The following is a 72089-nucleotide window of genomic DNA, read 5'->3' as shown; positions in this document are numbered from 1 at the left end:
GCCGGTTCATAAGACCACCCGACAGAGCTCAATTCTAACAACACTGTCAGTTTGTGTTTCAACCGGTAGTGTTGTAGTAAGAATCACTGCCGGTTTGTGACAAGAACCGGCAGTGATGGCTAAGCCAACGCTGCCGGTTTGTGGCTCGAGCAGGCAGTGTCATCACTGTCGGTTTTGTTGCTAACCGACAGTGATGTTTATGACAACACTGCCGGTTTTCTGATAACCGGTAGTGATGTCACGTTCGCAATTTATTGTTTTATAATTGATTTTAATTTATATTTTTTCGTGGAATCGGATTTCGCTTTATATACGCTACATAGACGACAGGTACATCAATATTAAACATTACAAATGTTACGATTACAATTCAAATGTTCTTATCCACATCTCGATCTCTCAAAATAAAAAAGAAATGTTCTTGGACTTCACACATGCTTCTCGGACTTCTTGCAATAATTTGGCGAGCCGCTCTGGGCCATACTGGTCCTTTTACTTCACGGATTGTGCAATGAAAAATACTCTATTTTTTTTCTAATACCTCGGCTAAGATGAATTTTGCCAGCTCCGATTGTAGTGCGATGATCTCCATGTCTAACAGCCTTTCGTGGTTATATTTCTTGTGCTATCGTTCAAAAAAGATGATATCCAAAGAGGAACAGTAAATTATTTTGTTGAATTATTAACAGACATAAATGAAATATGAATTATACACACCAACTTATCGGTTTCTTCCGATTTCCCGCCGATGTAGCGAAGCATTGCCCACATTATATAAAACCCGCATTCATTGTTTCCTGCCGACTGTGATAGGTACTTCCCCTCCATTTCGACAACCTTAAATGGGATCGGCTTTCCACCGATATGTCTTCTTCGAACACTAAGCAACATTAAAAGGAGAAACATTAGAAAGCGGTATGTGTGATTAGAAAATAATATGTTATTAGGATCGCTTAATAATTCAGCACTGCCACCAGTGCATTCAGATGATGAAATGGTTTTTTCTTCGAGTCCCATACCTCGATCAGATTTTTGGCAAGATTAACACAAATGAAGAAGAAATGGTTGCTGCAATCACAGAATCCTATTATCGAATAATCTTAACAAAAAATGAAGAATAAAATTAAAAGCCGAGAACACATACTCGTACTTATAGGCTAAAAGTATGTGGGCTTTGTTCTTCATCGTGAATTTGTCGAAAACAGCAATCAATCTCTGTTTCAGGTCTTCCACATCACATCCATAGAGGTCTAGACATGTCCTCTCATTGACTCGCAAGGGGTCCAAGAAGCCTATATAATCCCATTTGCTTTTTAGAATACAAAATTTTGTTATACACCTACATAAAAATCATGGAAAGTGCTTAAAAGTTAATAATTTGTGTCTCAAGAGAGTAGTTAATTGTAATATCGTGCGTGTAGGGTACTTACATAGTCCATAGCGTCAATATTTGCACATCGAGAGAGCGTTTCTGGTATAGCTGGAACAAGCACTCCCACTCGACATCAAACTTCTCTTCTTTAGGATAATGGAAAACATGTGGCGAACGGATAATAACCTCAAAACCAAAGTCGTCCGTCTCTGTTGTTTGAGCCATGTAATATTCATGTAACTGGTACATATATGTTGTCAGATTTTTATACTCATGATCGGGAACCAAAAGATTACCCCTTTCATACTTCATTGCCGGTGTTGTCGTCCCTTGTACATCATAATAGATGGTCGCGGCCTCTTCCATGGTTAATCCTAGGTTGTCTTCAACGTACTTCTGTATGTTCCTTAAATCTTTATTGTATATTTCTTCGTCTCTTGTTGTAGCGTATTTATTCTGTGTTTGCCTTTTGAATTCGGACTTCAACAAAAATGATGGCAGTGAGGCACAAAGATTGAAGAAACTAACACAATCTTGCTTTGAGATGTGTGCTGTAAATTTTTCTTTCATCAAGGTGGTAACGCTGCCACTGAACGACCTTTTTCTTTTTTGTTCGTCCACTTTGGGAGCATTAGCGACCGAATCCAATGACCTTTTATGCGACTGCGAGGATGTCCTTGATCTTGTTTTGGGCTGAGGTGGAGGAGGAGGAGGATGATGATGAGAATTCTGTTTTCCCAACGCTGATGAAGATGGAGGAGGAGGAGGAGTCTCTTTTCTCAGGGCTGATGAAGATGGAGTCGGACAAGGAGGAATAGAAGGAGACCTCTATCTTCTTGGGGTAATAGCTCTAGATGAGGAGGGGAGTGATCTCTGTTGGGAGATGGTGAGTGATCATCACGGGTGGGCAAAGACTCGTAGTCAACCTTATCATCAGAGGACAATTGATGGTCAAGCTTAATGAAGCGCTTGCGCCAGGCCACTTGAGAGCCCTTGTTTTGACCAAGTTTTGGCCTGTCTTCCGCTACGGGGTACTCAATGGGTATCTTGTTAAACTTCTTATCAAATATTCTATCAATGGTGACGCGAACGTACCCCTATGGAATTGGGTAGCCATTAATTGTCCCATCTCCCACAGGCCTGGCCTGGCCTAGCATCACCTTGTCCTTTGTCCATTTCTGACGGATGTACAACTTAACATTGATGGGTTCAGTGATGCCGTCCACCGGATGAGGCACATTCGCCTCTTCTTCGTCGAGCGGGGTCGATCCGCAGCTGCTACGACCCCTAAACTGTGGGCTAAAGGCAGTAGGAGTAGGGTTTTGTGGTACTCCTGACCCCTTGGACAACAAAATTTGCTCGACTCGTGCTTCAATAGTAGCCTCAATCCATGCTTCCATTATGTCTTCCATCTCTTTTAGTCGTCTCAAATACTCTGCCTCCTGTTCCGCTCTACCCCTCGAGCGGCTTCGATAAGTGTTAGATTCTTGGGGATTGCTAGTTTCTAAGGAACAACACCGGTTCCTCTAGTGCGACTAGGGTGCTCCTTGGTTCCGAGTGCTTGAGTGAGCACGTCTTTCTCCCTATTAGAAGTGCGAGTCCATTGCCTCACCTCCTTAGTTATCTAGAAGATCCTCTGGATGAGTTCGCTCATGGGTTCATTTGTGGAGCTAAAGCTCCCGTCTTCGGCGTGCTGTACATTCCTCCCCATATAGTATAATACTGTTCTGGGCTCCCAATCGTCTGTTTCAACCTGAACGCCTTCCTCAGCAAGGCGATCTATCTTTTGAAGTTCTGCTTCAAATTCTAGCATCTTTTTGGCGTAGCCATGAGAGCCGAGATGAGGATTCATCGCTTTCTGCGAGTTCTCCATATTCTTCCTTCTCAGTGCTAAGTACTCCTCGGATAACCTATATTCCTTGAAATCCTACCAGAAGTCCTTCTGCTTGCTAAACTGTCCACCATCGAAATCTAGCTCTTTATTTTGGACGACAAAATTCTTGTACAATGATCCCTTGAAATTCTTGAAGCATGTCCCCATGATTTCTTTTGCTTTTTTCTTAACTAACTCCCTATCATACTCAGTTGGGAAAGTGAAATACTCTAGGATCTTGACATCCCATATGTAATCCTTCTCACTTTCGGGAACCCTCCATGGGTCATCATCTTTCCCAATCCACTTCTTGTACCTAATCGGGATGGAGTCCCTAACAAGTAACCCGAGGATAGTCTTGTATTTGGTCAAAGCTATAGGCGGTGAGAGTGGATCCCGGAATTCATCGAACTCAGTAATGTGCTAGTGTGCATTCCTACCAATAGGAATCTTTGACACGCCTCGCTTGGATCTGGCCTTCCTGCTACCCGAACCCTCTGGCTTCTCGGCCGGCGGAGGCTCCTGCTAGAGACACTAAGTAAGCCATGACCCTCTCAATTGATTAGCGTGTGTGGCTACATAGTCACATGATACCAAAGTTACTTAGCCATCTTAGTCATTTTGACCCAGATCGAGTAGGCCGGACAGGGTCCATGGCTGCTCGTTCTCACCGACCTGATTGACACCATCACCGTTTGTTGGATCATGCGGCTCTCCCATCCTAGCGATATTAGCCGCCTCTTGTTGCCGATCTGTTCTTCGACGACGGGGTAACATGCGATGATGAGTCATGGCTGTGACACGATCGTGGTTAGTTTTGGCCATGGACAACTACTAATAGCATATGTTCATATATATATATATAATATGTTTAATGCAAAGTCTAACAATAAGTCCACATACAACAAAGTCCACCTACTGTTATATGAAACTAAGCCTACATCAACTTCCAAATAAGAAAAGCGATGGCCATAGCCATAAATAAAAGCATGACATCTTTCCAACACCAAGGAGCATTTCTCCTAATCTTCACATCTCCGGTGGGTGGCTTCTCTTCGATCTCCAGTGCCAGCGGATGGCCATGGTTTGTATTCATTGGACCATAGTAGGCCAGTTGCCCATGGTTTGCAAGGTAGGCCAGATGACTATAGTAGGCCCTCAAAGCTTCAGCTTCTGTGTTGTATTTTTTGTGCAAATTACCAGAGTAGCGATTGACTTGAGCATAGCAATCTTCCCAGGTTTGATAAATCCCAGGCATGTGACCAACATGCACTACATACCATGCCATGGTTGCCTATACATTTAAATAAATTAGGTTTTCATTCAAACATGATGTATTCTTATAAAATTTAATATATTCACGAATAACACACAACCATTGCATAGATAGGAGTGTTTGGAAAATAGCTATTCACGTGCCTTAGTAATAGTTGTTAGATGTAGGAAAGATATAAAGAATATTTTTATTCGTTAAAAACCAAATGATGATTTAGAGAGCCAGTTTAAGACTTTTGGATATACTCCTAGAGATGTCTCAGAGTCTTCAGTCTCACTATAAATCCCCCAACCATCGGCGCGAGGTTCTTTCACAAGTATCAGTGCAGGTAAGCATCTTTCCAAATTAGTGATACTTTGATCTAAAACTTACATGGTTGGTAGGGGCAAATATGCATCTCATACTATCCCAGGAAAGTGACATGCAAAAACTCATAATAAGATAGGATTGTTGGAAAATATTCCCAGTTTAATGCACAAGGCTACATAACTATGTATTACTTGTAATCTTGCATAAGTTAATAATTATGCATCTTTATGCTGATAGCATGGAGAATTCCATGACAAGTTTGGACATATATTAGTTCTATAGGTCTAAAGTATATATACTCCATCCTCACATCCAAAAACATTGAGTATCCGCCTGATGGGAGCGCAATTGCAATTGCAAGCTACGAGGTGAGGCCAACCATTGGTTTCACATATGTATCCGGCCAAGCTCCAATGATGCACAAGATAGTTTCACAGAGAAAACATAAGTTTGTTTCACAGAAAAAATGTAAGTTCTCCGAAAACAAACTGCCATTAACGTTCAGAGAGCAATTTCTATCAAGTATTACGAGTCCCTGCTTTGTTTATCCTAGTAACCAAAAATAAAATTACACTTTTGTTCTTATCAGTATATTGATGAATAGAGCTGAGCAACGTGCTACTAAGTAACAATGTACTACTTACTAGCAATGCATCCAGAAACACAAAGAAACAGACAGCACACACTGTGTGGCAAACCTAGGTTCTACCATTCACAGCTACATGATCAAACTGTATGACAGCACACACTGCATGATCAAATTGATTCAAGTAAGCAGCTATGAGACATTTCATCTGACACGTAGCGGGCAGTGAGCCACGCACTCACCGTGGGGGTGGGAAAGCAGCTGTTCGCGCACTCCTGAAGGCCTCGGCGGTGGGACGGACGACGCTGTGCTCTGGCTTGGCACGGATGGCGCGGTGCTCCGGCTTGGGGTGGTGGACGGCGTGGGGCGGTGCTCCGGCGTGGGGTGGTGCTCCAGCATGGGGCAGTGGACAGCATGGGGCGATGCTTCGGCGTAGGGTGGTGCTCGAACGGCATGGGGGGAGGGGTTGGCACGGTGTTGAAATGAATTGGGATAATTTCAACTCGCGCCACTTTTATAGCAGTAGCTCATCACTGCCAGTTCTGCTTGTAAACAGATAGTGATGGGGCACATCACTACCAGGTCACTCCCTAAACCAGCAGTGATGTGCTGTAGTAGTTAGGTGTTAAGTAGAATAAGTTTTTGTTTTCTTTCGAACTCCTACTGGCACAACAGTTAAGACCCCTCAACTTAGCCCCTGAGACCCGTGTTCGAGTCCCAGGCGGCCCAAATTTTTTTGTTCTATTTTATAAATTATTAATTTATTTTGGGAAATAGCTCATCACTGCCGGTTTTGCTTGTAAACCGATAGTGATGGGGTACATCACTGTCGGGTTATTCCCCAAACCGCCAGTGATGTTGTGTAGCTGTTAGGTGTTAACTTAGGTGTTAAGTAGGATAAGTTTTTGTTTTCTTTCGAACTCCTCCTACTGGCGCAACGGTTAAGACCCCTCAACTTAGCCCCTGAGACACATGTTCGAGTCCTAGGTGGCCCAAATTTGTTTGTTTTATTTTATAATTTTTTAAGTGGCCTAAAGGTCAAAAGGAAAAAGTAAATAACCCATGGCACATATCCTATACTAGCACAGCGGTTAAGTCTCTGAACTCTACAGCTCGAGACCCGCGCTTGAACCCAAGGGCTGGCATATATTTTTTTAATTTTTTATATATCACTACCGGTTTTCAAAATAAACCGACAATGATAACCAGTACTGTCGGTTTATTCTCATTAATGCCAATTTTTTGAAACCGACAGTGATGTTTATATATATTAAAAAATTCTTTTATATACTAAATAAATAGAAGCATATGTATTCTTATGTTGAAATGACTTGAAATTTTTTTGGCAAGCTTATACACTCAAATTAAGACCCCACACAGGATCTTAAGTTTTTCTGATTAGATTTTTTTATTTATTATATTTTTCTATGTGCTGAATGAGACAAAAGAGGGTGAATTTCATCTTGGACCCAATAGATTTTTTCATCCACCTCCACAAAATTCTTATCCCTAGGGCACATTACAGACTGTGTAAAAGTTTGGCACCATTCCAGATCTTTTCATGGGTAGACTCAGTTCAACATATAATTAATCGGTGTCGTCGCGAGGAAATTTAATTAAACCTCAGAAAGTAGCAAACCATCTCCAAAAAATCCTAAACTTGGTGTTTCCTTCACACGTGGCACGTGCAAGCCTAAGAAAAAGTTTGAGACAAATACGACACCGGAATGCCTATGAACCAATGAAACCTTGATAACCTATGTATAGAGTCATGGTTTGATGAAAGGGTACGTGTACATCTGTGAAGCATGTATACTCCGCCTATGTCGAAATGGCTTGAATTTTTTTTGACAAGCATGTACACCCAAATTAAGACTCAACATAGGATCTGAGGTTTTTCTGATCTTTTTTTATTTATTATATTTCTCTCTGTGCCGAATGAGACAAACGAGGGTGAATTTCATCTTGGACCCAACATATTTTTTCATCCACCTCCACAAAATTCTTATCCCTAGGGCACATTAGAGCCTGTATAAAAGCTTGGCACCATTCTAGATTTTTTCGTGGGTAGACTTAGTTCAACATATAATAAAATGGTGTCGTCGCGTGAAAATTCAATTAAATCTCATAAAGTAGCAAACCATCTCCGGAAAATCCCAAACTTGGTGTTTCCTTCACACATGGCACGTGCAAGCCTGAGAATAATTTTGAGACCAATACGACACCGGAATGTATATTTCTAGTTGCCCAATAAATATTACACGAACTACATGCATGACAATAATTAAACACACAAAGCCATACATATTAAAATTAGAATCCAATTAAACTATGACCTTGAAAACCTAGCTAAATAAACATTAATTACTATCGGAATCACTGTCGGGATCTATCAGGCCACGCACACTAACATGCCTCTGTAGCCATATATGGTAATTGATGTCACGGATTATGTATCCGCTTGTATCGATGAAGTCCAATGCCCCTATGAGTGCACTCTCTCGTGCCTCACAATACCGAAAGAATGGTCGGCCATAGATGTAACCTACTGAATGACCACTGCCCCTATTAGTAATCCATATGCAGTACTAGCGTCCTTCTATAGTGAGCTGGCCGAGGTTTCCATTGTAGAAGTCTCAATCGTACCCGAGTTGCTCCGTAGCTTGATCTAGAACGGCCCACAAGCCACATGCAGCATAGGTAAGGTCCTAGAGCGCAATCTGCCTGTGGAGAAAAAGAAAAAAATTAGAGAATGTTATTACAATAATAAACAATAAATAACCACGACTCAGGTATAAGTGACCATTTTACCACATCTGCATGGTTGTAGCTCGCAAACCATTCGCTTGCTTATGGGATGAGGATATCACTAGCATTCAAAGCAAGTGCCTTGAAGTGCGAGAAATCAGGCACATCATAGCAAATACGTCGAAGTGCCTCTAAACAGATGCGCACGGCACTTAATTGGGCGCTTATCACGTCCGGGCTCTATATTCTTATCCCGTGGATATGGTTCCGATGATTTGAACCCTTCATAGGGATGGAAAAACTGAGTTCACATGTCCATAGCCAACCACTTGCATTAGATGCCATGTTCTCGACGATGTCCGAGATAAAGAACCAATTAAGTGCTGTTCGCAGCCAATCTATTGGGGATATAGTTTGCGACATATATGCATGCAACAATGATATTAAACTAATTACACTTATTTGTTAGCATAAAAAAACAAAAGATGTTGGAAAATATTTCATATAATAGCTGGAATAGGGAACAGTGGAATGGCCACATTAGGAGCGAATGGCTCATCGCCAGGGTGAAAACCTGGTTCTTGTGGTGGGGGAGGTCCATTGTTCATACCACCTGATCGATAAAATGCAAAAAAAAATATGAACATAAAATATATGCACAAAAAATTCTTCCAAGTAAAATGTGGCAACATAATTAAATATAGATCGAATGCAAGGAATAAGAATATATATAAATGTAGAAAGCAAAGAAACATGAATATAAATATACATCAAATGAATATAGATAGAATATTGGAGAAGACAACATATCAATACCATTGAAAAATACAGGAGCCATGACCAAATCACGTAGAGAGAGAGTGGATGTCTTGAGAAGTGAGAGTGAAACGTGAGAAATAAGACTGAGAGAGTTCATGGGTGGGTGGGATAGATGTATGTGACCGGTAGTTTGTTTTATATAGGGGCATGGACATCACTGCCAGTTTTTAAATAGAACCGACAGTGAAAGTTACTATCACTGCCGCTTTCTAAATAGAACCGACAGGGAAGGTGCATATATGTAAAGGATATATTTATTTAGATACTACAGTGCGAAAGTTTTAACAACAATGATATATTTATTTAGATAGTAATGAAATACATAAAAAATTACAAAAAAATAGAAATAAGTTACATATATGATAACAAAGACCTTACACTAAAATTCTATATATGATAACAAAGACCTATTTGCATACTGGTCAATGTTACCATCAATGTCTATCAACACATTATAATTTAACCACCTCAGTAGCATTCTTCTAGCACCAACTAGGGTCAAACAACAACACCGAGGTGGTCTACAAGCTATACCGGTTGGAGATGATAAGGTGGCATCGATGAATCCATGCCTCTGCTGTACATGGCCTTTTTCTCGGTATAGTCCAGAGCACATCAGATTCAGCTCGGCACCGCACCGATAAACCAATGCTGCTCCAAGACAGGAAATTGCTGAGAGCACATCAGGTCTCTCTAGACATATAGTCAAGAGCGCACCATGGCGGATGGCTCTATGAACCTCGTGGCATCTCTAATCTTTGGCGTTGCTCTATCTTCACTAGCCTTCTTCTAGTACCTCATGTGTGCACCATTTTGGTGGATTACGATGCATAACAATATATGTGGTTTGTTGTGAGAGGAAAACATTGTATCATGGCTGATAAGGCCTGGCTAAAACCAACATGCATGGAGAGGCTAGCTCTTGGCCGAGGGCCATTTTATAGGGGCAGCAGTCATGGTACATTTTTATTTCTGAACTAAAGTTTCGGGATAGGTAGGAGCAGTGTTCCAACTATTGTGGTCATGGGAGCACTGTTGGCATGTGAGGAGCATCTACATATCACTGTTGGTTTTAGTTTAAAAACTTATAGTGAATTGGGCCTTCTGTGTCAGTTTGAGCAACTGATTGTGATAGAAGTTATCACTACCGGTTTTAAAACTAAAACCGATAGTGAAGGGCCCTGCCGCCATCTTTTAGTAAAAAAATATAAAAAAAACAATGTCGGTTTGGAGCCTGCCATCATAGCCTTTTTGTAAAAAATATAAAAAAGTTTGGCCCGCCTGAGATTCGAGCACGGGTCGCGGGGTCAAGAGTGCGCGGCCTTAACCGCTGAGTTAGGATAGGGAGTTCAGTTAGAATGGTTTTATTTTTTTCTTTTATCCCATCATAATGCACTACTAAATAATAAATGCAAAATCAAAAAAGTTTGGCCCGCCTGGACTTTGAGTTCATTGAAGAAAAAATAAGCGCACGCTTTTCTTCCTTCTTCAAGGTCCATGACGCAACCAGAAGTTCAAACTGGCCATTCTCTAGCTCCACGGGATGCAGCTCCTTCCTGATTCCCATGTGTTGCATATCCAGGTGTGTGGCTAGTGAATCCTTCGATGTCCCCCCGGTGTCCATCAAGGTGTTAAGAGTGTTAGCGCACACGTTTTTAGTGATGTGCATGGGATTAAGACAGTGGTGTACACTTAGAAATGGCCAGTAAGGTAGTTTTTTTTTTCTTCCAAACGCTCCCATCAGGCGCTGCTATTGCATTATCCCCCTTCCCAAGGACAACCTCTAGTTTGTTGAGTTCTCAAAGTATCATAGGCCCGTCTCGATATTTTGGAGCTATGCGTTTCTCAATAGTACCGTTGAAATCTTTTCTATTCCTGCGGTAAGGGCAATCCTTAGGTAGGAACCTACGGTGTCCCATATAAACTATTTTTGAGTTATTTGGCAGATTTACCGCATCGGTGTCATCCAAGCACTAGACACATCCAATATAGCCTTTTGTCTTCTCTCCGGACAACGAACCTCGACTTGGTAGGTCGGTGATTGTAGTGATAGGTACTCCCTTGATCGTGACATGTTCCTTTTTGTACTCGTCCCAAACATCCGGCACACCCTTTTCAAACATCTCCACTAGTTCATTGATCACTGGTTCCAGAAACACATCGATGTCAATCCTAGGTTGTCTTAGCCCTTGGATTAGTAGTGGCATCTGGATGTACAACTGCTTCATATAGACCTAAGGTGGAAGGTTGTATATACAGAGCATCACTGGCCAGGTGCTATGATTGCTTCTAACCTGGTCGAAAGGATTCATCCCATCTGTGCTCAAAGCAAACCAAAGGTGCCTTATTTCTCCACCGATGTCCTTATAGAACATAGTATTGACAGTCCTCTAGTCATGCCCATCGGTGGGGTGCCTCATTATTGTATCTTTCTTACGCTCTTCGCCATGCCAGCGCAACAGCTTGGCTGACTTTGCACATGCAAACAGCCTATGCACCTAGGGAGCTATAGGGAAATACCAAATGACCTTTATGCGACCTCCTCTGGTCTTGGGACCCTCATCTGGCGGTCCTTTCTTGTACCATGGAGTTTCACATTTGGGGCACTTGTCGAAGTCTTTGTATTTTTCTCCACGGTATAATATGCAATCATTGGAACACACATGGATTTTTTCAACCTCGAGGCTGATGGGGCAGGTCATTTGCTTGGCCAAGTATGTCTTTTCTGGCAACTCATTTTTTCTGGGAGCATTTTCCTTATTATACCTAACAACCGATCGAAGCCTTTATCGCTCAATCTGTTTGTTGATCTAAACTCTAACAGCATGATGTCGGCTTCTAGTTTGCTCATTGGACAATTCCTATGCAATGGTGTTTTGCCATCTTGTCTTATTTTCTCTAACTTTCTCAGCTGTCTTTCACTAAGACATCCGGTCTCTATATTACATAGCAGCTGAGAAATGCCACCGTTGTCCTCAGTGTCATCAGCTAGCGTGTTCCTAAACACATTATTAACTGTGGCCATAGGTTCCATGTTGACACCGGGTTCCTCGTCAACATTGTGAATGGCTACGTCAGGCATGTCCACATCATCATCGTTTTCCTATAGAACATTCACACCAACCTCGCCATGCATAGTCCTAATCATATAGTTCAGCATGAACCTCCTGGTAATCAAGTGCGATCGTATAGACTCAATTTGACGAAAGTTCCTATGATTCTTGCAATCTTTGCATGGGCAGAAGACAGGGTTCGTATTACCAACATGGGCTTTGGCATCGGTGATAAACTGGCTGACGCCATGCATGTACCGCTTGTCCGTTCAGGACAGATGCATTCACTCTCGATCCATCTCTGCACAAAAAATACTGAGACAGTAATTGCAAAGAATTAATAAGAAATCGAGCTTCATGAACAACAATTGTATCTATTTTTGAAAAACATTATTGTACACTAATTATTGGAAAATTGAAATTGGTAGCCCTGGCCCTATAAATTGAAAATCGTAGTAAAAAACAATTATTGCACAATATTGAAGAACAACTATTCTACTCTACTTCTAAGAACTAATTATAGCATCACATACTAACAATGATGATCTTGACCACCATGGAATAATTAGCTAGGAATTTAAATGTGTTCATAGACACCAACCTTTTGGATGATGGATTCACTACAATTTGAGCCTTGCACAAATGTCCAATTGGAAAAGTGCTCTCTAGAATGGAGAAAGAACTAGAATGAGAATCAAGCAATATAGCCATCAAAACGAAGCTAATTAAGCAACAAAATCAAAGGAGTGGATGTTTGTTACTAACCTCAAAGCAAAAAGATCTAGCCATTCTTCAAAATCCAAGCACTAGCTTCATGGTGAAGAGCAGCCGCAACAATGGAGGGAAGGGTCCAAACACGCGCCTCTATTCTCAGGATGGAAGAGAGGAGGAAGGAGAGGACGGCTGCAGCCTTTTTGTGTTGTAGGCTTATCACCGTCGGTTCTTGGCTAGAACCGATAGTGATAGAGCCCAATCACTGTCGGCTCTTGGTTTAAACCAGCAGTGATTAGTGACCACCAAAACATTGCCTGTTCAAGCCACAAACCGGTACTGATGTGGTCCTTCACTGTCGGTTTTAGCCTAGCCCCAATCATTTTTTTCATTTTCAAGCTCATAACCGGCAGTGAAGGTACATCACTGCCGGTTCTCACAAATCCGGCAGTGATGAAGCCGGCAGTGATGTGCAAATCTGGCATAGTGAGTACTACATATAGTTATAATCCAACTTGGGTGCACTTGTATATGAGTTAGTTGTACATACATACTGGACTCCAGTCCAGTCAAAAAGGGCACACACATGCATGCTGCATGGTGGCACTAGCTACATTGTCCTAAAATAGTTGTTATTACATGCTAGCGATTGTACACTACCCTAGATCTGGACATCACTGTTAGTTCAAAAACCCACTTCGCTGCCGGATTTTGAACCGACAGGGGCATACCGGCAGTGATGGGGGGTTGACATCACTGCCGGTCCTTAAAAACTGACACTGATCTATAGGAAACAATGTCGGTTCCTGGCTCCACCGGGCAATGTCCAGTTGAACAACACTGTCGGTTTGTAGTGCCAACCGATAGTGACGGTTGCTTCAAGCGTGTCGGTTCTTGGCTCAAGCCAGCAGTGTTGAGCAAGCCTACACTATCGGTTCATGGATCAAACCAGCAGTATTGTAGTAAATATCAGTGTCGGTTCATGGATCAAACCGGAAGTGTTCTTGTAACTATCAGTGTTGGTTCATGGTTCAAGCCGGCAGTGTTGAGCAAGCCAACACTGTCGGTTTCCTTCTAACCGGCAGTGATGGTTACGACAACACTATCGGTTTGTTGCTAACCGGCGGTGATGGCCCGTTCGTATTTTATTGTTTTATAATTTATTTTAATTTATATTTTTTATAGAATTGGGTTTTGCTTTATATACGCTACGTAGACGACAGGTCCATCAATATTAAACATTACAAATGTTACGATTACAATTCAAATGTTCTTATCCACATCTCGATCCCTCAAAATAAAAAAGAAATATTCTTGGACTTCACACATGCTTCTCAGATTTCCTACAATAATCTGACGAGCCGCTCTAGGCCATACTGGTCCTTGTACTTCATGGATTGTGCAATGGAAATACTCCATCTTTTTCCAATACCTCGGCTAAGATGAATTTTGCCAGCTCTGATTGTAGTGCGACGATCTCCATGTCTAGCAGCCTTTCGTGCTTAAATTTCTTGCGCTGTCGTTCAAAAAAGATGATATCCAAAGAGGAACAGTAAATCATTTTGTTGAATTATTAACAGACATAAATGAAATAGAGATTATACACACCAACTTATCGGCTTCTTCCGATTTCCCACCGATGTAGCGAAGCATTGCCCACATTACATAAAACCCGCATTTATTGTTTCCCGCCGGCTATGGTAGGTACTTCCCCTCCATTTTAAAAACCTTGAATGGGACCAGCGTCCCACCAATATGTCTTCTTCGGATACTGAGCAACATTAAAAGGAGAAACATTAGAAAGCGGTATGTGTGATTCGAAAATAATAGTTATTAGGATCGCTTACTAATTCAGCACTGCCACCAGTGCATCCAGATGATGAAATGGTTTTTTCTTCGAGTCTCACACCTCGAGCAGATTTTTGGCAAGATTAACACAAATGAAGACAAAATGGTTGCTGCAATCAAAGAATCCTAATTATCGAATAATCTTAACAAAAAAAAGCATAAAATTAAAAGCCGAGAACATATACTCGCAGTTGTAGGCTAGAAGTATGTGGGTTTTCTTCTTTATCATGAATTCGTCAAAAACAGCAATCAATCTGTGTTTCAGGTCTTCCACGTCACATCCATAGAGGCCTAGATATGTCCTCTCATTGACTCGCATGGGGTCCAAGAAGCCTATGTAATCCCATTTGCTTTTTAGAATGCAAAATTTTGCTATACACCTACATAAAATCATGGGAAGTGCTCAAAAGTTAACAATTTGTGTCTCGAGAGAGTAGTTAATTGTAATATCATGCGTGTAGGGTACTTACATAGTCCACAACGTCAACATTTGAACATCGAGAGAGCGTTTCTGGTATAGCTAGAACAAGCACTCCCACTCGACATCGAACTTCTCTTCTTCAGGATATTGGAAAATATGTGGCGAACGGATAATAACCTCAAAACCAAAGTCGTCCGTCTCTGTTGCTTGAGCCATGTAATATTCATGTAACTAACGCATATATGTTGTCAGATTTTTCTGGTATAGCTAGAACAAGCACTCCCACTCGACATCGAACTTCTCTTCTTCAGGATATTGGAAAATATGTGGCGAACGGATAATAACCTCAAAACCAAAGTCGTCCGTCTCTGTTGCTTGAGCCATGTAATATTCATGTAACTAACGCATATATGTTGTCAGATTTTTATCCTCATGATCGGGAACCAAAAGATTGCCCCTTTCATACTTCATTGCCGGTGTTCCCGTCCCTTGTATATCATAATAGATGTTCATGGCCTCTTCCATGGTTAAATCAGGGTTGTCTTATACTAACTTCATAATGTTCCTTAAATCTTTATTGTGTATTTCTTCTTCTCTTGTTGTAGCGTATTTATTATGTGTTTGCCTTTCGAATTCGAACTTCAACAAAACAAAGGCAGCGAGGCACATAGATTGAAGAAACTAACACAATCTTCCTTCAAGATGTGTGCTATAAATTTGTCTTTCGTCAAGGTGATAACGCTGCCATTGAATGGCCTTTTTCTTTTATGTTGGTCCACTTTGGGAGCATTAGCGACCGAATCCAAGGACCTTTTCTACGACTGCGAGGATGTCCTTGATCTTGTTTTGGGCTGAGGTGGAGGAGGAGGATGACCACAAGAATTCTATTTTCCTAGCGCTGATGAAGATGGAGGAGGAGGAGGAGTCTCTTTTCTCAGGGCTAATGAAGATGGAGTCGGATGAGGAGGAATAGAAGGAGATCTCTGTCTTCTCAGGGGTGATGGCTCTGGATGAGGAGGGGAGTGATCTCTGTTGGGAGATGGTGAGTGATCATCATAGGTGGGTGAAGACTCGCAGTCGTCCTCATCATCAGAGAACAATTGATGGTCAAGCTTAATGAAGCGCTTGTGTCAGGCGACTTGAGAGCCCTTGTTTTGACCAAGTTTCGACCTATCATTCGCTATGGGGTACTCAATGGGTATCTTGTTATACTTCTTATCGAGTATTCTATCAATGGTGACATGAGCGTACCCCAGTGGAATTGGGCGGCCATTAATTGTCCCGTCTCTCATAGGCCAGGCCAGGCCGAGTGCCACCATGTCCTTTATCCATTCCTGATGGATGTACAACCTGACATTGATGGGTTTAGTGATGTCATCCACCAGATGAGGCACATTCACCCCTTCTTCATTGAGCGGGGTCGATCCGTAGCTGCTGTGACCCCCTAAACTGTGGGCTAAAGGCACTAGGAGTAGGGTTTTGTGGTACTACTGACCCTTTGGACAACAAAATTTGCTCGATTCGTGCTTCAACGGTCACCTCAATCCATGCTTCCATTCTGTCTTCCATCTCTTTTAGTCTCGTCAAATACTCTGCCTCATGTTTCACTCTACCCCTCGAGCGGCTCCGGAAAGTGTTAGATTCTTAGGGGAATACTTGTTTCCAAGGAACAACACCGGTTCCTCTAGTGCGACCAGGGTGCTCCTTGGTTCCGAGTGCTTGGGTGAGCATGTCTTTCTCCCTATTAGAAGTGTGAGTCCCTTGCCTCACCTCCTCAGTTACCTAGGAGATCCTCTAGATGACTTCGCTCATGGGTTGATTTGAGGAGCTAAAGCTCTCGTCCTCGGTGTGCTGTACATTTCTCCCCATATAGTATAATACCGATCTGGGCTCTCAATCGGCGGTCTCAACCTGAACGCCTTCCTCAGCAAGGCGATCCATCTTTGAAGTTCTGCTTCAAATTCTAGCATCTTTTTGGCGTAGCCACGAGAGCCGAGATGATGAGGATTCGTCGCTTTCTATGAATTCTCCTTATTCTTCCTGCTCAGTTCTATGTACTCCTCGAATAACATGTATTCCTTGAATTTCTGCCAGAAGCCCTTCTGTTTACTAAACTGTCCACCATCAAAATCTGGCTCTTTATTTTGGAGGACAAAATTCTTGTACAATGTCCCCTTGAAATTCTTGAAGCATGTCCCCATGATTTCTTTTGCTTTTTTCTTGACTAACTCCCTGTCATACTTGGCTAGGAAAGTGAAATACTATGGGATCTTGACATCCCATATGTAATCCTTCTCGCTTTTAGGAACCCTCTACCGGTCATCATCTTTCCCAATCCACTTCATGTACTTAATCGGGATGAAGTCCCTAACAAGTAACCCGAGGATAGTCTTGTATTTGGTCAAAGCTATAGGCAGTGAGAGTGGATCCCCAAATTCATCGAACTTAGTAATGTGCCAGTGTGCATTCCTACCAATAGGAATCTTTGACATGCCTCGCTTGGATCTGGCCTTCCTGCTACCCGAACCCTCTGGCTCCTCGACCAGCGAAGGCTCCTGCTAGAGACACCAAGTAAGCTATGACCCTCTCAATTGATTAGCGTGTGTGGCTACATAGTGGCATGATACCAAAGTTACCTGGCCATCTTGGTCATTTTGACCTAGATCGAGTAGGCCGGACGGGGTCCATGGCTGCTCATTTTCACTGACCTGATTGACACCATCACCGTTTGTCGGATCATGTGGCTCTTCTGTCCCAGTGATATCAGCCGCTTCTTATTGCCGATCAGTTCTTTGGCAATAGGGTAACAGACGATGATGAGTCATGGCTATGACACGATCGTGGTTAGTTTTGGCCGCGGACAACTACTAATAGCATATGTTCATATATATATAATATGTTTAATGCAAAGTCTAATAATAAGTCCTCATACAACAAAGTCAAATAATAGCATATGTTCACCTAGAACAAATTCATTGTTTGATTGACCACATACAACAAAGTTCACCTACTATTCTATGAAACTAAGCCTACATCAACTTCCAAATAAGAAAAGCGATGATCATAGCCATAAATAAAAGCATGACATCTTTCCAAGACCATGGAGCAATTCTTCTAATCTTCACATCTCTGGCGGATGGATTCTCTTCGATCTCCAGTGCCAGTGGATGGCCATGGTTTGCATTCATTAGACCATAGTAGGCCGGTTGCCCATGGTTTGCAAGGTAGGCCGGATAACTATAGTAGGCCCTCAAAGCTTCAGCTTCTGTGTTGTATTTTTTATGCAAATTACCAGGGTAGCGATTGACTTGAGCATAGCAATCTTCCCAAGTTCGATAAATCCTAGGCATGTGACCAACATGCACTACATACCATGCCATGGTGGCCTATACATTTAAGTAAATTAGGCATGTGGTAAGTGGTAATGGTAACTCACTGAACAAGAGTTATTATTCAAGTTATATGGCCAAACTAAATCTATTTAATGTTCTTTATTCTTGACATTCCAAACTAAATCTATTTAAGCAAGATCAGAAATTCTTATCTAACTCTTACACAAATATAATACTCCCTACCATCACAAATAAGACGTCCACAATCATTAACGTGTACCTTTGACTGCTAGTTTCCATTGCTTGTAATAATTACAAAGTACAGAGATATCATAACATTATGCAACTACTATTTGAGACAGATATGCTCATATCATTGTCACATATTCAATCTAACTATATCAAGAGGTGTTGATGATCAATGTTTAAATACTTAGACTGCACACAGCGCAAAAGGTCACTTAGCTATGACTTGAGGGAATAACTTGTTGCGACAACATGCAAATAACACCAATGGTTCTTAAACAGTTTAGGGCCATGATTACTAGGTCCTCAAAAAATCAGTAGGTAGCATAATCTCTTCAGAGAAAAACTAACTGGTTTATGTAACAGCATGTACATATAAGGATAGCTAAACCAAGGAGTAACAACATGTAACTTAATCGAATAGGAATCGACTGCTATTGGAAAGACAACAATCGTGGGGCATTTCATCTAACACTTAGCGGGTAGTGAGCCACGCACTCACTATGGGGGTGGGAAAGCAGCTATCCGCGCGTGCACCTGAAGGCCTCGGCGGTGCTCCGGCGTCGGGCAGTGGATGGCGTGGGGAGTGCTCCAGCGTGGGGCGGTGCACGGGCGTCGGCGTCGAAGAAGAGGAGCGCGGGGCTAGGAACGGCGGCGTGGGGGCAGTGGATGGTTGCTCCTGCGTGGAGCTGTGCACGGGCCTCGGCGTCGAAGAAGAGGAGCGCAGGGCTGGGAATGGCGACACGGGGGGCGGTGGATGGGTGCTTCGACATGGGGCAGTGCACGAGCATCGGCGTCGAAGAAGAGGAGCACGGGGAACGGTTGGCACAGGGTTAAAATTTGGATAATTTCAACCCACGGCGACCTTTTATACCAAACCTCATCACTGTCGGTTCTAATTAGAAACCAATAGTGATGGTGGTACATCACTGCCTATTGTAAGTAGGAACCGACAGTGATGGTGGTACATCACTGCCAGGCCATTCTTTAAACCGGCAGTGATTTCTGTGTAGCGGTTACAGTATAAGTAACTAATCTTTTCCACTTCTCTCGAATACCTCCTACTGGCTCAATGGATAAGACCCCGCAACTTAGCCCCCAATACCCGTGTTCGAATCCTGGGCGGCCCAATTTTTTGGTTTAATTTTATAATTTATTAAGCGGTCTAAAGGTCAAAATAAACCGATAGTGATAACAAGCATCACTGCCGGGTTTTTTCGCATCACTGCCGATTTTTTTTGAAACCAACAGTGATTGTTTATATATATTAAAAAAATTCTTTTATATACTAAATAAATAAAAGCATATGTATTCCTATGTCAAAATGGCTTGAAATTTTTTTGGCAAGCTTATACACCCAAATTAAGATCCTACATAGGATCTTAGGTTTTTCTAATCATTTTTTTATTAATTATATTTTTCTGTGTGCTGAATGAAACAAAAGAGGGTGAATTTCATCTTAGACCCAATAGATTTTTTTCACCCACCTCCATAAAATTCTTATCCCTAGGTCACATTAGATCCTGTGTAAAAGTTTGGCACCATTCTGGATCTTTTCGTTGGTAGACCTAGTTCAACCTATAATTAAACAGTCTCGTCGCGCGGATATTCAATTAAACCTTAGAAAGTAGCAAACTATCTCCGAAAAATCCAAAACTTGGTGTTTCCTTCACACGTGGCACGTGCAAGCCTAAGAAAAAGTTTGAGACCAATACAACACCGGAATGCATATGAACCATAGAAACCTTGATAACCTATGTGTATAGTTATGGTTCGATAAAAGGGCACATGTACCTCTATGAAGCATGTGTACTCCGCCTATGTTGAAATGGCTTGAAATTTTTTTGGTAAGCTTGTACACCCAAATTAAGATCCCACACAAGATCTTAGGTTTTTCTAATCATTTTTTATTAATTATATTTTTCTGTGTGCTGAATGAGACAAAAGAGGGTGAATTTCATCTTGGACCCAATAGATTTTTTCATCCACCTCCATAAAATTTTTATCCCTAGGGCACATTAGATCCTATGTAAAAGTTTGGCACCATTTCGGATCTTTTCGTGGATAGACTCAGTTCAACCTATAATTAAACGGTCTCGTCGGGCGGAAATTCTATTAAACCTCAGAAAGTAGCAAACCATCTTCGGAAAATCCCAAACTTGGTGTTTTCTTCACACATGGCATGTGCAAGCCTAAGAAAAAGTTTGAGACCAATACAACATCAGAATGCATATGAACCACAAAAACCTTGATAACCTTGTGTATAGTCATGGTTCGATAAAAGGGCACATATACCTCTGTGAAGTATGCATACTCCGCCTATATCGAAATGGCTTAAAAAAATTTTAGCAAGCTTATACACCCAAATTAAGATCCCACATAGGATCTTAGGTTTTTCTAATCATTTTTTATTAATAATATTTTTCTATGTGCTGAATGAGAAAAAAGATGATGAATTTCATCTTGGACCTAATAGATTTTTTCATTCACCTCCACAAAATTCTTATCCCTAGGGCACATTAGATCCTGTGTAAAAGTTTGACACCATTTCGGATCTTTTTGTGGGTAGACTCAGTTCAACCTATAATTAAACGGTCTCGTCGCGCGGAAATTCAATTAAACCTCATAAAGTAGCAAACCATCTCCGAAAAATCTAAAATTTGGTGTTTTCTTCACACGTGGCACGTGTAAGCCTAAAAAAAAGTTTGAGACCAACACAACACAGGAATGCATATGAACCACAGAAACCTTGATAACCTATGTGTATAATCATGGTTCGATGAAAGGGCACATGTAACTCTGTGAAGCATGTATACTCCGCCTATGTCAAAATGGCTTGAAATTTTTTTGGCAAGCTTGTACTCCCAAATTAAGACCGCACATAGGATCTTAGGTTTTTCTGAGCAGTTTATTTATTTATTACATTTTTCTTTGTGCCGAATGAGACAAAAGAGGGTGAATTTCATCTTGGACCCAATAGATTTTTTCATCCACCTCCACAAAATTCTTATCCCTAGGGCACATTAGAGCTTGTGTAAAAGTTTGGCACTGTTCTAGATCTTTTCGTGGGTAGACTCAGTTCAACCTATAATTAAACGGTCTCGTCGCGCGAAAATTTAATTAAACCTCAGAAAATAGCAAACCATCTCCAAAAAATCCCAAACTTGGTGTTTCCTTCACACGTGGCACGTGCAAGCCTGAGAATAATTTTGAGACCAATACGACACCGAAATGTATATTTCTAATTGCCCAACAAATGTTACACGAATTATATGCATGACAATAATTAAACACACAAAGTCGTACATATTAAAATTAGAACCCAATTAAACTACGACCTTGAAAACCTAGCTAAATAAACATTAATTACTATCAGAATCACTGCCGGGATCGATCGGGCCACGCACACTAACATGCCTCTATAGCCATATATGGTAATTGATATCATAGATTATGTATCCGCTCGTATCGATGAAGTCCAATGCCCGTATGAGTGCACTCTCTCATGCCTCACAATACTGAAAGAATAGTTGGTCATAGATGTAACCTACTAAACGACCACTGCCCCTATTAGTAATCCTTATGTAGTACTAGCATCCTTCTATAGTGAGCTGGCCGAGGTTTCCATTATAGAAGTCACAATCGTACCTGAGTTGCTCCGTAGCTAGGTCTAGAATGGCCCACAAGCCAGATACAGCATAGGTAAGGTCCTGTAGCGTAATCTGCATGCGAAGAAAAAAATATAGAATGTTATTACAATAATAAACAATAAATAATCACGACTCAGGTATAAGTGACCATTTTACCACATCCGCATGGTTGTGGCTTGCAAACCATTCGCTAGCTTACGAGACGGGGATGTCACCAGCATTCAAAGCAAGTGTCTTGAAGTGCGAGAAATTAGGCACATTATAGCAAATACGTCAAAGTGTCTCTAAACAGATGCGCATGGCACTTAATTAGGCGTTTATCACGTCCGGGCTCTGTATTCCTGTCCCGTGCATATGGTTCCGATGATTTGAACCCATCACAGGGATGGAAAAACTGAGTTCACACGTCCATAGCCGACCACTTGCATTAGATGCCGTATTCTCGACGATGTCTGAGATAAAGAACCTGCTAAGTGTTGTTCGCAGCCAATCTATTGGGGATATAGTCTGCGACATATATGCATACAACAATGATATTAAACTAATTACACTTATTTGTTAGCATCAAAAAACAAAAGATGTTGAAAAATATTTCATACAATAGCTGGAAAAGGGAACCGTGGAATGGCCATATTAGGAGCGAATGGCTCATCGCCAGGGTGGAAACCTGGTTCTTGTGGTGGGGGAGGTCCATTGTTCATACCACCCGATCGATAAAATGCAAAAAAAATATGAACATAAAATATATGCACAAAAAAATCTTCCAAGTAAAATGTGGCAACATAATTAAATATAGATCGAATGCAAGGAATAAGAATATATATAAATATAGAATGCAAAGAAACATGAATATAAATATAGATCAAATGAATATAGATAGAATATTGGAGAAGACAACATATCAATACCATTGAAAAATGCAGGAGCCATTACCAAATCACATAGAGAGAGAGTGGATGTCTTAAGAAGTGAGAGTGAAATATGAGAAATGAGACTGAGAGAGTTCATGGGTGGATGAGATCAATGTATGTGGCTGGCAGTTTGTTTTATATAGGGGGGCATGGACATCAATGTCGGTTTTTAAATAGAACCGACAGTGAAGGTGGCTATCACTGCCGATTTCTAAATAGAACTGATAGTGAAGGTGCATATAGCTAAATGATATATTTATTTAGATACTACAGTGGGAAAGTTTTAACAAGAACAATATATTTATTTAGATAGTAATGAAATACATCAAAAAATTACAAAAAAATAGAAATAAGTTACATATACGATAACAAAGACCTTACATGTGTGCATCATTTTTGTGGACTACGATGCATAACGATATTTGTGGTTTGCCGTGAGAGGAAAACATTGTATCATGGCTAATAAGACCTGGCTAAAACCAACATGCATGGAGAGGCTAGCTCCTGGCTGAGGGCCATTTTATAGGGGCTAGCAGTCGTGGTATATTTTTATTTCTAAACTAAAGTTATCGGGGTAGGTGGAAGCAGTGTTCCAATTATTGTGGTCATGAGAGCACTGTTGGCATGTGAGGAACATCTACACATCACTGTCGGTTTTAGTTTAAAAACTTATAGTGAATTGGGCCTTCTGTGTCGGTTTGAGCAACTGATTGTGATAGAAGTTATCACTACCGGTTTTAAAACTAAAACCGATAGTGAAGGGCTCTGCCGCCATCTTTTAGTAATAAAATATAAAAAAACATTGTTGGTTTGGAGCCTACCATCGTAGCCTTTTTGTAAAAAATATAAAAAGTTTGGCCCGCCTGAGATTCGAGCGCAGGTCACGGGGTCGAGAGTGCGCGGCCTTAACGGCTGAGTTAGGATAGGGAGTTCTGTTAGAATGGTTTTATTTTTTTCTTTTATCCCATCGTAATGCACTACTAAATAATAAATGCAAAATAAAAAAAGTTTGGTCCGCCTGGGATTCGAGCGAGGGTCTTAGAGTACAGAGTGCACGGCCTTAACCGCTAAGCTAGGATAGGGAGATCGGTTAGTTTGCTTTTCTTTATTTATTTATTAATAGAAATAATATCGTTTGTTTATATTCTAAAATAACATAAAAAATTGTGTCTTGATTATTTAATTCTATGATAATTAATTAATGGTCTACAATTATCAAATAATAGTGTTTGTGAACATCATCTTAATATTTGATTACATAGTCAATAATTAAATTGTAGAGATGCGCACAAAATATAAATTAAATATTTAGTGCAAATTACTGATACAACGTCTGCATAATGATTACATAGTTAACAATAATCTAACTATCTTTAGGTGCATCAACAATGAGGGCCTCATTGTGATCAATTCGTACGTAAGCAGGTTCGTCACCATCTTGAAGGATAGGTAGGGGTACGTTGGCCCCGAATGGATGCATTTCTTGATAGCCCCTGTAGTCTTCTTCGCCCGTCACTCCATCGACACCGACAATCTTCCTTTTCCCTTCTAGGACTACTTTTAGCATTCCTTTTGTCTTGTTGTCCCTTGCATAGAAGACTTGCATAATATCTCTTGCAAGGATAAAGGGGTCATCTCTGTATGCGGTCTTAGTGAGATCAACGGTAGTGAACCCTTCACTGTCAGTGTTGATTTCCTCGAGCCAGACCCACTAGCAGCGAAAAAGAGCTGCCTTTAATGGACCATAGGCTAGCTCCCATATCTCCTCTATGAAACCATAGTATGTCGCCTGCACGTTGCTATTCTCGTCGTGAGCATCAAAACAAACACCACAATTTTGGTATGTGCTCTTTCTATCTTGCTTTTTTGTATAAAATGTGAATCCATTGATCTCATACCCTTGATACTTAAGATATGTACTCGAAGGCCCCTTGGCTAAGGCATCCAGTTGATTACCCAACTTTATTCCAAGCAAGCGACGTCGCAACCAACTGACAAATGCCTCCTTATGTTTTTTATCTAGCCAAGCCTATGACCTGCTCGGATACAGAGTTTGCAGCGATTGCCTATGCTCATCAATGTATGGCATCACACCCTCAGCTTGCTGGAGAACAAGGAACTATGCCTGTCTAAAAGAAATAGGGTCATCTACTATAACAGATTTCTCTCCGATCGTTCCTTTGCCAAGTAGTCTTCCCTCATGACGAGATTCTAGAACTCTGACCCTTTTGATGTCTAGATAATATGTGCAGAACTCAATGGCCTGCTCCGTTCACCATCCTTCAACCATACCCCCTTCTAGCCTGAATCTGTTCCTAACATACCTCCTGAAAACTTTCATCAATCTTTCAAAAGGAAACATCTGATGCAGGTACATTGGGCCAAGGGCTCTAATTTAGTCAACAAGATGAATGAGCAGATGCAATGAGATATCAAAGTAAGTCGGTAGGAAATGCATCTCAAGCCTAACGAGAGTTTCGGCTATATCTTGCTGCAGCTCCTCTAGGTGGACACATCAATGACATTTTTTGAGATCACGTTGAAGAACGAGCAAAGCTTTATGATTGGGGCATGGACCTTTGGGGGAGGATACCACGTAAGGCAACAAAGAGTAGATGAGTCATAATGACATGACAGTCATGGGCCTTCATAGGGCCATAGTTGAACTTGAGTTCTCTCATGTTCACTAGCCTCTTCGGGTTCGCACAGTAGCCTGTTGGGACTTTGAGTTCATTGAAGAAAGAAATAAGCGCACGCTTTTCTTCCTTCTTCAATGTCCATGACGTAACTGGAAGTTCAAACTAGCCATTCTCTAGCTCCACGGGATACAGCTCCTTCCTGATTCCTAAGTGTTGCATGTCCAGGTGTGTGGCTAGTGAATCCTTTGATGTCCCCCTGGTGTCCATCAAGGTGTTAAGAGTGTTAGCGCACACGTTTTTAGTGATGTGCATAGGATCAAGACAGTGGCGTACACTCAGAAATGACCAGTAAGGTAGTTTCCAGAAAGCCAATTTTTTCTTCCAAACGCTCCCATCAGGTGATGCTACTGCATTGTCCCCCCTTCTCAAGGACAACCTCTAGTTTGTTGAGTTCTCAAAGTATCGCAGGCCCGTCTCGATATTTTGGAGCTAAGCGTTTCTCAATAGCACCATTGAAATCTTTTCTGTTCCTGCGGTAAGGGTGATCCTTAGGTAGGAACCTACGGCGTACCATATAAACTATCTTTGAGTTATTTGGTAGATTTACCGCATCGGTGTCATCCAAGCACTTGACACATCCAGTATAGCCTTTTGTCTTCTATCTGGACAACAAACCTTGACCTAGTAGGTCGGTGATTGTAGCGATAAGTACTCCCTTGATCGTGACATGTTCCTTTTTGTACTCGTCCCAAACATCTAGCACACCCTTTTTAAATATCTCCACTAGTTCATCGATCACTGGTTTCAGAAACACATCGATGTCATTCCCAGGCTGTCTTGGCCCTTGTATCAGTAGTGGCATCTAGATGTACAACTGCTTCATACAGACCCAAGGTGGAAGGTTGTATATATAGAGCGTCACTGGCTAGGTGCTATGATTGCTTCTAACCTGGTCAAAAGGATTCATCCCATCTATGCTCAAAACAAACCAAAGGTACCTTACCTCTCCACTGATGTCCTTATAGACATAGTATTGATAGTCCTCCAGTCATGCCCATCGGCGGGGTGCCTCATCATTGTATCTTTCTTACTCTCTTCGCCATGCTAGCGCAACAGCTTGGCTAACTTTGCACATGCAAACAGCCTATGCACCCGGGGAGCCACAGGGAAATACCAAACGACCTTTGCGGGACCTCCTCTAGTCTTAGTACCCTTATCTGATGGCCCTTCCTTGTATCGTAGAGCTTCACACTTGGGGCACTTGTCTAAGTCTTTGTATTTTTCTCCATGGTACACTATGCAATCATTGGAACACGCGTGGATTTTTTCAACCTCGAGGCCGATGAGGCAGATCATTTGCTTGGCCAAGTATGTCTTTTCTAGCAACTCATTTTTTTCTGGGAGCATTTTCCTTATTATACCTAACAACTAATTGAAGCCTTTATCGCTCAATCCGTTTGTCGATTTGAACTCTAACAGCATGATGTTGGCTTCCAGTTTACTCATTGGACAATTCCTATACAATGGTGTTTTGTCATCTTATCTCAATTTCTCTAGCTTTCTCAGCTGTCTTTCACTAAGACATCCAGTCTCTACATTACGTAGCAGCTGAGAAATGCCATCGTTATCCTCGGTGTCATTAGTTAGCGTGTTCCTAAACACATTATTAACTGTGGCCATAGGTTCCATGTTGACACCAGGTTCCTCGTCAGCATTGTGAATGGCTACGTCAGGCATGTCCACATCATCATCATTTTTCTACAGAACATTCACACCAACCTCGCCATGCATAGTCCATATCATATAGTTTGGCATGAACCCCCTGGTAATCAAGTGCGATCGTATAGACTCAATTTGACAAAAGTTCCTATGATTCTTGCAATCTTTGCATGGACAGAAGACAGAGTTCCCATTTCTAGTATGGGCTTTGGCATTGGTGATAAACTAGCTGACGCCATGCATGTACCGCTTGTCTGTTCAGGACAGATGCATCCACTCTCGATCCATCTCTGCACAAAAAAATACTGAGACAGTAATTACAAAGAATTAATAAGAAATCGAGCTACATGAACAACAATTGTAGCTCGAAAGTACCATTTTTGGAAAACATTATTGTACACTAATTATTAAAAATTTAAAATTGGTAGCCCCGGCCCTGTAAATTGAAAATCGTAGTAAAAACAATTATTGCACAATATTGAAGAACAACTATTCTACTCTACTTCTAAGAACTAATTATAGCATCACATACTAACAATGATGATCTTGACCACCATGGAATGATTAGCTAGGAATTTAAATCTGTTCATAGACACCAACCTTTTGGATGATATATTCACCATAATTTGAGCCTTGCACAAATGTCCAATTGGAAAAGTGCTCTCTAGAATGGAGAAAGAATTAGAATGAGAATCAAGCAATGTAGCCATCAAAACGAAGCTAATTAAGCAACAAAATCAAAGGAGTAGATGTTTGTTACTAACCTCAAAGCAAAAAGATCAAGCCATTCTTCAAAATCCAAGCACTAGCTTCATGGTGAAGAGCAGCCGCAACAATAGAGGGAAGGGTCCAAACGCGCGCCTCTGTTCTCAGGATGAAAGAGAGGAGGAAGGAGAGGATGGCTGCAGCCTTTTTGTGTTGTAGGCTTATCACCGTCGGTTCTTGGCTAGAACCGATAGTGATAGAGCCCAATCACTGTCGGCTCTTGGTTTAAACCAGTAGTGATTAGTGACCACCAAAACACTGTCGGTTCAAGCCACAAACCGGTAGTGATGTGGTCCTTCACTGCCGGTTTTAGCCCAGCCCCAATCATTTTTTCATTTTCAAGCTCATAACGGGCAGTGAAGGTACATCACTACCGGTTCTCATAAATCCGAGAGTGATGATGCCAGCAGTGATATGCAAATCTGGCGTAGTGGTATGAGTATATATGAGACCACCCTAGTTGGCTATCTTGAAGAGCAACTTGTATAAATAAAGACATCAACATATACAGAAAGGAGAATTAATAATTGGAATACTCACATGCAATGCAAAAAGCCGACGTACGTGTTTATAGATGTATGTTAGTTTTATTTTGGCAGCAGGGTGAAAATGCATGCCTTAGTGTCCCTTGTTATTGTCACATAATTAATATCTTAAGGCATATAGTTGTAAAGATGTGTACGTAGCTGGAAAGATGCAAAATTACATGGTAGCACATGAAAGACGACAAAAAATTATTAATATATATTCAACGATGAGTAGTGGTGAAAGGTTCCCTCATGATGATAGGTACAGGGCAAGACAAGACGTTTGGGTCAACCACGACTTCAAGGACCATACCCTGTGTCCCGACAGGAAAGGTACTGCCAGGGAACGACGGGATGGGTGCTTTAGACCCTTCCGGGCGTAGCAGAGCCTGAAAAGTATTGCGGGTGCAAGCTCTTCGCCCTATAGAGTTGTAGGCGCCGCCTTCAGCTCTGAGACACGGAACCCGACGAAGATATACGACAACCACTACGGTCCAGGAAAGGACTCACATTCTCCATAAATGACGGATGTGCGGTCGCCACGTTATGATCACAGGCGAGCGGTGTCCGCTTCCCGGCCCCTCAGGTCCACCAGATCGGAAGAGCTCGCTTCAACTGCCGGACGCCCTCTCCAATCGAAAGACCTTGCCCACAGCGCTACTCCGGACTCCGACCCCGCGTCTCTCCGATAGAGACTCATAGGAACCAGAAGGCGTGCAGAGCAAGGCTGGGCGAGGCTCATAAGTCAAAGCCACTATACTACAGTCCATACCCTGCGCGGGGCAGTACTCTGTAACCATCCTGACATTCTACAGAGGCATCGACAGTATTGTAGGCGCTTATTATCCTTTCGCACCCACCAGAATGGGCAACAAGGCTGGGTAGACGTGAGCAACAAGGCTAGGTAGTGTACGCACCCTAGCCCTATCACTTGTAAAGCCGTCCCCTTCATCTATAAAAGGGGATGCACTTCCTCCAGCAAAGTGACCGACTTTGGATGGCACAACACACACAGTCAAGCTGCTACCAAGCTCTTGGTATCCTTTCGACCCATCCATCAGAGACTTGGGACCAGTCCCTCTCTCGATCGTTTGTACCCCCTATTACGAACCATTTTCGGTGCTAATAATACGAGCAGCAATAAACTGGACGTAGGGATATTCAACCCGAACCAGTATAAATCTCGTGTCCTTTAGCGCACCATCCGAGCCTAACGCGCATTACTATAAATTTACTTGCCAGTACTTGTACGAAACACCAACAGCGTGCGCCGCAAGATATTGTATAGTACCAAATATGCTACTTTCCTTGTAACCCTACCCCTCCAGACTATATAAGGAGAGGCAGCGGTCCCCTAGTGGACACGATCCATACATCTCAATGCAATACATCATAACACAGGATGTAGGTATTACGTCATACTGACGGTCGAACCTATCTAAATCTCGTGTCTTGGTGCTTGTATTACCATCTCGCTCACCTCTACGACAAATCTACCATCGTGGGATACCCCTCGGTGGACTGCCGAGCATCTTTTGTCGACAGGGTTCCACATTTTGATATGGCTAAATTGCTTTATGTTAATAGGGGTAACAGTTTGCACTTTAGTCATATCAAAATGAGCAAAGCCCTGATTTGGTACATTGTTGTTTTGTATTGGAATTTGAAATGGTTATTAAAAATATTTAGAACAGCTCACACTTTCTAATGCTAGGCCTACGATTGAGGAGGAGCTTGGCCCACTCCAGGAAGACCAGATTTGGGCTGTCCATGACAGCTAAATGTCTTGGGCCATAGGAATTGGCCTATATGCCTGCCATCGATGTCTTTTATCCGTGGAAAAAGTTCTGCTAAAAAAACGTTGAAAAAGTATCCCTCACCTTTTCCCGATTTCTATCGTCATCTAAAAAAACCGTTCCCTCCTCCCTGAACTTTCAAAATTATTTGCTTTTACACTCTAGACGGTTTTGATGATGATTTTTGTAGATCTGGCACCACATCAGCTGTCCTATGTGTCGTCAAGTCAACCATAATAAATCAAACTAAGTTGAACGTTTAGGAACGTGAATCAACAATAAATTTAAGAAAATATCTAAAATTCATAAAAAAAATATCTTCAAAAATTTATCCAAATATTTTTTACATTAAAAAATAATGCAATTAAAAATCCTAAAATTTGGTTTAATATCTAAAAACTCATAGAAATTTTGTGTAGCTGAAAAATTATGAAACTAATTTCAGTTTCTTTTAAAAAAAATATGCTCTCTATCATATGATGCCTAGATTGAAATATTTTTAATCATGATGATTCATTTTGGTTGTTTTTGCTAGTAGAAGGTCTTGTTATCTATTATAATTAGTTGATGTTGATCGTCTGGACTACATAGAAGCGTCAATGGAGATACTGAGCTAAAGCTCCAAAAAAAATAAGTGGTCAAACATTAGCTCTAAACTTTAGATCACCTCACATTAGAGCTTTATAGCTCAAAAGTGAGCTAAAATGCTCTAAAGTTTTTAGAGATCTAAGCCAAACAGGCTAGCTAGACAAACAAAAAGATTAGAAAAAAAGTCATGTGGTGAACAAGCAAAAAACCAATAAAAGAAAATGGAAAAGGAAAAAGAAATAACAATCGCGCAAAAACTAGGCGCATGGGCAGAACAAAAAAGAAAAACAAGAAATGAAAAAAGTGAAAAAAGAACATGGGACGTACCAAAACCGAGAGCATGTTTGGGAATAATAAAAAATGAATTGGAAGAAGTGTTTTGCTCTTTAATATTAGAAAATAGATATTCATCTCCTCTGAAACAAATTAGAAGACGGATCCAAAAGTTTGAATCTATTTCCATATATTTCAAGGGCGGATCTTGTGGTGGGACAGGTTCAAGCCCCCTCGACTGTTTTCGCGACAATAATAGAGCCCCTTCTTTAGCTCATCTTAATTTTTACAGGCATGGAAGTGAGCAAAGAAGAGCTCTAAAGGTTTCTAGACCCGCCATTGATTGATTGGGCAGATGACCTCCGACTGATGTATATGGGGGGAATGAAATAAACACCGTGATGTAATGAAATGTTGCTGGTGTTCTTTTCCTTTCCGTTCATTGTGAATTTCTTTTTTTTTATGTCCATTGTGAATTTCTTTTTAGCACTACTTGATTTGAAGGGAAAAAGCGTTGAACCGTTGTCTGATTCAGATCTTAGATGGAGATCGCATAATAACGTACCATGGTGTGAGATGAGAGACATGCTCTGCTCGGTGAAGCAAATTGAACTTGGAAGGGAAAAAATGCTGAACGGCTGAACTGGATTATTTCTTCTCTATGCTGGAGTGTACGACTGAACTGGATTATTTACTGTTTATGTTGGAAAATATTGTTTATGCTAGAATGTTGTGAGGGAAAAATACTGCTCCGGCTAAAAAAAAAATAGAACAAGCCGGCTGACCAGGCAGCCTAACAGGCTAGCAAACTGCAATCTAAACCGTCCAAATTAAACCACCGTCGGATCTCAAATGCATGCCATTGTTGATTGTTCTGGGTGGCACCTGTAGTCCAAACCAACCCCCCCCCCCCCCCCCCCCCCCCACCCACCCCACCCACACACACACACACCTTCGGCCTGTTCGCTGGTTGGTTTCTGGGCTGGTTTAGGCTGGCTGGTGCTGATTTATTGTGAGAGGAAAACACTGTTGACTGGCTGGTTTGGGCTGGCTGAAACCAACAAGCGAACAGGCCGCTTGTGTGCACTCCGCCCGCCACGAGATACAGATTCCAGCGGCGACCTCGGCCCTCAACACGAGAAACGTCAGGGCGACAGGACATACTCCTGTGCATCAGAACACATGCTCAGTGCTTGGTTTGATGAATGAACCAACTAATATATAATATACTCCCTCTTTCAAATTATAAGTTGACTTTTTTATTTATCTATTTTACTATACATCTAGACATATTTATTATATTTAGATATATAACAAAATAATTTTATCAAAAAAATCAAAACGATTTATAATTTAGAATGGAGAGAATACCTGTATGTATACTAAGATGTAGGCATATATCGATTGTTCTCTATATGCACGTTGCATCAAGTAAAGTTATGTTTGGTTACTTTGTATGTAGTGCCTGTTGATAGTTTTTATAGAGGTACCCGTGCAATCCTACATTGTTTAATATTTCTTTCGTTTTAAATTATAATTCATTTGACTTTTTTTGACTCTAAATTTAGCTGCTCGTCTTATTCAAAAAATGTATACAAATATAGTCAAATTTAAGTCATTCTTGAAAAACTTTTATTAATAAAGCAAGCCACAACAAAAGAAGTGATATTTAGCATAAATTTTTGAATAAGACGAGTAATCAAACTTAGGGTAAAAAAAGTCAAACGAACTATAATTTAGAACGGATTTAGTATATGACAACACCTTGAGTACTAGCTAATGCAGTCTTGGCATAGTGTAAACATGCTTAGGGATCTATGTGGGCAACTAAACAAGAAAATAATTTTACATCATAAGCCTTGATATAGACCAATGCAAACAACCAGACCACCCTATAAGATCCTTGTATACGAATTGGTCGTATTTGGCTTATAAGCCCTGGCTTATCAGCCAACGAATAATATTTTTCTCTCACACCAAACCAGCCAACAGTACTTTCAGCCATGGCTTATAAGCCAAATCAGCCCAAACGAACAGAGCGAATGCCTTTAGGATGCACATGGCCTAAAATATGAGATCAAACACACTAAGTGCTCCTACTTTTTTTAACAAGAAAAGAGAGACCTGAGATAACATGACCAAAAACCAATACATTAATTTCTTATGTACTATTCACTTATGTAAAATTCGGTTTGCTTCCTTCTTAAATAAATGAGCATTGTTGCTATTTTCCCTTAGAAAAGAGAGGAAAAGGAAGGCAACATGGCAAAAAAACAAAAATAACTTTTAATGCTTTACTTATTATACGATAGAAAATATACTTCTAACATAAGTGCAACTCCAAGAGACTTTCATCATCCTTTTTGATGGTTAGGATTGGAGATTTTGATGAAAAATTACTCTTGAACCACTTCTCTAAGTGGTTATCCAAATATAGCCATCCTTTATTTTAGATTTCTCACTAGCTAGAGATAAATAGTGAAAATGACTCTCTTAAGTGTACACAAAATATAGAAAAACGGTTAGAGAATGAAAACGTATAGAAAGCGACTTTGTATATAGATGGCTCTCCAAATTTAGATAGAATAGAAAGACTTATGTAGATGCTCTATGTAAGACTATTTTAAAACTGAAATGTTGTGGTGCGGACGTCCATCAGTCCGTCCAGACTCCGCGCTTCCTAGGCTATGCGCTACCAGCCCAATAATCCTGCTCCTCTCTACCTTCCTTCATAGTTTCTCAAAAAAAAAAGACTGCAACATTATTTCCCAACTCTCACGGTCGTTGCGGTGTTCCCCACCACTCGCCTTCTCTAGCGCGGTTGCCGCTCGTCGTAGCCTTCTCTAGCGCGGTTGCCGCTCGTCGTAGCCTTCTCCAACGTTGGGGCGCCACGTCGCGGGCACGGCACCCTCCCACCACTGTTGCCGCCTCCACCACGAGTGCCACTCGCCAAGAGCACCGCACGCGCCCTATCGCGAGGGCAGTGCAGCAGCTCACCGGGGCCGCGCAACCCTCCTCCTAGACCTATCATGACCTTCATCGGAGCGGCGAGCTCTACACCACTGAACTCCACACACCAATAAGCCTCCGTTCTCAAGTAGAAAGGAGATATTACGCTAAAAGCACATGTTACAGATATATGTTTCATAGGTATGTTACAAATGTTTCATATCAGTGATGCAAAAGTAGATCAGGATGTTACACATATTGTAATGGCTATGCACGTATGTTTCAAGTGTACTCTCTCAGTCCCAAAATAAATGTCGTTCTCGTTTCTCGGGGAGTCAAACACTTTCAACTTTGACCAAACATATATAAGAAAATATTAATATTTATAGTACATAATTATTATCATTAGATAGATCGTTGAATCTATTTTTTATAATAAATTTGTTTAGAGATACAAATATTGCTAATATTTGCTACAAATCTAGTTAAACTTAAAAAAAGTTTGACCTGTACGATTACCATAGCGACACTTATTTTGGGATGGAGAGAGTATGTTCCAAATGTTTCATTCGTATCAGACATATGTTACAAGTGTTTTCAGCAAAGTAGATCTAGATGTTGCATATACTTGCATGTTACGAGCGTATGATTGAAGCGTTTAAGACGTTTCATACATCTGTTGTAATTATTTTATCTATATATTGCATATGTTTGTAATAATTTTTAAATATTTTTTAGGTGTTTTTGCAAATGTTTGAGACGTATATTTAAAGTGTTACTTTTATACGTTCCAACGGTTGACGCGGGCACGCTGCTGAAACGTTCGCTCGCAAGCTCAACACGCTCGTTGAACAGCTACCGTCCGATACTCCGATTTGCGGATGGGACGTCCGGCGCTAGCCAGTCCGATTTTAAAAATATGCATTCAGGAGATTTGCCTGTGGGGTTGCGTTGCGTGCTTGCGTTTGTCAACACCAAACACCAAACACCAATTATTGTCAAAAAAAAAAAAACACCAACACCAACCCTCCTCTCTCTCTCTCTCTCTCTCGGCCTTTCTTTTCCTAGCGGCGCCGCCATTCGATCAGTCTTCGTCGGCCGCTTCGCCGGCGACAGCATACTCCAGGTATGCCCCCGAACTCTCCCAATCTACTATTTGTATTCGGATCTGACCATTTTCACTGGGCCCGCCCCTGATTCGCAGGTCGGTTGGTTTCGGCACTTCGGACCGGCGGCCATGGCTTCCGACGGCATCGCCCCCAGAGGTATTATTTTTTCGTCTCTTCTTCCAGCGATCTGATATGTTGGGAATTCTGTTTTTTTGTAGCTTGCAAGGCCGAAATTTGTCGCTTTTCCGTGTAATTCTAGTGCCTGTCTGCATCCATTAGGGCATTCTAGCTGCTCCATGCTCTTGATCTCGTCCTTGTAGTCCCTGATCCGTTTGCTTGATTGAATCCATTGTCTTCCAAAGTTTGTTGCTACTAAAAAGTTACTGCAAAATACATTTGTATTATTACCACAAGTTCTGTTTTTGCCTTTTCGGGTTGCACAGAAGGGAGTGCTACACACGTACTTGGTTGTAGCATCTACTGCCATCATTGTTGTTATAGCTCCAATTGGAACAAGTGATTCACTGGTAGTGCAGTATGCCAGTATGTGCTTTTCATGTGTGTTTGGTTTGTACCATCAGATGGAACTATAAGCACGGTTTACACATTACTATAGATATACTGTGAGGTGCATGCATACTAGATGGTTCTGATTTGTTCTACAGTCAGTAACTTTTTCTTCCTTGCTCGCAGATGTATGTGTTGTCGGGGTCGCACGCACCCCTATGGGTGGTTTCCTTGGTGCCTTGTCTTCCTTGCCTGCTACAAAACTTGGCTCCATAGCAATTCAAGGTGAGATCCGAATCTTCTCTGCATTTACATCTGAGCTCTGAACAAGCTATATTTGTTTCTCCCCAATAGCACTGACATGGCCATGGCTGGGGCTGTTAGCTGCTCTGGAAAGAGCAAATGTGGATCCAGCCCTCGTGCAGGAGGTCTACTTTGGAAATGTCTTGAGTGCTAATTTGGGACAAGCTCCCGCAAGGCAAGCTGCTCTGGGTGCCGGGATACCAAACTCTGTTGTTTGCACCACTGTTAACAAAGTCTGCGCATCTGGCATGAAAGGTTTGAATCGAATTTATCTGTCCGTCCTTGTATACACTGCTCAAAGTTCACAGAAGTGAGAGATTACCTGACCATGCTCTTGCTTTTCTTTCCTATATGCAGCTACTATGTTTGCAGTACAGTCAATTCAATTGGGTATCAATGATATTGTTGTGGCAGGTGGCATGGAAAGCATGTCCAATGCCCCAAAGTACATTGCTGAAGCTAGGTATGCAATTATTATTTGGTGGATACACCCAATATCGAGCTGCATAAACCAAATTATAATCTTAAGTTATTTGGTGGGTACATGCATGTTTACTTATTTGCATTGCAATTTCTAAATTTGTTTGTAAGATATGTCGATTCACCAGCGGCGAGGCTATTAATGAAGTGACCAGTTTTATTGTGAAAGTATATTATGTTCTTGTTTGAAATGGATTTCAACTGTTTTAATACAATAAGCTTGCTAATTACAAATGCAGGAAGGGGTCTCGTTTTGGTCATGACACACTTGTTGACGCCATGCTTAAGGATGGGCTTTGGGATGTATACAATGATTGTGCCATGGGAATGTGTGCCGAGCTTTGTGCTGACAATCATGCCCTCACAAGAGAAGACCAGGTCTCTTGATACAGACAACAGTAAATGCCGTTTGTTATAGTATATAATATATTAATATATTCCCCAATGCTGGCAATTCTTTTGAGAGTGCCCTGGATTCTTCTTGCTTTATCTTGGTTATCATCCTAAATGGTCTAGACCAGCATCTGCATTCCTTGTCTAGTAACTGGGATCCTTTCGGGCAATGATTTTCTGTCAGGTTATGGCATGATTGAGAGGGTGGGCTTATGCATGCTCTGGGTCTGTGAACTAACCATTCATTTGCTTCCAAAGATAGAAGTAGATGTGCGGGCCTGTTTGGTTTATGTCCCAAACTTGCCGAACCATAAGTATGGCGTGCCACACTCACTCTGGCCACTGTTTGCTTTTTGACGCATCTCTGGCATGCCGCACTTCTATATGCTTGTCTGTTGTAATGCATTTTTGTCTATATTGCAATAAATATATTTTGTCTATATTGCAATAAATATATTTCCAATTTATGATATATTTGATTCTACTTACTCTTGCATAGGATGCATTTGCTATCCAAAGCAACGAGCGTGGAATTGCTGCTCGCGACAGTGGTGCTTTTACATGGGAGATCGTCCCGGTAATTTTCTCCCTCATTGATACTAGACATTATGTGCTTCGCTTGGTTTTCTTATGTTCAATGTTTTGTCCCCCAGGTTCAAGTTCCTGTTGGTAGAGGAAAACCCCCAACACTCATTGACAAAGATGAAAGCCTGGATAAGGTATTTTTTTTCTGATGTAACAAAATATTTTGAACAAAATAAAACTTGTAGTTGGTCAAAGGCAAAAAGACTGGCAGGCACTTGATTCATTATTCTTGCTTCCTCCAAATGCAACGTCCCTCGCATAATGAGCTTGTTAACAGTTATTGTAAGATCAATGCATGACAGTTTAATTTATGTCTTGTGCTATTTCTTTTCTCTCTTAGTTTGACCCAGTAAAACTAAAGAAACTTCGCCCAAGTTTCAAGGAGAATGGTGGTACAGTTACAGCTGGAAATGCTTCTAGTATAAGGATTAATGTTCATGGAGGAGCTGTATCTTTAGGACATCCTCTCGGGTGCAGTGGTGCTCGCATTTTGGTTACCCTTATTGGTGTAAGCTCTATCTTAAGATGCTTGCTTTATCTTCTGAGATACAATCCCTTTTGTTTAAAGATGTGCAATGTTTTTGTAATAAAAAATTAGATGCCAGTCTTTGAGTAAATAATAATTCTGACAAATAATTTAGCATATCATCATAGGGTTCGCGATTAACAGTAAACATCTTCACTATTGCTACTGGGTTCAATGTGGGATCGAGCCACCCCATCCCTATACCAAACACTACCTTAGTGGTTTTCAATTTGCAAATTATCTGCAAATAGGATCTTGTATAAACCTGCAAATGTAGAGTTCACATTGATATTTGACTCATATTATGAGAGCCCCCCCATCCCTTGTTTCACTTCTTGGTTCTTGCTGCTGATCAGTAGTTTCTCTCATTTTCTTTAAGCAAAATCTTGGGCATAATCTGTTGTCATCATGTTGGGACATCAAATATATGGTGCTCGACCCTCATAATCCTTGTTCCTTTTTAACAGGTTCTCAGGGCGAAGAGTGGCAAGATCGGAGTTGCTGGTGTTTGCAATGGTGGAGGCGGAGCATCAGCTCTTGTTCTCGAGCTCGCATAAGAAATCTAGACCTTGTAAGACTGAAAACACTGAATATGTCTCAACTCAAATAAATTCTTTTACTACATGACTAAGTATTAAAAAGGTGCTAGCAAATATGAGTTGTTATTGTCAACTTGTAATATGATTGCATATTCAGCTGAACCTAATTGAGTATTCTTTTCTTTTTACAATTGTTGTGCAATTTCACTAACGGCTGCAACTTGATATTGCAGGTGCAATCTTTTCAGTAGTTAGCAACAGCTCCCTGGGGTGATCTTGTAGTCCTATTTTGATGTTTATTTTCCATTGTAGTAGTCCATAGAACATTCTTAACTTAATTTGGCAATAAAGCAAGTTGTGCTTCTGTTGTTTGCATAGTATCCTGTAATAAGAGAAATGGGGCAGCCCCTTTGCTCAATTATCATAAGGAAGCTCAAAATCTGTAAAATCAAATAGTGAAGACGTTTGTGTGAAACTTTGGGGATAACTTTGGGGATGCTACAAGACATGTCGGGTTCCAGTCCAGGTAGAGCAGGACTGGGAACCCATGACAAGCCAATTGTTACGGTGGCTGCTTTATCTGTGGTTCATCTTTGTGTGAGTGGGGGATGTCATGGTCGGATCTTGTGCAAGAGCCTGCATCTATGCACGTCGTTCGTACCTTTATTGGACAAAGGAAGTAATATTTTGTTTCAAGTTTTACAAGACAGGGCATGGTGCAGACATCCATATTAATTGCTCGGGTTCTTGCGGTTGAGTAGTATTCATTAGTCTTGGTGAAAAAAATTTTTGTTGTTATTTTCTATATTGTCATGTCATATAGAATGAAATTAAACAGGGATGAAATAGTCATTTTCAATGGAAAGTTTTATTCTATGGTTTCATACATATGAAAGTGTTGTTTTCAATATTGTCATGTCATATAGAATGAATTTAAACATGGATGAAATAGTCATTTTCAATGGAAAGTTTTATTCTATGGTTTCATAGATATGAAGACGTTTTTAATATTGTCATGTCATATAAAATGGAATTAAACATGGATGAAATAGTCTTTCTTAATGGAAAGTTTCGTTCTATGGTTTCATCGATATTCAATTTCATGACTCACAGCGAGACAATCGTACCAAAAGGGTTTCATCCCTGTAAATTCATTTCTTCTCTCTTCCTAAAAACTTTGTCACATTATAGAAAATGCATGTCACGACTTATTAAATACAAATGAAGCTCTAATGAAACTTCCACTGAGAATTGCCTTGTAAGTACATCATGAGTATTTAGGGCTTCTTTTTGGCTTACGGCTGCACTTAACTTATTATCTCTCCCTTTCTCCATCTCGGCATAAAACTGACGTAGCATTTTATATCCTTATACATCTCAGCACAAATTTGATGTGCCAATTTATATCGTTATACAGTGCCTTTATTATTTTTACGAGGTTGCTGGTCGTTCCACTCCATCGGCAGCATCTCCGAGCTTCCCCAAGTTCAACTTTCATCAGCGCAGCGGACTCCGTCAAATAAAAAAAATCATAAGCGGGCCATTTGCGAAAAAAAAAGAGCTGCGTAACTGCAGAATGGAACAAGGCCGAAAATGCTTCGGGATAGGGAAGGGAAAGAGCCCATCGGTGCGGTCACCACGAATCATGGCTTGCTCGGCCCAGAAACATAGCCCTTGGGTAATTGGTTTGTTCTGGGCCTCTACCGGTCGTTGACCGTGACATTTGTACAGCTTCGCGCTTGTTGAGAGCGCCGTGTGGACGCCAAAAGTGACTTCAAAGTCTGTCAGAAACGACAACGTAGTCAACGACTGGCCTGTTGGCTTGAATTTACCAGCCGCAGTATTTTTCTCTCACAGTAAAACAGTTTTAGCCAGCTTATCAGCCGACTTTAATACCATCCAAACATGACCCAGACAACAGTGAGACAGGTCGCGAAGACTATGAATTTGACCGCCTAAAGATCAACACGGGGTCACTCCAATATGACAGACCTGGTTTGTTTATCCAAGTCATAGCACTTCCAGACAGTTCGCGATCGCTGAAAATTCCGCCTCCGGTTTTTCAGAGCCAGCTATGCCATGGTGCAATAAGCCGGCTATCATATACTGTAGGAGTATCAGCTAAAGCCGGAAGGGCAACTGCATCGCGCAGCGTCTTACCCACCGGAAACATCCAATGGAAAGCCACGCCTCAGTTCAGATGCACAGCTTTGTTTCTCGATGGCAAGAGTAAGATCACCTGGCACAGCACGCAAGCACATGTGAACAAGAACAGCAAGCACTACAAGCGGGCGGCAAAAGATTAGAGAAGCTCGAGGGTCAGTTACAAGGCCATCAGGAAAGCAGGTGTACAATTAGTGAGGCTAACCAGGAACTCGAATAATGCAACCATGGCAAAGCGCCTTCCCCGCATCAAAATTTCTGCCAGGCACGTCCAAGGCCAGCTACTTGAAAAAACAAGAACGAAAGAATCACAAGCACACAAGGGGGGGCTATAAGGGACTATATCTACATCCACATCGAGAGATGTGGAGACGTGATGTTATACTATGTAGTCAGCGGCATTCAGGAAACCCTCGTACTGGGTACCGTTGAGAGCACTGTAGACTTCGTCCCAGTTCTCAATTTGCTCCGACAGTGGCTTTGTGTGTATCTTCACGTGCCGGCTCACCAGATTCCTCCTCGGCACTTTGAGGAAATCCAGGACATCAAAAAGCTTCTGCAACAGTGCAGTGCTTGTAAGCAACACAATGGAAGGAAACAGAATATGTTTTTTTGACCGCAAGGAAACAGAATATGTTAACAATGAATCAGTAAGAACTCACTGTTCTGTTGCGAACGATATCCTCGTAATAGACAGTGATGTGGCGGGTGTTATTTAGGTTTTGAAGAGCATCACGAGTGTATTCATCAGCTTGTTTCAGTTGCCATATTAGTGATGTCGTGTTGAGCCTGGGCTTGTATCTTGCAAGTATATGAGCCTGTGAAGGAAAAATAACACATCAGACATAGAGATCACTCAGAGACTGCTGACATAACTGAGGCAGAGTTGAACCATTTCTTGTATAGCATTACCTCATGCTTTGTGTGAACATGGGCCTTATGTGTTCCATTTAATTGCTTAAGGGATCTGTCATGATTATTCGCTAGTTGTGATACCAACTGACGGAGCAGATTCCTTCTAAAGAGAAATATTGCAGAGACTCCTCTTTGATTGAAGTAGTCCACTACATCCACATGATTTGCAACAAGACCCTGAAAACGTGACCGTCAGAAGAATGCTTGTTTGTTTCCAGTCTCCAACTCTCTATGTTTGGCCAATATTCATGATTTTATTAGTCAATCTGTCTACCAGGTAAACGTTAGTTTTCAGCCTCAGACAAATTAGATGAATCCCTGAAAGAAATATGCTTGCCATGTCGATTATAGTTGATCTACTGGACACACTACGAAAACTACTCCCTCCGTCCAAATTATAAGACATTTTGGCTTTTATAGATACATAGTTTTTGCTATGTACTTAGATATACACTATGTCTAGATGCATAGTAAAAGCAAGTATCTAGAAAGCCAAAACGTCTTATAATTTGGAAGGGGGGGATATCAAATATATGCATTTGCAGTATACTCTCTTTCATAGTCCAAAATGCATCTAATGAACAGATGTAACAAAATCTCTTCTTCTTAATGCAATGACACGCAGTTCTCCTCTGTGTTCAATAAAAAAATTGTCTAAAATGCAGGATCTGGAGGCCAGAATATTTACTTCTTTCAGATTGATGAAATTAACACAAAACTACAAAAGAATAGTATACTACACAGGAGTACAGGACAATCAGGCCATGTTCAAGATCGAGTCAGAAACGATCCATTTTAGAATCACACATGAGGTTCACAAAAAAAAGGTATATAACAAATCATTCAAGCATTCAGCAGTTCAGCTGAAGTAAGAGCCTGCACTTTTCTAGCTCTACACTAGAACCACAAACAGTCAGCCTACTTAGATTTACGAAATTCATGAAAAAAAAAAATCAGCACATATCTAAGCAACGCTGCCTAAACAAGGCATCAGAGCATTTAGCCCACCGAGCCCTGGGTGTGGATCAGTAACCATGCATAAGGTGTTTCTGACAGCAAGTCAGGAAATTAAACTAGTTATCCAACAGTCCCATAAAGGGGATTCCCAAAACAAAAGTTCCATAGAGTGGGGGAAAGTTTGGTGCAATATGCAATAACATCTAGCATCTACAGTTGAGAACACATGCCGTTTACGAGCCTACAGATTCAATAATTGAAATATACTGAAACTAAATGAAAAATAAATGAAAAGGATCATCCAAATAAATTATCTATACTGCATGTTTTAGTCCTCACCTGATTTAGCATCCACTTGAAGCCAATAGCTGCAGTGCACTCATTCTTGGAAGCACTACTGTTCCAATCCAAATTGTACACTTTATCCAAGGTATTTATTATAGAGGAAATGTTACTTCTCCTTTCTTTTCTAGAGAAAATTTCACCATTGGAGCTAACATTCATGTGGCTGTTAAGAAGGGTTTCAAACCAGCCACTTCCAGATCGCTGTGATGATATAATTGCAAAGAATTGGACAGCATTGCACTTGCACTCCTCCCTAGAAATTAAAATTATATTAGGCATTAAACAAACCAGATTGCTCAATCTTGGTTCAGGGCAAATCTCACCTGCTGTAAGTTATCGGTTGAGGATAATGCACAAATTGAACCTCAGAAGGAGGAACTGTGGACTTATTACATGGTTGCTCCACAACTTCAATCTTGACGATTCTTGACCAGCCATCACTCCCTAGTTGCTTCATACACATTGAGCAAATAGATATCCCGCATAACATAGTCATAGCAAAGACAACCATTCTCAACGGGAGTGGTGATTTTTTCAGGGACTTCAAGTCAAATGCATTCTGCAAACAGATTCCGAGCAGTACAAAACCAATCAGAAGGTGCACAATGCATATTCCATTCAGTGCCAGTATATACATTGGAGCCCTTTTTTGAGGTAAGATCTGTCATTTTGTAACCTTGTGCTACAAAGTAACAAACCTTACAGCAAAATAACACAAACAAGAATATTTCTATGTTGGAACGAGGTGAGTTGAGAAGCATCCGTTTGGCTACATCTATATAATAAATAAACAAATAAAACTTCAAGATCTATCTGGTCCTTCTTCCCAAACCCAGTTGTGTCCCCCAGGGGAGTTAAAATGGGCACGTACTATTCAAATCAGCTACTAGCCTTTACCAACACGGCAAGGGATGAAAAGGGCCTTTTCTGTGAAGTACATTCTCAGATTCTGTCGCCGAACTGCCTTATACTAAATGAATCTATCCCAACGAGGAGTATGACAGCTTTCGTTCTCATTCTCATCAAGGAAGACAAAAAAAAAAACTGGTGGCCGAAAATGATGGAAGTACTAATAAAGAGATAAACAAATGCAAGCCGAGATGCATATTACAGCCGGAAGATGCAGTCATCATCAATACGACACATCTGAGGTGACACGAGCATAATAAACCGACTAAATCAAGTGGATTCCTATTCTGCGACTCATAATGCACCCAGAAATGAAACAGGGGAACAACAGATTCCTCCTTACTTCACCCGCGATAAAAAAGGATTGAACCAAAAACAAAGGGATTGTATGTAACCAAAAACAGAACTTAATAACAATCTTCAGTTTTGAAACAGAGAACGGAAACGGCTCCGAACTTGGAACTAGCAGACACATAAAAGGGGGAAACAGAAACAGGAAACGATTAAAATCAATGCGACCCCATTGATTTAGCGACATTTCAGATCAGGGTTCCAGGAGAACAATGCTGGCTACAGAAAGTGTGAGTGCTGAGGGAAAGCTCGCAGAGACGGATTTAGAGTGTGAACCCAAGGGAATGATTCCAAAGGCCAACGCCAAAGGTACTCCGCTCCATTTTCCTTGAGATTTGTCAGCCTAACCTCGCTGCCCAGGCAAAGCGGAACCCGAAAACGTGACCCAGGATCGCACAGGGCAACAAGTGGTGAAGAAATCCAACCTTGTTTCCAAACTGGTAGCACCAATCGTCTGCAGCGGCGGCGGCGGGCTTGTCCTCCGCCTTGGCGCCCCCCATGGCCGCGCCTCACCGCCTCCCCCTTCCTCGGCCTCCCGCCTGGTCCTCCGCGGGCGCCGCCTCGAGAGACGGCGGGTTTAAGTTATCCCGCCACCGTCGCTCGACGCCGCCTGTCACGGGCGCATTAACTGACCTCCCGCCTAGCCGCCGCGTAGCGCGGGGAGAAGAGAATGGGCCCCCGGGTCCGTCGAGGGCGGCAGCAGGCGCGCGCCGGCTCTGGCTGGGGCCGCAGAGCAGCGCAGATGGCGGCAGGGAGCGAGCGAGGGCGGCAGGTGCAGGGGCTCGAGGTGGCCTCTGTGACTCGGTGGGACGGTGAGCTGTGTCTCGCCTCGCGGGGGGCGTGTCAGTGTGTACTCGCTCGACGCGTCTCGCCGTCTCGGTGGTTTTTGTTTGGTTTCGGGTAGTATTCGGCAAGGGAAAAGGGAAAGGAACGGGATCTCCCGCTTTTGCAGCGCCGTCTCTTCGTACGGCGTTCATTAAATGGCACATTTCAGTTTCTTTCATTTTCTGTGCGGAGAAGGAAAGGATAATTATTCGGTAAAGAGTACCCCCTACAGAGTACTGTGTGTTGCATTCTTTGTTTACGTATCACAAGAGGCAATCTCATCCCGAAAATTAGGATAATAATTTCTATGACCCTTAATTAATATATTAATTAACTAACTAAAATACCGATGTGACACTAGAATTAAAAAAGAAATAAGAAAATAGTTTTGTATTAAAAACTATTCACGAGATTTAACATAGGAAGAGATCAGATAGATGATAGAAAAGAGAAGACCGGTGATCGGACAAAAACATATTTGGAAGAAACTATAATTAGAAATATAATGTATTTGTGTAGTGTCTACGTGACTTAACGAGTATTATAAAACATCTGGGTCTGTTCGGCTGGTATTAAAAGCTGGCCGAAACTATTTTGTTGTGAGAGAAAAATACTGTAGATTCTAGTCGATAAGCTGGCTGATAAGTTCAAGCAAATAGGTCCGATCTTCCAGTCTCTAGATTGGGACTAAATGTTTTACAAACTCTCTGGCTTTGTTATAGAAAAAATCTAAACTGCCGTATTGTTGAAAGAAATAAGGAAATGTACTTTTTTTTATCTATCAACTGGAGCTTATAGTTACTCCCTCTGTTAATGTCCTAATATAGTTTTTATAAATCGAATTTCTTTAACTTGAACAGTTTTTTTAAAAAAAAAGCTACACTACAACGCCAAGTTACCTTCATTAAATTATGTATAAAAGATGTGTTAGTAAACGTTTATTTCAACTTGTAGATGATTCTTTTCTCCAAAAAAAAAAATGTAGTCCCAGCTAGATGTTGGACTTGGACCGCCTATTGTTACTGGTACGTATGAAGAGATTGTGATATGCAAAGGGCGCGTGGACGATGTGCTGTCCTGCCTACCCTTGGAGTGATTGCTCCACGCCTCCACGTACGTTAAAAAAAATGTTCGTACGAAACACTGTCTGAAGCAACCAACCACACGGCATGATGAGTAGCGTGATCGAGTACGATCTGTTGTACACCGGCGTGGCGTGTTCCAGGAAGGAAGGCGATGCGATGAAAAGGTCTCCCATCCATTGCCGTTTCTTGAGCGGGTCTTGTCGCGTGAAAGCAGAGAGACTCGTCGACCCGGCGGTGGTGGTGTGCTTACCTTTCGAAACAAAAACTATCAACGCGCGCGGCTCTTCTCTTCTTCCTCCGAATTGACTCGAGTAATAAGAAATAGTACTGTACTACCACGCTCTATCAAAGTACGGGGCCTCTATCAAACGATGGGTACATCACCTGCAGCTGATTTTGTTTCTGTTTATCAATTTAACACGGTACGCGCGCGCGCCCGATTTTATATATGTCGCCTTCCAGAGAGAATCTGGTTTTGAGACGAACGCATCTAGCTGATTCCTGTGGGCAAGCACCCCTGCGGTCAAGTCTCCGGTACGCACGTTCAAGCACACATGTGCCTCGATCTGTTCGTCGTGTACGTAAGTCGGCTGATAAGTCGGCTGAAGCGGTTAGATTTTAGTTGATAAGTTCAAACGAACAGGAAAAAAAAATACTGTAAATTTTAACTGATAAGCATTCAGTCAGATTTCAAAAGGCGGCTGCATACGTACTAGGTGATCAGGCAGCCATCACGCCTCGCTCATTCGTTTATGAAAGCGCTAATCTTTTTTTTTTTTTTTTGACAGTCGAGTCATCCACGCGGTGGCCTTTTTCGTACGGCACACCGCACTGACATGTATGCCTATGTTCCACGAAGAATGCAACTATAAATTGTATGTCAGCTAAAGTGGTTCATGTTTAACTAAGTTTCTAGTAAATGATATTTATATTTATAGCTTCAAATTAATTTATTATAAAAATATATTTCACACTTAATCTAATAGTATTTGTTTGATATCATAAATGTTGATATTTTATTATCTGTAATTGATCAAATTTAAAATACTAAAATATGGTACTATTCTATACTGATTCTTTATGGGACGGAGGGAGTACACGGGACATGTGTGGGTGCGTGCGTGCTCCTTCCATTCCAGTCCGTGTGCAAGCCAACCTCCCAAACCACCCACAAAAGACACAGAAAGATCGCGCGAGAGTGTTACCGGCCGGCCGCCGACTGTTGCTCGTCACGTCAGCGGCCACTCACTCAACTCGCGGGACGTACGGTCGTCGACCATCATCGTATCATCGCTTTGCAATCGCAATCAGAATCAGTAATTATTGCATCGGTCGCCACCACCCCCGGTGGCCGGTGCTGGTGCACCACACCTACCCCCGGGGAGACCACCAGATCGCGCGGACTCGCGGAGGCAAGCCCAACTCGATCGATTCGAACGTGGATGGAGCACCCAAAAAATGGAAAGGAAATGGAACGCCGACCCGGCCGGTGCACTTCGATCCACGGACGGGAGCAGAGGAGTGCGACAGTGCGTGTTTGAGTGCGATGGACTGGGGTGCGCACATGCCCCAGTTGTCGCTAGCGGTCTCGCGCCTCCCAACTTGGCTCTGGTCAATCTTAACGGAGGTTTCGTAGCGCTGACGTGGCATTGCATCGATTAAGACAGATGATGAAAGTTTTACGAGGGTAGATATAGTTTTATGAAGATGAAACTCTTATGTACTATTTCTAAAATATGGATGTGCTAAAAACTGGACCATAAAATCCCCACTGAGACTGGTCTTACACCACACGCTAGACGCTATAGCAGGATCAAGTGGAGAAAATTAATTTCCTTCTGTATTTTACATGGAAACGTCTAGCACAAATCAATCAATTAACCATATGGGAGGTATGATTGCAGATGCAGGCACAGTTCCGTCTTAATTTTCCCCCAAATTCTGCATGTGGCGTTTTCTAATTACTATAAGGTGCGAGCTAGCCCAACCCGCATATGCAGATATGATTTTTTGAGTTGCTTGTTGCGAGCAATTAATAAAAATTAAACATATACTTTATCCGTCTTTAATACAGTGCATTCTAGGAATTTTAAGACAAATCATAAGAGAATATAAAAGACGTATATTTTATTTCCTAATTAGACGATATCATCAACATGATTAATAGTGATTGGTTGATAAATAAAAAGTATTTATTATAAAATTAGTTTTTATTCTCTATAGTGCATTATATTTGATGATAAATTTTGAATATTAGAATACACTATATTACAGGACGGAGAGAGTATACGAATTCATAGGCTAATATATTTGCATCTCTGTTCGCGATAGTTTGATTGCCATGTCTTTACATAAGGGTCATGTATCAAATATGAGTATTATTACAGAGTATATTATAGATATAAGTGGTATGTGCCACATTTGCCTCTGTAGTTCTGCCTGCTGTATCCTTTTGGTGTGATCCCGCACTCCTCGCTCTATCCCGTCCACCCTCACCGTGCTGCCGCCGCACGCGTCCGTCCGGCTCCCGTGCCCGATCATAACTTTCTTAGTGCCCGTGCATTGATGCAGTTGCTACGGGATACACCGGTGACGAGGCCGGCTCCCTCCACGCATGCCTCGTCGACGTCGATCCAGGACGACCGCGCCAACGCTCGCGCTTCCGAGATCTTCGCGGGTCACCGCGCCGCTTGGATGGATGCCGAGCGTCGCCTCCAGGTCCATGCCGCCGCCGCCGAGGCCACGCTGCTATAGGGTCGAGATAGTGGACTAGAAGGGGGTGAATAGTCCTTTCTAAAACTAATTGTGTCGGCTAACTGAAACAGGTGCGGAATTATAACTATCGGTCTAGCCAAGACTACACCCCTCTATCTATGTTCTCTAGCACCTTCCAAAAATACTAATTAAGTAACAAAGGTGCCGGGCTAGCTAGAGCTCGCCTAACCAATTCTAGAAGTAAGGTCACACAAACCTATGCCACTAGTACTTTAAGCAACAAGGGAGCTCCTATACAAACTAGTAAGCAAAAGCACAAAGCTATCTAAGCTTACTAGTAATGCTCAATAACAGGGCAACCAATGCCAAATTAGGGAGCGCAATTACTTAGCTACACAAACTAAGCAATGTAACTAACAAGGTTACACAAACCAAATTAGCCACGCAAGGGAGCTACTTCTATGCTACACAAGCAAGAAGGTAACTAGCAAGCTACACAAGCTAACTAATTACAAGAGCAACTATACAAGCACAATGTATATAAAAGTAATTACAAGCTTGTGTAACGAGGATGCAAACCAACGGGAAGAACAAGGTTGATACGGTGATTTTTCTCCCGAGGTTCACGTGTTTGCCAACATGCTAGTCCTCGTTGTGTCGACCGCTCACTTGGTGGTTTGGCGGCTAATTGACATCACCCGCCAAGCCCGCACGTCGGGCACCGCAAGAACCTACCCCAAAAATGAGGGTAGCTCAATGACACGCTCAACTAGAGTTGCTCTTCGTGGCTCCCACGGGGCGAGCACAATGCCCATCACAAAGCTCTTCTCCGGAGCACCGCATAAGCTTCTTGCGGGCTTCGACGAAAGCCACCACCAAGCCGTCTAGGAGGTGGCAACCTCCAAGAGTAACAAGCACCACCAGCTTGCAACTCGATCACCTAGTGCCACTCGATGCAACCTTACGATGCAATCGCACTAGAATCGCTCTCTCACACAATCGAATGATCACTATCAAGTATATGTGAGATGGAGGGCTCCCAAGCACTACTACACAAGCCACTAAGGCTCTAGTATGCTTAGCTATCGGCCCAAGGCCGACCATGGCCTCTATTTATAACCCCACGTACAAATAGAGCCGTTACCCATTCACTGGGCAAAAGTCGGGACGACCGGACGCTCTGGTCAGATCGATCGGACGCCGAACCCCAGCGTCCAGTCGTGCGATGCACGCCACGTGTCCCCTTCTTCAAACATTGTTCGCAGGATCCCAATGGTCATCTGTAGATCGGATGCTGCAGCAACAACTGACTGGACACAGCAACCCCAGTGTCCGGTCGTTTCCAGTAAGCTATCAGACATGACCGGACGCGTCCGGTCGATCACGATCGGACGCAGCACCAGCGTCCGGTCACACTCTGGCCTTTCTGCTCTGCCTGCATCACCACACGTCACCCTGACCGGACGCACACAGTCATCATCCGGTCACTTCTAGCGCCAGCGTCCGGTCGATGACCGGCGCCTGCACGCTGTCGATCACCATTGACCGGACGCAGGACCCCAGCGTCTGGTCATTGCGTGACCAGCTCTGGTGCACTCTGTGAGACCCTGTCTTTTCTATATACGGCGCCGGTGCCACCGTTGGACTGTCCACACTCTATGGGCGGACACTCCGCCGGTGGAGTTATGAACCCTTGCCTCCATTCCTTCACTGAGTTGATCCACATCAACTCCAACCTCATCTCCTTTTATAAATGTGCCAACACCACCATGTGTATGTGTGTTAGCATTTTCACAATTATTTTCCAAAGGATTAGCCACTCAACTTGCCACGCCACTCAATCCTAGCGATGATGCAAGGTTAGATCACTCGAGTGGCACTAGATGACCGATATGCAAACAAGTTTGCCCCTCTTGATAGTACGGCCATCTATCCTAAACCCGGTCATAAACTTCTCTACACACTTATGACCGGTGAAATGAAATGCCCTAGGTTATACCTTTGCCTTGTGCATTCCATTCCATCTCCTCCAATGTCGATGCAACACATGCACCAACACGATCAACAATGATATGATCCACTCCATATCATCACGTGTCATATTGGTTCATCGATCTTAACTTCACTTGCTTTTCACCGTTGCCTTCGTCTATCGGCGCCAAGTCTTGCTCAAGCTTCATCGCCACATGGTCCATCGCTCCAAAGCCTCCGACTTGTCCTTCACGCTTGCAACCGGTCCATCAAGCCAAGTCTTATCTTGATCTTCTTTACCTTGATCACATGACTCAATGTCATGTCTCATGTGCAATAGGCTCCTTCATCATCACATGTGTGAGCTTTGCAACATCTCCAAGCCATTTTCACCTTCATGGCATATGTTGCTCACACATATATATTTGTGGACTAATCACCTGTGTATCTCACATAAATACAATTAGTCCACCTAGGTTGTCACTCAGTTACCAAAACCACACAAGGACCTTTCAGCTGTGCATCCCGCCTGCGTCGCACAGCACCAGGCTCAAAACCAAGGTACACACCATGTCACATTCCCCGTGTTCAACAAAAATATCCAATCAATTCGCCCATCTTAGCTTAACCCTATACGAATCGTAGACTAATTGTGCTTCCATTTCCGATTTTCTAGGTAGAATCACTGATCGAGGTGTTGCGGAAGACGCAGAGCCTGAGCCTCTGTGTGTGACCAGCGGCTGTCGTTGCGGTGGAGTGATAGCCCCCTCCCAATCCCCCGCCCCCCACCTTGGTCGTGTGTTCTTGCATCCTTCTCTTCTTCAGCGAGACGAGCCGACGCCGGTCGGCCGACCACCAGCAAGGTTCACGAGCGGTCGCTTGAGGAGGACATTGTTGCGACAAGGTGATGCATTCTTGCTCTCAGCTCGCCTATTTTCCTTGTCGGTCTTCACCTGGTGCAATCGGTTGGTCAGTTATGTGTGTTCTTTTTTACATCAGTGCTAGTGGAATTGAAGAATAGTGTATTTGAATGTTCGACCATGCGAATCAGAGAATCACTAACTAATGAAACATTACACATCCGACGCTATGTTTTGGGGGTTGAGATACAAAATAAGATTGGGCACTTAATTATGGATCAAGGGTACCTAGCTTATATATTTCTAAATCTAAATTGTAGGTTCATATGTTAGTGTCATGAAATTGAAAACTGATAGTTGTACCATAGAAGTAGGGCATAATCATTTTCTAACTTTTCCGCTGCTATAGGTCACTTGATTATTTCTCCGTGGCATTATTCGGGCACAGATATTTATTTATTGGTTTCATTTTTGCCATGTAGGTAGATTGATGGCAATGGAGGGGACCTGTTTTATGCCGTCCTTCGATGCAAGCGGAATTGCCTGCTGCTGTGCTGATCAACAACTCCCTGACCAAATCCGGGCAGCTTGGGACAGCATTGTTTGGTGCCATTTCAAAATACAGGAACATTTCAAGATTCATTTCTCCCATCACAGCCATCTACAAAGAACATAGGTCCATGTTGGAGCTTCAACTCGTCTTCTGATGGCAATGGATACATGGCGGGGAACTTTAGCGAGAGTGATGAAGATTAGTTAATTCTACTGTGCTAGAAGCAGGTAATTCTTCACACAAGGTGGTCTGCTTTTATATGGAGAATGCCATGCTACATTCAAGTTTTACTTAGGCTTTGTTTATTTGCTACGCTGGACTTAATTTTCCGATGTGATCAGTTGTTTGACTTCTATGTTCTGCTCCTTTAGCATAAGTATCTTACTATGTGAATAAAAAATTTGAATACTTTCCATTGTAGTTTGTAGTTTATATTGTAACTGTACTAAAATTGGAAGCCATTTTTTATTGGTTTGTATTTCAAAACCCACTATTTTTTTCTCAAGAGTTGAAAATGACAAATGTATTTGAGTTGGATTTGGAATTCTCATATTTGGATATGGCAAGGACTCAGTTCGTTCGGATATGGCCTATCCGATTCTTTATTTGGTGTCCTTTCTAGATGCGGCAAATACCAAACCAATAGAACAACAATTTTGGAAAGAATGCTTGGAGCAGTCAGTCAAACACAAATATTTTGCCACCCAGATTTAACATGGTGATTCAGCTAACTTAAAAAAACAGCTTGACAATTGATGATTCCTATATTGCTGATGGTCTATAACTATTCAATGGGAGTACATCATTTTCTTTAACTACTCTGTATCAACCATCTTGAATATCACTAAGGCACTGGTCACCACTCATCAGTATTTGATCTCTGAAACTATTGCCTTTCAGACTGCAAATGGAAGGCATAAGCAGGAAACATTTGTGTTAGGTCATTCTTTTTTTAAGACCACAAGACATGTCATTCAACTGCAAGTGCAGTGAGTTATATTAGGATGTACTCTCTCTATCCCAAAATAGATGACAATTGTCTAGATTGTAGATTCATAGCTAAAGTGTAATCTATTTTGAGACGGAGCAAGTAACTTAGTTGTCTGGTAGCTTGCACTTAAGTTAAAACTATACTTTGCAAGTATCATGAGGGCATGTTTCAAAAATCTAACATGTCATTGTTTCTGAATTACAAGCTACTCCCAGGGCTGAAGGATGACCGTGTAGTTTCTTTGCACCCATACAACTTCCACGAAGCACTGAGGTCATGGGATCGTGCGACTGGGAGGTCATATAGTGTGGAGGGGATGATCAAGGAGCAGAGCTTGTTTATGAGGGGGTGTCAAGCATGGGATGATGCTTTGATGGTGTTGAAAACTTTAGACATGTAGAGGTTCACTGGAACTGGATGGTGCTCGGGAGGTAGTAAACCTGACAGCCATCAATCTCAACGAAGAGTTGATGCTTTTCTTTGCCAAGCAAATTTAAAAACCTATGTTATAAGGTGGACAAAACTTGATTTTGTGGTTTCCTGAGAATATAGTTTTTCTTGTGATATGGTTTGAAGTTTACCCCGACAATTTTTCCATGAAATGACATTATTTACTCTACTTGTATGTTTATTTCCATGTGTATTAACATTTACTTCTATTTTCATTGTAATCCATTTATCTGAATAATGTTTGAGGTGAGGGCACGGTTACAGTTTTTAGTAGCTTTGTGATATTGTCCGAAGCTATGAGATGATTGATGGCTTACAATGATCCTTTCATTAATTTATTTGTCTATCTATGTTTAATTGTTTATTCAGTCTATTTTATAGGCACGCCGGTAGATAATAGATGATAAAATTTAAGCATCCATAATTGATTTCTTTGACTTTGAGCATGAGTTTTGTTTTATTTTTAATTGATATATTGTCCTTTAGTTTTTACCGTAGCGTTAGCATGGGCATGCACGAAAAACGAAGATGTCTTTACACTGCAGAAATCTTTCAAGAAGAACATGCATAGATTATTCTTGTATTGAATATTATATATATACAATCACCTAAATATTCTAATTAAACTACAAAATTTTGAATTAGGATATGAGGTAAGACATGCAAATAGATATTTCAAAACTACATGTAGAGTCCAAAGAACTTAATAAATAAATCCTTCTGGAGGCTATGCAAATTCTCTCTAATCTTTCATTTGATGTAGTTAGTGTTATCATAGTACCTGCATGTATTTATGAAAAAATAAATCGTATTATTAGGGCAGTACAAGGCTTCCTCCAAAGATCAGGCAACTCCTTCAACCCTAGAAATTATATCAATTGATTGCTGAAGAGAACAATGTAAGGTAGAGATGCCAATATCTTTGAGGCAGATCACATAAAGGAGGAGAGTCCCTCTATGAGATTGCTCACAAGAGACTCAAACTTATATCTGATCATGGTAATGTTGAATTGCTTTGCATCAAAAGCATCGGCAATGATAAATGGGATGCCATGACCGGTAGACGACGCATGCGCATGGCATCAGTGATGAATAGGGCCGTGATGTGGAGCCATTCCTGTTGACGTCTATAGGATCGGCGGGACCCGCACGAAGAAGAAGAAGGACCCGATGGTCCTGACAGCCTTCCTCTCTCTCGTTCTTCTCCTTTTCCTCCACTGTAACCCGTGCTTTTCCTTAGCCTATAAAAGGAAAAGCAGGGCGCCCCATGATGGGGGATCGACCCATCAAAAACCGATCAGATCCAGATCTGCACAAAAGCACAACACGAGCACACAGCTGAGCAGCGATCGAGCTCTCAGCACCCGTTTACTCCTCCACCAAAGACTTGGGATCCCTTCCCTCTCTCGCCTGTTTGTAACCCCTACTACAAACTTTAAGTGCCGGTAACACAATGTCGACGAAATATGGTCGGCAGTCTACCTAGGGGTATGCCCAAGGTAGTAGATTGTCGGCAGACAGATGCGCAAGCCACAAACAAGACGGTGACGCAAGACAGACACGAGGTTTTATCCAGGTTCGGCCGCCGAGAAGGCGTAATACCTACGTCCTGCGTCTGATTTGTATTGCTGTATGTCAATGAGAGATGTTTTTTAGAGGGATCCCCTGCCCGCCTTATATGGTCCGGGGGGTAGGGTTACAGATCTGGAAACCAATCCTAGTTAGTTACAATTGCCATATGTGGCCGGATAAGGATTCCTATTCTAACCGACCAGGATCCTGCTTGATCGCCAAATCTGCCTTGACTCCTTGTGCGGGACTCCGATCAGGTTGGCTGGGCCGCACGTCGTCTTTCGGGTGGACCGGACCCATTGATCCGGGCCGGCCCAAGCTTAGCCGTAAGGGTATAGGGGTTAATACCCCCACAGCTAGTCCCCGAGCATCATGCATTATGCTGCAACACGCCATTTTAACCTTCTCCGACAAGTAGAGCTTGAGTCCTTGACGTCTCTGACCACCGTCATCACCGGAGAAGTAGGTTGTCCGAAGAATGTATGGTGTTCTTAAGAAAAAAGAAAAAGATTTCTGTCCTAAGAAGTGTGCCCACTTGTATTTCTGAAAAGAAATGTAAGTGGTCTTGAAACATAGCGTCCTTGAACATCAGAGGCATAGGGGTCAAAAAAACAAACACATTCACCGCAAGGTGAAGTGTGCCCACTTAGTCCCCGAGCCTGGTAGTAGGTGACGTAGGCACGTGGTGCCAGGGTCTAAAAAGAATTCCTAGTTTAGTTGAAAACCCAATTGCCGTACAGGCAAAACGAGATGCACCGGCAGGTGCATCGTACCGACGTAGTCCCCGAGTGTCGATGCGGGACCCACAGGATACCCCACAAGGGATAGAGAAGATCTAGTCCAACTAGGATTCTTCCCATGTAATCTTAGTAGTAGTACTATTTAGTAATCCTACTAGGAACTCTCATAGTAAACCGACTAGGACTCTGGCCTCCTGACTATATAAAGAAGGACAGGGCTCCTAGGGAAGAGAACAACAGAACAACAATTGTACGACACTTCATAATCAATCCAACACAGAGGCTAACACCGACTGGATGTAGGGCTGTTACTCGACCATAGTCGAGGTCCTGAACCAGGATAAATCGACTGTCTCTTGCATTCATCATCGAGTTCTGCATACGCTGAAGCCCGAACATACTGCCTCAGGGATCCCCGTGGCAGGCTATCGGGGGTAAAACATCGACAGCTGGCGCGCTAGGTAGGGGCTTTCGGCGACTTTGCATCCGAGAGCTCGATGGACCTCGATAACATGATCTTCCCGATGGGATCAACTTTCATCTTCGGCTCATGGATCTACGAGGCGGACAACTACGGCAAGCTTCAAGGCCATCTCCTCAAAGATCCGGATCATCATGGAGAATTTCCTATTTCAACAACTACGACGGATCAGCTCACCAGAAGATTCACGCAGCTCATAATATCCGATTCAAATCAGATTTCACGGCTACGCGCTTCCGACTCGAATTCAAGTTCCGTGTCCAAGGTGAAGTTTTATCCAAGTCCTTTCAAGAAACCGAGTTCTTTTTCGGCAGAATTCTAGAGCACAACCCAAAACAACTCGGATTACATTCAGAGTTCGTTCAAGAAGTCGAGTTCCTTTCCGTTTGGGCTCGACAACATAGCAAAATCCTATCAGGGATAGTTCGAAAGATCCTTCAATCCAATGCTTGGGATACAACTGACAGGAGCCCAGAAGGGTCTCATGCTAACGATAACATCGCAAGACTGTATCATCCACTGGCCAGGTTCCGTTCCTGAAAATAGCGGAACCCAACTAGTCGGCACAACAACAATAGCTATTCTACCTTACCAAGAAGGAGACTCGATCTGCGACATCAAGGCATCTACTGAAGTCATCAGCAACTCCGACAGTATGAAAACTAACACCAATAATAGAACGGCTCACGCACAGGAAGTACTCATGGTTCGACGTCCTCGGTCACCATTAAATCCCCCAGAAGCACCCGATGTTAGGTCATTAGATGAATCAGAATCCAACATATCACCCTTTGCCTAGGGCTACGATGGAGAAACCGAGAGTCAGAAACAAGCTAGAGAAAGGAAAAACAAGTTGAAGCAAGGGCGCCAACACCGTGCTAGTCAGCGCAGAGAAGCCTGGATCAGATATGAGTCAGATTTGGCTGAATACGACAGAAGAAAATCACAACGAGAAGTCGAAGGAAGACGCACGGCAAATACGCCTTACGATAAGATTCGAGAAGCATTAGAAGAACTCAGAACAACTTCACATCCTAGTGAGAAGTACGAACAGCTCCAAGATTTGCTCCGGTCGACAATCCCGAGAACGCATGAAGAGAGAACCCAATCACGACTACCCGCCAAATCAACAACCCACAGGCAAAAAGACCAAAATCAAAGGAAGTCCGCTTTCGAAAGACTTGGGCCAGGTGGAAGCCATGATGGAGAAAGTAGGAAGGAACATAATCAAGGCCACCGATTTGAACAACCAAGGAAGACCAGGAGTAGGGTGCCTACCCAGACAGCCTCGCAAGATTATTCCCATCAAAATGACAGTTGGCCAGAAGAAGGCGCCGAATCTGAATTCAAAGAAACCGGAACACACGATAGATTCCCCTGTTTCGCAAGTAGGCTCGCATCGGTGCGATTACCTCACAAGTTCAAGCCGTCTAACCACTCCAAGTATGATGGCAAAACCGAACCAAGGCAATGGCTCAGAATATATTCACAATCAATTGAACTAGCCAGAGGAGACGACGATATCAAGACCCTGTTCTTTCCCATGGCACTAGAAGCCATGCCCCTCCAATGGTTCGACAAATTAAATCCAGGATCTATCAGAAATTGGGAGGACTTGCAAAGAGCTTTTTGTGAAAATTTCGCAGGAATCATTACACACCCAATCACTCATGCAGAACTAAAAGGACTCAAGCAAAAGGGAGGCGAAAGTCTCAGAAATTACTATCGACAATTCGGCGAACTACGGGCTCAAGTGCATGACATCACCGAACGAGAAGTAATTGAAGCTTTCTCTCACAGAATCTTGGCTAGGTGGCAATTTCAAGACTTTTGCAAAGAAAATCTGAGAAACGATGAAGAGTTCAGACGAACAGTAGAAAAGATGATTACTGCAGAAGAAAAAATATGAGAAAGGTTCCCGGATAGAAGCAACCAGGACAACCCGGACAAGCAAAATCATCGAAATAGCAGACATTAAGAAAGAAAACATAGACCAGACAATACCGTGGCAATGGCCGACAAATCAAAGAAGTTTTCCAAACCCAGAAGATATGATGACATTGAAAACATATGTTGCCCATTGCACCCTAATGGGAGGCACACCATCGGAAATTGCTACACTTTCAATGATCGATACACAAGAAAATATAGTAAGGAGAACACCAAAGAGGACAATCAGAAAAAAGATGAAGACAACCACGAGGACAAAGGATTCCAAAAACCCAGGGGAACGGTAGTAGTGATCTTCTCAGGGGCTCCAGATTGCAGAAGCAAACATCAAGAAAAACTAGCACTACGGACTATCATGACAGCAGAACCGACTACACCAAGATATCTCAATTGGTCACAGTATCCTATCCAATTTACCAGAGAAGACCAATGGACTAGCGTGGGAAACGCAGGCCATTATCCACTGGTTCTAGATCCAACTATTGCTGGTATGACTGTCACCAAAGTACTAATCAACGGGGGAGCCGGACTCAACATCATCTTTTCAGAAACACTAAGAAAGATGGGACTACAACTCACCAGGATGATCACACCAACAAGCACACCTTTTTATGGAATAGTACCTGGCAAAGCAGCCATGCCACTCGGACAAATTACTTTACCCATTACTTTTGGAACTCCTTCGAACTACCGAACAGAGTTTATCAAATTTGAGGTCGCAGACTTCGATTCGTCATATCATGCAATCCTCGAACGCCCAGCACTGGCAAAATTCATGGCAATACCACATTATCCGTACTTATTGCTTAAGATGCCAGGACCCAACGGTATCCTTTCTCTTCGAATTTATTTGAAGCGTGCTTTTGACTGCGACGTTCAGGCAATCCAAATTGTAGCCAAAGCACAAGCCGACAATGGAAGAAAAGAAATAGCCACAATTGCTGCAAAGATGAGCCAAGAAGAATTAGAAATACCGGCTAAAAAGCCCAGCATCATCACACCACCAAAAGAAGCCGATGTCAAGCAAATCGACTTGGGCACTAGCGATACCTCCAAGACAGCAACCATCAGTGCTCACCTCTCGGTAAAATAGGAACTTGCACTCACCAACTTTCTTTGGGACAACAAAGATATCTTCGCTTGGAAGCCAGCACATGCCAGGTGTCCCAAGAGAGTTGGCTGAGCACAGAATTGATGTTAATGAAAGCTCCAAGCCTGTAAAGCAACGACTACGACGATTCCCACCTGACAAAAAGGCAGCGATTAAAAAGGAAATCACAAAACTGATGGCAGCCGGATTCATCAGAGAAATCCTTCATCCAGACTGGCTAGCAAACCCGGTCCTTGTGCAGAAGAAGAACATGGACGAGTGGCGTATGTGCGTCGACTACACAGATCTCAACAAACATTGGCCAAAAGATCCGTTCGGGCTACCACGCATCGACCAGATAGTCGACTCAACAGTAGGGTCTGCACTATTATCCTTTCTCGATTGCTATTCAGGGTATCACCAGATCGCATTAAAAGAACAAGACCAGAGCAAGACGTCTTTCATTACTCCGTTCGGTGCTTACTGTTACAAGACCATGTCGTTTGGACTAAAGAACGCTGGCGCCACATACCAAAGAGCTATCCAAACTTGCCTTGGGGATCAAATCGGTGAAAATGTGGAGGCATACGTGGATGATGTAGTGGTGAAAACAAAGAACCCAGACACTCTGATTGAAGATTTAAAGCAAACCTTCGAAAACTTGAAGAGATGGAGATGGAAGTTGAACCCAAATAAATGTGTATTCGGAGTTCCCTCAGGACAACTACTCGGATTTTTGGTCAGTCAGCGCGGGATTGAAGCCAGCACCAAGCAAATTCGAGCTATAACAGAAATGGGCATACCTAGAAGTATCAAAGATGTGCAGAAACTAACATGATGCATGGCGGCCCTCAACCGCTTCATATCAAGACTCGGCGAAAAGGGGTTACCTTTCTTTAAACTACTAAAGAAGACAGACAAGTTTGAGTGGACAAAAGAGGCCGACGAAGCTTTCAAGAAACTTAAGGCATACCTCACATCCTCACCAATTCTCACACCCCCAAGGAAAGACGAAGATATGATGCTATACATTACGGCGACTACTGCTATGGTCAGCATGGCAATAGTCGTAGAAAGAGAAGAAGAAGGACGCGTGTATAAAGTACAACGACCCGTATACTACATCAGCGAAGTATTATCTAAATCAAAAATACGGTACCCGCATGTACAAAAACTACTCTACGCCCTATTGATCACTTCACGCAAGCTTCGCCACTATTTTGAAAGCCACCAGATCACAGTGGTGATAGACTTCCCGCTCGGAGACATCTTACACAACAGAGATGCGACGGGACGCATATCAAAGTGGGCAGTTGAACTCAGAGCTCTTAACATCGATTTCACCCCACGGAAAGCAATCAAATCTCAAGCCCTTGCCGATTTTGTGGCCGAGTGGACAGAGATTCAACAGCCTTTATCAGATACAATCCTTGACCACTGGAAGATGTACTTTAATGGGTCACTCAAACTAGGCGAAGACGGTGCAGGCGTTCTCCTCATTTCTCCAGAAGGAAAACAACTCAAGTACGTCCTTCAGATATTATGGCAAGCTACAAATAACGAAGCAGAATATGAAGCCCTCATCCACGGGCTACGAGTGGCAATTACCCTCGGAATAAAGAGATTACTCGTATACGGCGATTCAGCAGTAGTCATCAACCAAGTCAACAAAGATTGGGATTGCACCAAAGAAAACATGGGTGCTTACTGTGCTGAAATTCGGAAACTTGAAAAACATTTCCAAGGATAAGAAATTCTACACATCCTGCGCGATTCCAACATTGCAGCAGATGTCCTCGCCAAGCTCGGATTAGATAGAGCAAAGGTTCCACCCGGCGTATTCATAGAAGAGCTATCAGTTCCCTCTATCAAACAACCCGGTGAGACAACCCCTGAAATTCAAGCTAAAGGCGTTCAGATCTTGGTAATCAACACTTCATGGAGCCAAGTTTTCATCGACTATATCAAAGAAAATAAATTGCCAGCAGATAAAGCAGAAGCCAACCAAGTTGTTCGCAGAAGCAAAAACTACGTTCTAGTAGGAGATAGACTTTATAGAAGAGCAGCAGCATCAGGAGTACTCCTAAAATGTGTCTCATTTGAAGAAGGCAAAGAGATCCTAGACGAAATACACTCAGGTTACTGTGGAAATCATGCCGCTTCAAGAACACTGGTTGGCAAAGCATTTCGCACCGGATTCTACTGGCCAACCGCTTTGAAAGACACAGAAGAACTTGTCAGAAAATGCAAAGGTTGCCAAATGTTTGCAAGACAAGCCCATGTGCCAGCTCACAATCTTATCTGCATCCCACCCGCTTGGCCTTTTTCCTACTGGGGGCTGGATCAAGTAGGACCTCTGAAGAAAGCAAAAGGCGGCTTCAAGTACATCTTTGTAGCAATCGACAAGTTCACCAAGTGGATTGAATACAAACCACTCGCGAAATACAGCGTAGCCAAAGCAGTCGAGTTCATCCAAGACATTATGCACCGCTTCGGCATGCCCAATTGAATCATCACAGATCTAGGCTCCCCCTTCACAGCTACAGAATTCAAAAGCTGGGCACAAGACTGTGGTTTTAGTATAGACTACGCATCTATTGCACATCCAGAAGCCAACAGACAAGTAGAAAGGGCTAATGGACTCATACTAGCCGGATTAAAACCAAGGTTATACGAAGAACTAGTGGACTATGGGTCCAAATGGATTGAAGAATTACCTAAAGTAGTATGGGGGCTACGAACTCAAATAAGCAGAGCAATAGGCTACTCACCCTTCTTCCTAGTTTACGGGTCAGAGGCTGTACTGCCTGCCGACTTGATCTGGACATCACCAAAGATAGAACAATACGATGAAGGAGAAGCAGAACACACAAGAAAATTAGAACTCGACAGCTCAGAAGAAGTCAGAGTAAACGCTACCCTCCAATCAGCCAGATACCTACAAGGTTTAAGACGACACTACAACAAGAGTACCCATCCTCGATCATTACAAGTCGGAGACTTAGTGCTAAGAAAGATACAAAAAACTGACGGACGACATAAGCTACTCAGTCCATGGGAAGGTCTGTTCATTGTCACAAAAGTCACCGAACTAGGCACATACAAGTTAATAACCGAAGATGGAAGAGAAGTCAACAATACATGACACATCAGCCAGCTAAGAAGATTCTACGCGTAAAAACAACTCAAGAAAAAACAGATATGCAAGCCACAAGGGACCAACGTTCACAATCGACAAAGGACAATATTCCTCGACAACATATGTATTAGTTTATATTCATGATCAATAAAGATGATATTCATCCACATCATGTCTTGTCATGACTTTCAATGAGTTGTTTTCACGAAACAAAAAGCAAAATGGCTAAAAACATGCCTGAGCATCCCGGTCGAGAGCAAAATAGCTGAAAAGATGCTTGAGCCCACCGATGAGGGTAGCTAAAAGCTAACACCCAAAACAAAAAGCAAAATGGCTGAAAACATGCCTGAGCATCCCGGCCGAGAGCAAAATAGCTGAAAAGACGCTTGAGCCCGCCGATGAGGGTAGCTAAAAGCTAACACCCGAAACAAAAAGTAAAATGGCTGAAAACATGCCTGAGCATCCCGGCCGAGAGCAAAATAGCTGAAAAGACGCTTGAGCCCGCCGATGAGGGTAGCTAAAAGCTAACACCCGAAACAAAAAGCAAAATGGCGCAAAACATGCCTGAGCATCCTGGTCGAGAGCAAAATAGCTGAAAAGACGCTTAAGCCCGCCGATGAGGGTAGCTAAAAGCTAACACCCGAAACAAAAAGCAAAATGGCGGAAAACATGCCTGAGCATCCCGGCCGAGAGCAAAATAGCTGAAAAGACGCTTGAGCCCGCCGATGAGGGTAGCTAAAAGCTAACACCCGAAACAAAAAGCAAAATGGCAGAAAACATGCCTGAGCATCCCGACCGAGAGCAAAATAGCTGAAAAGACGCTTGAGCCCGCCGATGAGGGTAGCTAAAAGCTAACACCTAAAACTAGTCGACCGAAATTAAACTTCAAAAGACCCCCCAGCTCTTCGTTCCGAAAAGCAAGAGGCTCGGGGGCTACATCCAGATAGGAATACTTTTTCCTCAGAAAAGCACAAGCGCCACTCAAGAAAGCACTCGGATGCCGAAGTTTGTCAAGGCAACATTCTATGCCGAGTCATTTTACATAGCGCAGACGAAAGGTTGTCAACACAAAGATCTACATCTAACAAGTCATAGCGTGGACAAAGCACTCGACGGATCACAAAAGAGGAAGAAAAGAAAAGTACTCGACGAATCGAGGGATTTCGTCAGGATAACGCACAGAGTTGTTTACAGAGCAGAGACGAAAACAGGACAAAGTACTCAGCAAGTCAAGTAACTCCGACCACACCCGGGCAAAGAATACATCAACGAAAATAAAGAATCTTCATTTGAAGAGGAGTGTAATATTACAAGAGGCTGGTCAATTGGATCAGGCATTGTCATTAGGAAGGGAAATATCAATATTAAGACTGTCTACAACCCTACTAGCTAAATCTTCGACCTCAGGCTCCATCCTCTCAACGGCATCAAGGTATTCTTGACTATCAGCTTCCTCTGCTATCTTGGACAGAGGCGCCTCTGGAGCAAGGACCTGGACCTGGGCCAGCACATTCTTGGTACATACTTGAGCGCACTTCTTCGCGAACTCTTGGAAACGAGTCGGAATCCGAGGAATGAACTGAGCCCAAGATTGCCCATCATCCGCTGGAGTCCGGAGAACGTCAGCTACTGAACGAAAGGATTTCCACAAAACGTTCCAATTTTCAGTAGCCGTCGCCAGCTTCCCAGACAAGTCTTCAATAGTTTTTTTGGGCCTGCACAAGATCTTTATCAGCTCCACGCCTGATCAACTTAGCAAGTGCAAGTTCTTCTTCAGCACAAGTAGTTACCTCCTCAGCCTTGTTATGACTTGTACGAACAAGATTCTTCATTTCATCAATGCCCTCCGAGAGCTTTTTTCCTTCAACTCGGAGAGCTGGACAAGACACCAAACAACAAGTCAGCAGGAGGGAAAGGTTTGAATACTGAAAGAAACAGAGAGAACCCGGAATACCTTTACATTCTTTCTTCACGGCTTCCAAGCTCTTCATGGCCTCCGAGTTCTTTGAAGCCTCTCGGACAGCAGCATCTTTCTGTTTCTCTACCTCTACCACCCGGGCACGGAGAGCCTTTTCCTCTTTTTGATGCGACTTACGCTTAGTCTCCAACTCGGCCCGGAGGAGGTCAAGGTCAGTCTTCAGAGAACTTACCTCGGAGGACAACTTCTTCTCGGTTTTAGACGAAAAGAAGAAGCCGGTATGGTCACGAGAGAAAGTCTAAACAATTAAAGAAAGAGAAAAATAAGACGTAAGGACGAAGGCAAAACAAATGGCCTAAGAAAGAATCTCAGAAAAACTTACGTGAAGCTTCTCCCCGAAAGAAGTCGCAGAGGACGCCAAGCTCCCCCAGGCCGCAGTTAGCTCCGATAGCCAATGGGTGGCATCGAACTGTTGCACCACGTCACTGGTAAAAGAGGGACCGCTGGAAGCAAGAAAAGGGGAAGGAGAGGCTGGCTGGGGCGAAGAAGGAACGACAAAAGCAACCTCCTAGGAAGCCGAAGCCAATCCCTCAGAAGGACCCGACGCGATGGCCATAGTCACCTCCGGGGCAGCCAAGTCCGCAACTTCGCTAGGTAGCTCCGAAGCCCCCGTAGCAACTTCACCAACAGTATGTTGCGAGTCCTGAGGCTCGGAACTCAACGGCATGGTGGAAGGCTGAGAAGAAGTCGACGAAGAAACGAGAGAAGACGAAAGACTAAAGATTGATAAAAGAAATCACCAATGAGAACCAGAAGAAGGAAGACAGAAGCAAAAGGATGAAGCCAAAATCTACTCACCCAGCCACTTTCTTCTTCATGAAGCCAAAAGAAGGCCTCGCAGGGGGGACCACGACAGCGAAAACATCCCCGCCACCCGACGACGGGAGCGGGATAGTAGATACCGGAGCCACGGAAGAAGCCAGGGCTGGAGCCGTGGAAGAACTCTGCACTGGAGGAGCGGTAGAGCTCGGTACCGAGGCTACCAAAGAACTCGACACCGGAGCTTCAGAAGAAGTCGGCGCGGGAGCCCCAGAAGAACTCGTACCCGACGTCCGGTTACTTTAAAAAGTTCAAGACTAAAAGTCAAGACAAAGAAGAGAAATTCAATGCAACAGGAATATGAAAACAACTCACCGCCGCTTGATGAGGGGTACTTCATCATCCTCCTCTCCCTCAGCCAAGGAAACTAGAGCACCTGCTGAAAAAAGAATAAAAAGTACTCGGTTCAAGAGAGAAACAGGAAAACAAAGGAACAAAGAGTATTAAATGTGCTCACCTAAGAGCATGCTAGCAACAACTAGAGAACCTGAGAGAGTACTTGGTTTGTGAGGCTTCTTGGAGACAGGCAGGCCAGATGAAGATCCATCCGTTCGCCCCCTCTTCGGGACACTACGAGGACCGCGAGGGACTAGACGAGGAACATATTCTTCATATACATCAACAAATCCAGAAGAAACTCCAGGAAGCGCTGTGGAGGTTGGGGACTTACTAGTTGCAGAAGTTCCAGCAAGTTTATCCCCAGTCTCCGCCACGGTAGGGAGAACATCAAGAGGGATCGGGTCAACAAAGTTCCGCCCAAGCTCCTAGGAAAAAGGATAAAATAGCAAGATAAGGAAAAGCTAAGCAAAAATGGATGCAGCAAGAGTACATAAAGTATCCAAACAAAGAGATAAACAACTCACAGCTATGGGCGGGTTGTTGGCAGAGAACTCAGAGACAGCAAGAGGAATAATGCTCACTCCTTTCAGCATCTTCTGGAGACGCTCGAGTACCTCCTCATCGGTCGGCTCAAGAGCTGAGACCATGCGTGAAGGATCCTCGGCCCTAGAATACTCGAAGCCAAGGTGCTCCCGCTCTTTCAAAGGCTGGACTCGGCGACGAAGAAAACTCGAAACAATACCGAAACCGGTTAAACCCTGCTGTTTTAGCATGCTAATCCTAACAAGGGGTGGCTGGATCACTTAAATCTCAGCAGGTGACTCAACTTTCTTGTCCCATCGGTCATTCACCACAGGACCAAATCCAGAGTGGACGACAAGGGAAGGGATCAAATTGGCAGCGTAAAGCCAGTCGGCACGCCAATCTTTTACAGAATCAACCAGGTTATAGTCAAAGAACTTGCTCTTAAGACCCTGGCAAAACTGAATCCCGCAACCGCCAAGAACGCTGGTTTCTTCGCGGTGGGGTTGAGTTTTCAGACGAAAGAAGTAGCGAAAAAGAGATAGAGAAGGAGAGATTCCAAGGAAAGCTTCACAGAGATGAACAAAAATGGAAAGATGGAGAACGGCATTAGGGGTTAGATGGTTCAGACTAACCCCGAAATAACCAAGAAACTGATGAAGGAAGACGGAAGCAGGAAGGCAAAGTCCAGCGCGGACAAAGGAAACAAAGAGGACAATCTCACCAGGACCCGGAGCAGGAACCCGATGCTCGCCACGAACTCTTGGTTCTCGATCAAAGAAAGGGATGACTCCTCGTCCACGAAAGTTGTCTGGGACTTGCTCGCGGTTTTCTTCTTACCCATGAACTAGCGGAAGCAAAAAGGTACTAGGGAAGATGAAGCTAGATGGCGGCGCTAAGGACGGCGGCGGCAATGGCGACGGCGGATGATTAAGAGCTAGGGTTTGAAGGCAAAAGAAAGACAGTAAAGAAAAAGAGGACGATGGGTCTATAAATAAATTTTACAGCGTTAGAAACGGCCCACCAGGCCCGTTAAAACACTGTGTGAGAACGCAACAGTCTATTTACCGACGCAGCTAAAACAACGGAGGGCACAAATCCACACAACGGTACAATCCAATGGGCAGATTTCAGACTTATCCATCCAGCACCACGGCAGGGTTATCGGATCACTACAAGAACAACCCGTCAACCAAGAAGAAACAAAGGGCTACCTCGCAAGGAACAAAAGAACCTAGTTATTTAAGAAAGAACTCAGTAATCTCATGAACGATAGGGATCATAGCAGAGAAGTGAAAGACAACTCAGAAGACAAGATTCGTTTCATTACAAGCGACTTCAAAAATAGAAGATTACAAATCTTACAAGACCCAACGAACTTGGTACCACAAAAAGCAAAGTAGCAAAGAGGAACACGGACACGGCTAGGCTCTGGAATGACTACATGTCCCAAATTGCTACTCGGAAGGACAAACCGCCATCAGCTACACTATTTTCTTCAAAGGACGGACGCAGTGCATCCAAGGCAGAAATCAGCAGCACGGCAGGACAACATGGAGCAGAGAAGGCCGGCGGGCATCTGTCTACCCAAGACCAATGTGATGCTGGATATAGTGTTGATCTGCACCAGACAGTCTCAGGATAGGCGATGAGGATCAACCCAGAACTGCCAGATGAAGGAACGAAGCCCACATCACAAGACTTCCTCCAACTACCGCCACGTACATCCTGGTACAATGCTGTCGTGGGATTAACCTACCTCTAATCCCTATCACAAGACTTCCTCCAGCTACGACAAGACACACAGGAGCTACAAAATATGCCCGGGGGCTGCTCTACTTCACAAACTACCATGTTCATGACCACGAAGGTTTCAACAGAATGTCCAATGGATGAAAACAAGCACTCCGGGACAGTATTTATAGATCAAAGGAGCGGCGCACATGGACTAGGAGTACCAACAAAATAAGCCTAACAAAGGACACAGTGAAAAGACAGGACTCAATAATGGAAGACTCAGGCGAGAGGGAACAGTACTCGAAGACGAGCATATTCGGAAGAATATATCAACATAGTACAACCCGTGAACAAAAGGCATTTACACTCAACCACCACCATACAACTACATCTGACAACAGCAGACTATCAAAGAATACGCCAAGACCTCGCATCCGAGTTCTTCCTGAACAAAACAACACGGATATACGCTCGGAGGCTGCAAGCTGCGAAACTAATCGGATGATGGTTTAATCCAAGACTAAAGGGCTGCTTCGGAAAGATGCCGCAAAACTACTCGGATGATGACATAATCCAAGTCTCGGGGACTACTTCAGAACACAAATTTTCAAACAACATAAAGATTCAAGACCCTCCAACTTTTTGTTCCAAATAGCAAGAGGCTCGGGGGCTACACTCAGTGAGTGCACTTTTTCTTCGAAAAAGCACACGTCACCAAAAGACTTCCTCGACGCAGACCACTTCAAGACATTACAACAAAAAGAACCTGGAACGAGCCATATTTGAGTTCTTTTTGATAAAACTTCAACGAATAATCAGAGCAACTTCAAGACAAGATCCTCCAGCTCCTTGTTCCAAATAGCAAGAGGCTTGGGGGCTACAACCAGATGGATGTACTTTTTCTTCAAAAAGCACTCACCACTCGAAGGTCCCAAGAAGCGCTATAAGGTTTCACTCCAGAAAGCACTCGGATAACGTTTGTTCCTACTCAACAAGACTTGAAGGAGCAAAATGAGACTTTCAGAGCTCAACCATGAAGTGCTTGGGGGCTTGTCAATGCGGGACCCATAGGATACCCTGCAAGGGAGAGAGAAGATCTAGTCCCAACTAGGATTCTTCCCATGTAATCTTAGTAGTAGTACTATTCAGTAATCCTACTAGGAACTCTCATAGTAAACCAACTAGGACTCTGGCCTCCTGACTATATAAAGGAGGACAGGGCTCCTGGGGAAGAGAACAACAGAACAACAATTGTACGACACTTCATAATCAATCCAACACAGAGGCTAACGCCGACTGGACGTAGGGCTGTTACTCGACCATAGTCGAGGGCCTGAACCAGGATAAATCGACTATCTCTTGCGTTCACCATCGAGTTCTGCATACGCTGAAGCCCGAACATACTGCCTCGGGGACCCCCGTGGCAGGCTATCGGTGGTAAAACATCGACACCGAGCTTGCTGGAAGGCGAAGTATGAGCCTTGTAGCAAGGTCTTAATAAATGTCTCTCAACTGTATGTGAGTACAAATCACATGTAGTCAAGGAGAACCATTATTCAAGCAGTGGTCGGGACAGTCCCCGAGCACATTAATAATCCTTACAATCATTCAAAGCACAGGAGTCGATTAAACAAACACTTTCACCGCAAGGTGAAGTGTGCCCACTTAGTCCCCGAGCCTGGTAGTAGGTGACGTAGGCACGTGGTGCCAGAGTCTAAAAAGAATTCCTAGTTTAGTTGAAAACTCAATTGCCGTACAGGCAAAATGAGATGCATCGGCAGGTGCATCGTACCGACGTAGTCCCCGAGCTTGCTAGAAGGCGAAGTATGAGCCTTGTAGCAAGGTCTTGATAAATGTCTCTCAACTGTATGTGAGTACAAATCATATGTAGCCAAGGAGAACCATTATTCAAGCAGAGGTCAGTCAGTCCCCGAGCACGGCAGTGGTCGGAGCAGTCCCCGAGCATGGCAGTGGTCGGAGCAGTCTCCGAGCACAAAAGTGGTCGGAGCAATCCCCGAGCATGGTAGTGGTCTTGGCAGTCCATGAGCACGGCAGTGGTCTGGGCAGTCCCTGAGCACGGCAGTGGTCTTGGCAGTCCATGAGCACGGCAGTGGTCTGTGCAGTCCCCGAGCACGGTAGTGGTCTGATCCATCCTTGAGCACAAGACAAGCACTGAAAATACAAACGCCATTGATGTATTTATTTGGTGTATTTATTTATCTCCTTTCTCTACCAAGTCCAGTCTGACATGTCTGGTCAAAAAAGCAAACGGGTATAGTATGTCATTCTGTCTTCTTACTCTTTTCTGGCAAACAGTCGCTTGGCACCTGTATGGAGGTGCATCAGTGTGGGCCCTCTTACACTATGAACGAAAAGGCGCATACACTGGTAACGAAGGGGCGCATTTATTGGCGTAGATCTCGAGGTTGTGTGAACAACCGTCTGCGGCGTGTGCGCACGTCTCCCAATAATCTCGGGCGAACGAAACGACGGAGCTCTTTGTTATTTATAATGTAGATCTGGTAAGTTACTCATACCATTCCCCATTGTCATTCACCGCCGCAACCTTCTTCTTCCTCTTGCTGAACCCTATTCCTCCGAAAATCGTCGCCAACCCCCTCACCACCGCATCCACCCCCTTAGTAAAGACAGACTAATGGCGAAGAGAGACGCCCAGAAGAAAGGCGGAGTCATGGCGAAGGAGTGGTGGAAATCGCGGAGCAATGAGTAGACCATTGAAGACCTCGTCGCCATGGGAGTGCTCCACAACAAGGCACTTGCTGGATGGCGTGCGCCGAAAGGAGAAAGCTTCCCCGATCCACAACCAGGTGAGATTGTGGTGTTCGAGGATTTCTTCAAACGGGGTTTCGGGGTTCCAGTGCACCCTTTCCTTCAGGGTCTCTGCTTGTACTACGAGATTGGGATTTGCAATCTGCATCCCAACTCGATTCTTCTTGTCTCCACCTTCATCCATCTCTACGAGGCTTATGGTGGCTTTCAGCCCCATTTTGACCTCTTTCGCCACCTATTCTGTCTACGAAAGAAAGGGAGCGGCGGCTCGAAGATAGCCGGAGGCATCTACCTCAATCTTCGTGACGGCATGAAGACCTAGTACCTGCACTGCCCCTGGAACACCTCGCTGGATGAATGGTATAAGAAGTGGTTCTACATCCGTGAAGAGCCAAACACAATCACCCTCTGCGACATGGGGTTGATTCTGGAGAGGAAGAACAGCTGGTCAGAGAAGCCCGAGAACTTGGAGCAGATCACAGAGCTGCTCGGGATGATCCCATGGAGAAAACTGGATGGTCCAAGCGTGGTTGGGAACTTCGTCAGCCGAAGGATCCAACCCTGCCAGAAGAGGGTACATCCTGGCTTCGAGTACTAGGGAAGCGCAGACCCAACAAGGACCAGGAAAGAGGTGCTCGACAAGATAGAAGTCAAGGCCAGGATTGGGGAGCTATTCAACCTGGCCGATCCCAATTACGTCAGGTTGAATGACATCGAGCATGCCTTCAAGCTGGCCCGACCTCCCCCAAAGGTAAATGATGCTTCCTTTTAACTGTAGAATCATGTTGTAACAAGAAATTGACTGTTGTCTCCGTTATGTGTCTCAGAGTAATGATCGTGATCGGGCAGCAGTGTTCATTTCTCCGCCCCTCGGTGTGGATTGGCCACAAGTTGCCGGCCTAGCTGCCCCGACCAGCGCCAGGACCGACGACGTCCACTGGGCGGCACTCGAGGCTATGGAGGATGCATCGACCAGAGCTGCTGGCAAG

At 43.0% G+C, this 72089-nt stretch overlaps 2 protein-coding genes across 3 annotated transcripts; one reads left to right on the top strand and one right to left on the bottom strand.

Moving 5' to 3' along the window:
- Positions 1-35369: 35369 nt before the first annotated feature.
- On the top strand, positions 35370-39328 carry LOC136539750 (acetyl-CoA acetyltransferase 2-like). 2 transcript variants are annotated; one of them, XM_066531728.1, is made up of 11 exons: positions 35389-35537; positions 35616-35676; positions 36214-36312; positions 36412-36585; positions 36688-36793; positions 37050-37188; positions 37703-37780; positions 37857-37922; positions 38129-38296; positions 38782-38885; positions 39087-39328. In XM_066531728.1, exons 2-10 carry the CDS (start codon positions 35649-35651, stop codon positions 38869-38871), a joined length of 948 nt encoding a protein of 315 aa, XP_066387825.1. In that variant the 5' UTR covers positions 35389-35537; positions 35616-35648; the 3' UTR covers positions 38872-38885; positions 39087-39328. The 2 variants fall into 2 exon arrangements, with proteins under 2 accessions (XP_066387826.1, XP_066387825.1); XM_066531729.1 differs by lacking the exon at positions 38129-38296 and having other exon boundaries at positions 35370-35537.
- Positions 39329-41005: 1677 nt separating this feature from the next.
- On the bottom strand, positions 41006-45346 carry LOC136539749 (uncharacterized). The gene is made up of 6 exons (XM_066531727.1): positions 44919-45346; positions 43557-43792; positions 43228-43486; positions 41929-42108; positions 41679-41834; positions 41006-41572 (listed from the first exon to the last, which is right to left on the bottom strand). The coding sequence occupies exons 1-6, from the start codon at positions 44991-44993 to the stop codon at positions 41396-41398; spliced, it is 1083 nt and encodes a 360-aa protein (XP_066387824.1). The 5' UTR covers positions 44994-45346; the 3' UTR covers positions 41006-41395.
- Positions 45347-72089: the final 26743 nt, after the last annotated feature.

The sequence above is a fragment of the Miscanthus floridulus genome, chromosome 2 (genome assembly GCF_019320115.1).
Source record: "Miscanthus floridulus cultivar M001 chromosome 2, ASM1932011v1, whole genome shotgun sequence".
NCBI lineage: Eukaryota > Viridiplantae > Streptophyta > Magnoliopsida > Poales > Poaceae > Miscanthus > Miscanthus floridulus.
The sequence above is the reverse complement of the archived record's forward strand: the minus strand, read 5'-3'. Positions and strand labels throughout refer to the sequence as shown.

Bases quoted from the DNA above. Each gene is read 5' to 3' on its own strand.
- LOC136539750 (XM_066531728.1), top strand. From the start codon at position 35,649: ATGGCTTCCGACGGCATCGCCCCCAGAG. The intron at 37,189-37,702 runs GTCTCTTGATAC...ACTCTTGCATAG, and splicing joins CCCTCACAAGAGAAGACCAG to GATGCATTTGCTATCCAAAG. The intron at 38,297-38,781 runs GTAAGCTCTATC...CCTTTTTAACAG, and splicing joins TTTTGGTTACCCTTATTGGT to GTTCTCAGGGCGAAGAGTGG.
- LOC136539749 (XM_066531727.1), bottom strand. From the start codon at position 44,993: ATGGGGGGCGCCAAGGCGGAGGACAAGCCCGCCGCCGCCGCTGCAGAC. The intron at 41,835-41,928 runs GTAATGCTATAC...TTTCCTTCACAG, and splicing joins ATGTTCACACAAAGCATGAG to GCTCATATACTTGCAAGATA. The intron at 41,573-41,678 runs GTGAGTTCTTAC...GCACTGTTGCAG, and splicing joins ATATCGTTCGCAACAGAACA to AAGCTTTTTGATGTCCTGGA.